This window comes from Copadichromis virginalis, linkage group LG15, assembly GCF_057382275.1.
Source record: "Copadichromis virginalis isolate Kocher_CV1m ecotype Utaka linkage group LG15, C_Virginalis_male_GT1.1, whole genome shotgun sequence".
Taxonomy (NCBI): Eukaryota; Metazoa; Chordata; class Actinopteri; order Cichliformes; family Cichlidae; genus Copadichromis; species Copadichromis virginalis.
Window position 1 is genome coordinate 2,025,135 of NC_140632.1, and position 71,465 is coordinate 2,096,599.

The window sequence follows — 71,465 nt, forward strand, 5'->3', positions numbered from 1 at the left end:
TTCTCATGACAAAATGTACTAAATTTTAGCTGGATTTAATAAGGGGGTCACCACCCGCACCAATGTTTTAAAAGCAAATGCAAGATAAACTGTAAATGGCTTCTCTTACAGTGCAAACTAAGAAAACTGTGGGTTTTATTAGCACTAGCCTTCTCACCTGGTGGTCCGTACCTGTTCACTGTAGCGTGCTGAGCAGGATCCGATTTTTGGAGACGGATCGGAAACCAAGTCAAAATAAAATTGTAGAAATTCACTCACCATAACTGGAGCACAGACGTCTGGATCTGGATCATCTGTTACTGCAGATTTTCAGCACAGCAAAAGGTAAAAAGGCACCAGCACCCCAAACACAGTGTGACCTAAAGTCTTACTAAAATAAAGAAAGGATAAGATAAAAGAGAGAAACTTGTTATGAAGAGAAATGTTAGGTATAGCTACCATCCATCCATGCGATTTGTTGCACTTGTCCCTATCGGGGTCGTTGGAGAGGGCTGGAGCCTATCCTAGCTACCACAGGGGCAAGAGGCGGCGGGCACCCTGGACCCTGGACAGGTCACCAGTCAGGGCTAACACAAAGAGACAGACAACGCTCACACTCACATTCACACCTACGAGCCATTTAGAATCATCAGTTAGCCTAACCAAACTAACTGCATGTCTTTGGATGTGGGAGAAAGCAGGAGTACCCGGAAAGAACACCTTTTTTTAACATTGACCCCGTACAGGAACTGGCTTAACTGCAGAGCCAGTCTCACGTGGCAACTTCAGGTTTTGGCATGTTTACGTTCGCTTCATTCTTCACCTCAGAGTTTCCTGTTCGGAGTAAGAAACGGATTCAGAGCCTGCATCGTCTTACTATGCAAATCAGCTGGACATATCAACAAACCTGTCGGGGCAAGCAAAGCTGCAAAGGTTCCGCCTGCTACAGCTACTGTCGTTGCATTCATTATCGTTTACAAAGTAATTATATGGAAAGAACTGGCCTTACTGGTATGCTACGCAATGGCTGCGCGGTGTTTCGCTTTCCATTGTACAGTCAGTTTAGTGCCCCCGTTTCCAGAAGAGATGAGTAGCAAGTGTTCCAGTTTGATCATCAGAGCAGCGCCGTAGTGAATAGGATCACATCAAGTGGATAGTCAAAAAAGTGCAATTTTCTTGCTAGTTAAGTAAATACGAGCCAATTCATTAACTGGCAGCCGGCCAGCTCACCAAAGCTGGAGTGCAGACGTTTGATGGAGGGGAAAGTTTGCTCTTGTGTCAACCACCAGATCATCACACCAGACAGGAAACCAAGGTTTATTATAGCTATGATATAAACCAGCTGTGATCTTTATCTCACGCTTATCTTATTTACATCTCAAAACCACACTTAGTGCATACTGTACATGCTGATCCCTGTCCAAAGCACAGCCAAAAACAAACCAAAACAAAATGTTTGCAAACAGACGGGAACGACGGCATTCTCTGTTCTGCTTAATGCATCTCAGCACAACAGGCGAAAGCATTTCCAAGTAACTGTGGCACCACTAATTGCAACACACCTTGAGGCTGCTGTTGCAACCATTTAAGCATTTGCAACATGACAATTCACTCAACAATTTACAAAGAACAACATGAAAATTCTAAAGAATATGCATATAGAAGAAGGAAGTAACACAAAGCATTATCTCTCTCTTTCACACACACACACACACACGTTCAGCAGACTTATATCATCTTTGCATCACTCAGCACTTTAGTGCACTTTAGATAAGCCGTTCCCAGAAGCTGCTCACAGCACTGGGGTTCTTAGAACCTCAGTGCTTTGTTTTGGTTTGTAAAATGATTTTTTTTTTGCCTGCTTTATGTCTTTAGGGTTTCTCGCAATATGAAAAATTGAAGGGAAAAAAAGTGATTTCAGGGAAAGTTTTTCAAATACACATTTAAGAATGTTCATTGTCATGGAAAGAAAACGTTTCATACAAAGTGAGTCAAAAAGTGCTGACATTTCATCTTACACCGTCAAGGTTTTCAGAGAAGGGCTTAATCACGCCGTTCCCCTTGTTGCTTAATATCTAAACTTTTGAGCTTGGAAAACATTAACCAGGCTGTGGCTTTCTGAAAAAGTATTTTCATCGACAGCGGAGATCCCCCTGCACTCCAGAAATCAGCCCCACGCCTCTTTGTGCTGGCGAGGGGGTGGGGGTCTTTCTGGTTTCAGATGCAAATGCTGCGAGCGTTGCACCGATGCAGCTCGAGCTAGCCGCGCTTTCACGCACTCAGAACAGAAGCTGGAGGAGACAAAGAGAGAAAGACAGCAGAGATGGGGAAGGAAGGGGACAGGCATTGTGATGGAGGGGGCATCTGCAGGGGACGGTCGAGGTCATGAAATGTCAAAGCAAAAAAAAAAAAAAAAAACGAGAGGTGCACAAGCTCAGTGATTTCATACCATCATCATTGCTACATTTGGCCTTCTTTGATAGAGTCATGTAAAAAGTCCTATTAATAGTCATTTTTCTACAAACTGCACATTTTGGAGTTTTTTTGTGCTGCACACTTAAAAAGGAGTGTTTGTGGTTGTGCATGAGTGGATGCATTTTTGTCTTTTTTGTAATACAAGGTTTTGAGCTCACATGATTAATCGCGTGGTCTTTATTTTTTACCATCCTATGACATCTACTGTGTGCGGGGCTGAGTCACAGGGTTAAATTCAAATGCCCTCCCATGTGTGACATTTATCACTAATTACTTTTCACTAAGTTTTTTGTTTTTTTCCCCACAAAGATATAATCATAAAATTTTACAAGGAAGCCCAAGATTTGACTTCTGTTAATCATATCGACACGAAATCACACTGAACAGGTTTTGTGAGTCATCACCTGGATGTGGTAGTAACTCATAAAGAGGAAGTGATCATCTTTTGTTCAGCTGCATTAGACAGAGGGGAAAACCCGGCTGACACATGGACATTAGACGCTTCTTCATGAATAAGGAAATGGGAATTGGCCATTGACCAGGATACCCGACAGTGATTTTTGTTCCTTGAAATGATCATGTTGCCTCTGTTCGGGTTTTTTTATTTTATTTTATTGTTACACCGTGGCATCACTTTCACCTTGGCTTGTTATGTGATAGGGAGAAGTTGAAATCTATTTTCATTTTCGTGCAGCAGGATATCATTTTGTTTCTTTTAAATATAGTCTGCGCCATATTTTATTGGTGTCCAGATATAGAAAAGGGGAACTGGTTTCATTTGTGACAAGGCAATATACAGCTACAGTTTTAGCCTTTAATCTCATGCAGTAGTGCACAGTGTAGCGCATGAATTCATGTTGTATGTATTCAAAACACCAATGTTACAGTGTACATCGGGACTGCGCCAGACACATGCTGATTACATTCTGCACACAGAACTTACTCATTACACTGTAAGGATCTGTTGGTGTATCTGGTAGTACTCGTCACAGTTCACAGGAAACATTAGTGATTATGGGAAGAACACATTTTTATAAATGCTCAAAAATCCTGGCATCTCTCCATGCATGCACAATGTTTCAGTCAATCAGCAGCCATTTAAAACTTTTCCAAGTAAAGCCCAGGTGTGAACGATGAAATGAATCACTGGCTCTATGTATTGTAAGTGCTACCTCACTGGCAGCTCACACTGGGACACATAATGCTTTTTCTTCTACAGTAAGACAATAACATGTAGAACTCTAATAACTTTTGCTGAGTTCTAATTCGGCACGACATGTTTTCTGCATGAGCTTCTCAGTCTTTCACAACGCTGGAGGAGTTTTGGGCCTCTGTTCTTTACAGCGTTGCTTCAGTTTTGGGGCCTGCGGGCGTTCATTTACGCACAGCTCTCTTAAGGTCACAGGATTTCAGTCAGGTTCAGGTCTGGACCTTAACTGTGTCACTGCAACACCGTGATTCCTTACTTTAACCAAATCCTCACACCCCTCCACCACTGTCCTTGACAGCTAGTATGAGGTATTTGTACTGATATGCTGTGTTTGGGTTTCACCAAGCATGGCACTTTGGTCTCCTCTGTCCAAAGGACATTGTTCCTGAAGTCTTGTGCCTTGTTAAGATGTAACTTTGTAAACCAAAGTGTTGCCTCCATGTTCTTTTTAGAAAGAAGAGGCTTTCTCCAGGTAGCCCTTCCTAATAATACTGTACTGCCATAAACTTGAACCTGCTAACTGAAGATTGTGAGATTTTATTCCTTTTTTTAGTTTCGCAATGGTAAATTTGCTGGGACGTCCCATCAGGGAGCATTGTGTTAACGCACACCTCCAGACCTGCAAACTGATGACATTTCTGCTTTTTACAGAGGTGCTCACATTTACTGATGGTCAATTAATCAAGTCCATTTGAATAGCAGCACCTGGCAGCTATTCATCTTCTTAATATCCATGGACGCAGTAAGGGTGCACATAGTTTTTCTAATTTTATTTTCCCATTACTGATGCATACTTTTGTTGCAGGTTGCATGTAAGCAGTCAACATGCTGTAAGTGCTCCGTGCCAACGGGAAATTGTAAAAATCAGAATCAGAATACTTTATTGATCCCTGGGGGAAATTATTTTGTACATCACAAAAATACATCACTTCCTCATTGTTTCGGGTAATACAGACTATACTGCTACATATGGAACAGATACAAAGCCAGTTACTGTTACCACTATACATTTCTCTTTCTTTGGCCATTAACTGAACTTAATTAATGGCTAAAGAATTTTAATAAAGTTAAAGTTGGGGTGAAATAGATCCTTACAAGCCTTACAGACTCCTATGTTTTAGATATCAACATAATAGAAGCATATAGGATTAGTGAGATGTGGTTCTGCATCACTGCTGACAGTAAGTCAGTTGGTGATGATGTCGCGTGGTGATGTTTTAATGTTTTGTTTTGGGCTTTTTTAGATACCATACATATTTCATAGATCACTTTGTTTTTGGTAATCAACAATTTTCATTGCAATTAGTAATAATGACGTCAGAGTGTTGTGTTATGTATGAGTATAACACAAACAAGTGACAAGCGAGGTCAAAGAAGGGCTCTTAGGAAACTCTCTTATCTTAAATTATAAGAAAACTGAAATCGTGGTTTTTGATGGTAATTTTCCTCGCAGACAACTTTGTGATGCCTTTGGTTCCCTTGCCAGTTCCCTCTCTGCCACTGTTAGCAATTTGGGCATGTTGCTGGATAGCTCTTTTAAATTTGATAAACATGTGTCCGCTGTAGTTAGATCTAGTTTCTGCATCTCATTTCTAAGGCTAGGCATTATATTCCGCATAAGGACCTGGAAAAGCTCATCCACGCCTTTGTGACCTCTAGGCTGGATTACTGCAACTCCCTTTATTTCAGTCTTCATTCTGCGTTTCTTCATAGACTGCAAACTGTTCAAAATGCGGCGGCACGCCTTCTGACCGGAACTGGGAGGTTTGCCTCTATTACCCCTGTTCCAGCTGACCTGCACTGGCTACCCATTAAATACCGCATCCAATTTAAAATACTGCTGCTTACCTTTAAAATGATCAACAACACAACCCTGAGCTACCTTATCGAACTGCTTAGATCATACATTCCCACTCGAGCACTAAGATCATCTACTCAGTTACTCCTGGTGCAGCCAAGATCTCGTCTGAAGTCTAGAGGCGACCGTGCGTTTGCCTTGGCTGCACCAGATTTATAACCTTCCTCTTGCTATCCACGCGTCTGATTCTCTCCAGTCATTTAAATCACGGTTAAAAACCCATTTATTTACCTTGCCTTATTTAGAATAGAATAGAATAATCCTTTAATTGTCCCACAAGGGGAAATTTGGTTGTAACAGCAGCCAAAAAGACAAATATACAAACAAACAATACACAGGACACGGAACAGAAACATACACAATTTTTTCTTACATATTTACATTAAGGACAATGGTTACTATAAACAGAGAGTACTGTACAGTTATTAAATTAAATAAAAATAATTACAGGTAAGAGGCAAACCAGGTTGTAGTGCGAATCGGTTAATTAACTAACTTATTGCAGTTACAGCATTGACGTAAACATCTATGTTTGTTGGGAGCAGTTCAGATTGTACAGTCTGACAGCTTAATCTGATCCCTCGACTTACTCTATTTTACCTTTTATACATGTGCTTTTAACATGTTTTACTTGATATGCATTTTATGCTATTCCTGTGTATTAGTGACACTGACCTGTTACCATACCTGGTACTTTGTTATGGTCCTATAATATTTAATCATATTTAATATTTATAATATTTATGTCTTATTTTCTGTCTTTTATGTGAAGCACTTTGGTATACCATTGGTTTTAAATGTGCTCTATAAATAAAGTTGTATTGTATTGTATTGGATAAGCAAGTATGCTAGAAGAAGTACTCACACACTGTGTAGGAATAGGTCAAAACATGCGACATGCTACACTGAAATTATTTTCACAAATTTAAATTCAGTGTCTAAACCCATATGGAAAAGATATAAATAAATCTTATAAAGTTTGTATCTGTCTTGTGTGAAACTTGTATGAAAAGCATACAAGAGTGAAAACAGATATAAGATCCCTTGAAAAATTATATAATGAAACTTGTATGTTTTGGATACTTAGTAAAATAATATATGGAAGTAATGAGAAAGTGGCCACTTTCATGAGTAAATCATATACGTTTTTACTATTTCTTTTCCATATGGGAAATTTTGTAACAATAAAAATGTTTAGAGCTACACCAATTGCGCAGCCTCAGTTGTAAATTTGCATTATTCAACATCATGACAGTAAAATATATTTACTAATGCATTTTTGTGTAATGCAAGATCAAATGTAAATAGCATTTTTATGGTGAAGCTGAGGTGTAGCTACTTATAACCACTTCAATTTCTGATGGCAAGTTAAAACTTGTGCTCATAGAGCAGTCTATAAAGACACAATAGGCTTGTAATCTGAAATAATAAAACATTTAAAGAGATGACAATTAAAAGAATGTAGTGGGGAGACAAGACTGATGGATAATACTTGGAGAAATGCTCTCTTCACTGCAAAATAGCTGATAAGTGGACATGATGAGTAAATGTAACAAACTGGAAAACGAGCTTATATTTCTTTGTGAAGGCTTAAAAGATCGTATGTCATAAAAAGTAAGGACAGGTTTGACCACATGTTATTGTGTTATTGTACATTTTTCCTTTACCAGAAACCACAAACATCAGTAGGACCCTTGGTTTTATCACCATAGAAACGAAGCAAGCCTTTGTCACCGGATGAAGTTCACGTCCCTTCAGTTCAGTTCCGGGTAGAAATAGTGTGCATCAAGTGAAGTCTGCTTGCAAATTCATTTGGACGAACTTCTCGGCCAACTTATCCTTGTAAAATGTCCCGAGGCTCGAGTGCAGGGTTTGATCGACACATTACCATCTTCTCTCCTGAGGGCAGACTCTATCAAGTCGGTCAGTATGGGGATCTGTTTACATAAAAAGCCGGTTCGCTGGCTTACTTGTTTGCTAGCTAGCTAAATGCTCTGTCATGGTTCGCTTAGCCGAGGTTATAGTTAATTAAAAGCGACCCGCCAAATCGAAAGTAGTATGATATGTGACCACCACAGTCTTACTAATCCTGTGCGAGTTGTTATTATGGGGCTCCTTTTACGACGCTACTATCAAACTAAACACAGGGGATCAAAATAGCTAGCTGGCTGTTAGGCTAGTTAGCATAGTTAGCATTGCAGCCAAGCAAGCTGATTCATTGCTGAATGAATCAACGTGTTATTCAGTTAAATATATTGGCTAAATAAAGTATTTTTTGTGACTGCACTACATTTAGCTTTTTTGCAATTTTTCTTAGTCACAGGAATATTATTTTGTCTGAGAGCTGCTAGTTGGATGGATTGAAAGAGACAAGATAACATTTAATATTGTAAATTAGCGGTTTTTCCTCTAATAAAGCTGAACTGAACATGGCCATGAATTTTGTTGCTGTCTTCTAATCAGCAGTCATTCTACAGATGCCCGAGCACCTGCAGCAACAGTTAAAATCAAGTCAAAGGTTTGCAAATTTACTCAAAGTGAAGGGTTTTAAATGACACTATTTTACTACTACTGCTTTGGATGTAATGTTTGAAGCCAGACTACACAGAATTGGTACATAATTCGCTGTCAGCTGCTCAACCAGATGACATCTGATAATAGTTCTTCACTTGTGGCCCCAATTTTCCAGCTGAACAAAACAGCTCTCTGTGACTGTTAACCACGAATCCTAATGCTCGTAGCCATTGTCAAGCAAACGTGTGCTTAAAGACACCCTCTTTGTTTTTCTTTTGCAGAATATGCTTTCAAGGCTATAAACCAAGGTGGGCTCACGTCAGTAGCAGTCAGGGGAAAGGATTGTGCAGTTGTTGTAACACAGAAAAAAGTACCGGTGAGTTGATGTCAGATTGTTTGTTGTTATTTTCTTACAGCCATAACAGTAGCAGTGTTACGAGAAGGGCTATAGATGTTCTGAAATTTGGAGTAGTAGTTAGAAACAAATGAATAAATAATGCAACCGTCCCTCCATCCATACATGCTGCTTCTACTGCTTTCTGTGCTGAGGTTGTGTGGCTTTTCTCCTGTTACTCCAGCTTCCTCCCACAGTTCAGAGACCAGCATGCGTTAGGTTAGTTGGTGATTCTAATTTGGCCTTGGTTGTGAGAGTAAGTGTGAATGCTTGTTTGTCTTTCTGCGGTGACCCCATGACAGACTAACAACCTGTCAACGGTATACCCAGGCTCCCAAAACCGTCTCATATTCATAATTCTGGGATAATGTGGAAAGTGACTCTCTTTGCACGAAAATATGGTCCAAGTAGTTGAACTGTTCCTAAGGCTCTTCGTCGCCCAATCTTTAAACATTTACCCAGCACAAAGTTGATGTCACACAGCAGGTAAACATCAGCATCTACCATGTGTAAATGCCACAGATGTTTGGCTGGTATATCTGTGCATCCTAAGAACTAACCGTTAAAACCTGCACCAATCAGGAGTCGCCACAGCAGATCATCTGCCTCCATTTCACCCTATGCCCAGCATCCTCTGTCACACCGACTCTCTGCATGTCCTCCTTCTCTGTGGTCTTCCCCTTTTCCTCCTGCCTGGCAGCTCCAGCTTCAGCATCCTTTGTCCAGTATATCCACTCTCGTTCATCAGCACATGTCCAAACATTCTCAGCCTCAGCTCTCTATGTTCATCTCCAACCTGCTAAACCTGAGCTTATGTACTCATTTCTAATCCTAATTCTAATCTAAGACCAATTAACCATTAGAACTAGCAGTGGAATTTGTACTTTACAATTTGCATTTAGCCCGGGTAACAATTGAGAACACAGATGGCCGTAAAACAAACAAACAAACAAAAACAACTTTTTCAGAATTAGTACTGGACCAAAGCGCCCAGAGCTCCTGATTGGCAGTCCAATTAAGCTCAACAAGTAATTCGGGTTGGCTCGTCACAGAGGTTTAAAATAGCTGATTCAAGTCCAACACCAGAACCACAATAGAAACTTCCAGTTTCCCTTATGTTGAGCTGTGAATGATTGCTCACAGCATGTTAGTGTGATGAAAGCTGCAGTGCTTAATGGCAATAAGTGACCTGGAAATAAGAGTTAATTTAGTTCATGATGTAATCATTTCGAAGCGATTAGAGGCCTTCTGCAAGCTGACCTGTAGTTACCAGCACGTCTGCCCAGCTTTCACGGCTCAGCGCGATATCCTGTTCATCCGATGGAAACAGTTTGTGCACTGGCAAAATGTTTCAGGCACAACTGGTGTAGTTGGGGACAAACAAACAAACGGGTTACAGTCCAGCCTGTGAGAGAGAAACCTAAACTCTGAGGGGAATTTAAGAGGCTGTGTTTTACACGGCACATCCCAGTGTAGATTTAAGGAGATTTTTACAGGTTTTAAATAAAATGAAAAATGTCACATTTTTTTGACAGAATGCTTTTTTCCCCAAGTCGAACTGCTAATTTGCTTCGTTTGTCTCTCCAGCAGCTTGCTCCTTGTTGTGTTTATTTTCTCACGTAATTCTAAAAAGTTCAAACCTGATTGTTACTGATTATATTTACACTAAATGTTTGATAAGTTATGTAATACACTGAGTAATTTGTCAGTTTCACAGTTCTGTTCCTTTACATGTTCATGCTTTCCTCCTGTACAGGACAAGCTTCTGGATGCCTCCACAGTGACCCACCTTTTCAGAATAACAGATAATATTGGATGTGTAATGTCTGGGATGACAGGTAAGAAAAAGGCTCAAAATGTGTAAAATTGTATCAAATCTACTATTGTTACATAAAAATTGAACATTAAAACACCCAAATCCATTTTGTCTTTCAAATATACAGAAACAGCTGTTTAGACAAAGGCTGGTTTTTGATACATAAAAGGGGGGAAAGCATCAGGGTACTTTTCTGAGTTAAACTTGGCGAGCCTTTCTTCTCAGTCCGAGCTCTTACGGCAGCTGACACTTCCTCTTTCCAAGTAATCATTTCTTTTGCAGCAAGAACAACTTTCTTACATAAGTGTGATGTTAGAGACTGGAAGTGTCACATTTATTGGCTTCTTTGGGAAAAGAAATTGACCTTTATTTTTTTTTCTGGTCCATCTTACGCATCATTTAATGTGTTACAGCCGATAGCAGGTCCCAAGTCCAGCGAGCTCGATATGAAGCAGCCAACTGGCAGTACAAGTACGGTTATGAGATTCCAGTGGACATGTTGTGTAAGAGGATTGCTGATATCTCACAAGTCTACACGCAGAACGCTGAGATGCGACCACTGGGCTGCTGTGAGTATTGCGCATTCACATTCACATTGCTGATTCTCCACGTAGCACTTCATGTCGTTTGAGCGCCCTTTCTAAATGCATGCTAACACGCAGGTATGATCGTGATCGGCATAGATGAAGAGTACGGCCCTCAGGTGTACAAATGCGACCCAGCAGGCTACTATTGTGGTTTCAAGGCCACGGCCGCCGGCGTGAAGCAGACAGAAGCCACCAGCTTCCTGGAGAAGAAAGTGAAAAAGAAACTGGATTGGACCTTTGAACAAACGATCGAGGTATCATAAAATATTTTCTTTTGCTGGTGTAGCAAAGGTTCATACGGAACAAACACCAATGTGAAAGTAAAGTGTGTGCCTTTGCGGTGGTGGTTTCCAGGCATCCAACATTCTAAGAATGAAAATATCACCAACTTACCTTTTTTCCCCAACCCTCCTTTTTTCCCCTTCAGACGGCAATCTCTTGCCTGTCAACTGTTCTCTCCATTGACTTCAAGCCCTCTGAGCTAGAGGTGGGCGTCATAACAACACAGGATCCCAAGTTCAGGTAAAAGTTCAGCAGCACAACTCTGTTGTATTCCTTTGAGCACTATGAGTCATTAGAGCACACAGTTAGGTTTATTTGAAATAGTATATTTGCACCAACAAGGTGATTCCCAAAGAGGCCTATCTGCAGCAGATGAACAGCATCTTAAAGTTATGTCATTAAAAACTGAGAAGAAATTCAGACCTGCAAGATGTCTCTGGTCCTGTGACAATTTTTGCCCAAATTGTCGTCACTATTTACAGAGCAGGTCAGGAGAGAGTGAGTGTCTGCAGCCACCTGTAAAACACGGTGGAGGCTGTGTCCTGGTTTGGGGCAGTATTGTTGGAGATCTTGTCAAAATTGATGGAATTGTGAACACAGAAGAGCATCATCAGATTGTCCATCATGCAGTACTATCTGGAGTTCATCTGATTGACAATGGCTTGTTTCAAAAACACTGCCAGTGCAATTAAAGGATACCTGGACATAAATAGACACAGTGGAGCACCATCAGTCATGCATTGGCCTCGCCAGAGGCGGACCTCAGCATTATTAAAGCAGTGTGGGATCATCCTGACACAGAACAGAACAAAAGGCAGAAACCTCCAAAGAAGAGCTTTGAATGTCCTCCATGAAGCCTGCAGAACTGCTCCTGAAAACAACTTAAAAAAACTGCATGAAAGCTGCCTGAGAGTGTTCAGGCTGTGCTGAAGATCTTCCAAATATTGACTTTTATTTAAATTGTGCAAACCATGTGTTTGCCTTATGCACTTTATTTCCATGAATGTTTGCACATGGTTAAACAAATTGCTGCAGCAATTTCACATTTCCATAGTAAAACACACAGCGACGAGACCTTCGTACAGTATTTGAAATGCTGAAGTACTTAAAAATATTTGAATTTAAGACATCATGTGCTACAGGTGTTTGGCATTGAGTGAAATATGACTTCATAGGGACATATTGTGCTTTTCATCTCATTTACTGTTGCTATGGTGGATGCCTAAATATGGGACGCCACACGAGCAATTGACCCTAATGGGAACATCCCTGTGTGCTCACAGTGCTTTGTTAGAGACCCTTTTTTTCTTAAACTTAGCCCATGTATGGTCATTAAGAGCGCAGAGGCCCCACCCACCTACTGTTCAAACCTTCTACTTACTAGAGTTAGCCAATCAGAAGAAAGTTGTTTAAAGGTAGAGTCAAGATAAACAAAGAGGCTCCACAAGAGCTAACTATATGATAAGTACGGCTTATATTCGACTGTGAATCATGCAAAGCCACCCTGGTAGAGGCCAAGAATAAAGATATGGAGCTGAAAGTGAGCATAAAATGTTCACTTTAAAAACGAGTTAGATTTTGGAGTCTTTATCTTCATCTCATTTTTGTCCTGCAGGATCCTCGCAGAGACTGAAGTGGACACCCACCTAATGTCCCTCGCCGAGCGGGACTGAGCGAGCAGAGCGGCGTCGCCTGTTGGATTTAGTTAGAGCATGATGGGAAATGCAGTTCCCAGATTGGAGGCTCGTGTTATCTTTGTTTGCTGTACATTTACCCCACTGTTTCATTCAACAATAAAAAGAGGTTTTTTGAGTAAAACTATTATAAATGGGCTGTTTGCATTTTTTATCATTTCTTTTTAGGTCCTCTGCTTGTCAACTGAAACCTTTTACCGTCTGTGTTTAGCAGCAGGGGAAACTGTTTGTGGGAACATGCAGAGCTTCTACTTTTGAGCTTCCTGTTGTGGCTCTTGGTGCACAAAAATCACATGACTTACAAAGGTGCTGCGGAGAGGTTATTCTACTACAAACTCGGTGATGCAGACTTGATTTGACCTTGTTTTCTCTACTTTTTTTGGCTTTTTTTTTTTTCTACGCACATGTCAGAAATAGAATACTTTAACTTTCCGGAAATGTCACACAACACAAATAGTTTCTCTTTGCGAGGGGAAACTTTATAATTCAGAAAAAGGGGGGGACTTGTCTTTCTCAGCTCTCTTTGTCATCCACATGAGCAGAAATGATGGCGATGTGACCTCAGTGTGTCATTGTGAGTGGCTTCTAAAAAAATCCCCCTTCCATATTGGAATTCTTTGCAACACACCAGTTTCTTTTAACCAGAGTATAAGTCTTCACGTCTTCTTCTTCTAATCAAAGAGGAATCTTAAGTCAGTTACTCGACCAAATTTCCAGGCTGATATTCTGTCTGAAACTTCCGCTGTCCTTGACAAGTTCTGTAATCACTGGAAACAAAAAATCCCCATCCTACTGTAATAGTTAATGTTTACAAGCCAGAGAGGATACAGCAAACACAATTGTGTAACCGAGTCATTCTGGGGCATTCGAGCGTTGCTTCAAGGATAACTTTACTGGGAAATTCATTTCGGTTGCTTCAGATAATTCCTTTCTGAAAAATTCCTAAGTACCTGCATGTGTCGGCTGACGGACAGCCTGGACTTCCTTGTAAAGCAAAGAAAGTCTCCTGGTCCTAATGACACGGCGAAAAAGAAAAAGAAAGGGTCACTGAGCTCTCTGGAACGCTCGCCCATATTTGTAAAACATTTCCTCCTTGGTATTTCTACCCAGTAGCGCCAGTTCCTAGCTGCCACTCACAGCCATTCCAGGGGAGGGTGGAATATTCAAGCACATCATGTTCCTCTTATGCCGCCCAGGGACTTTCAGCGCGGTGACTCAGAGACCCTGTGACCTCGCCCAACAAAAGGAAATCCCAGACTGTTCCAAGCGGCTGAGTGTGATCTTTTTGGGGTTTTTTATGTGTGTGTCTCTCTCTTTCACAAGTCTGTTGGTGACTGTGCTTCATCACTATAAGTGAGAAATGATGCTCGTATTACAGCGTGGAAAGGCCAAGACAAAGTCATCATCGTCATGAGGAAGGAAACGCACAGCAGCCGCTCAAAGCAGTTCATGTTCATAAACTCCTTTTATTTTTCTTTATATAGTGTTTAAAATTCACACACATGTACAAAAATAGTCTCTGTATTTACAAAATATTACACTCGTCTGTTCTGGTATATACACATTATTTTGTACAGTTATTACAGTAACATCAGGACCATACAGAAGTCATGGTCTTGCTTTGGTGTGGGGTCTTTTGGTACGGATCGTTCAGCGATCCCGACCAGACTGGGCGCCACCTTCATACTCATTCGTGATCCCAGGACCAGCACCTCTGGACTTGGACGGTAGAGGGTACGGAGGGTGGAGAGGGAGGGACGTGGGTTGAGCTGTCCCCCCGTTTGGGAGCCGTGGTTTCGACTAACCCAGTAGCAGCTTTACATCACCAGTGGACAGGCTGTTCTTGTTACTTTCCAAACTTTATGTCATCATAGAGCTGTAGAGAAGAAAAAAAATGTTATAGATTCACGCCTTAAAGTGTTTTGACTCCATCGGATCTCAGTGTGATATTCAAAGCTGAGCAGATACTGACCTCGTCTTCTGACAGGTCCAGATCCTCCATGTCGCTGTCGTCCGATTCGCTTTCAGGCAGCTCCCTGAGCTCCTGTGCCGTTCTCTCATACAGCTGGCAGCGGATCTCCTCGTTCTGCCGCCCGTAGGTGAGGTGGTACGGGGCGAAGCCACCGTAGTTCAGGCAGTTAACGTCTGCACCGAGGTCGAGGAGGCGACAGACTAGTGTGGGGTTCTGGAGGTCAACGGCCAGGTGGAGCGCCGTCCGTCCACTGCACTGTTCCTGCAGGAAGCAACAGAAACACGAGGTCAAGTTTCTGCACGTGTGTGAATAAGAATAATAATCATAATAATCATAAAATAATCCAAATGGCTTCCGTGTTAGAGACACCTACCTGTGCATTGATGTCTGCACCAAGCCGAACGAGGCTTTCCACCAGAGAAATGTAGCCATTGATGGATGCCAAGTGGAGACAGTTATGTCCTATGGAGAGGGAAGGAAGTAGAGCAAACTCAGTTACACACACTTCAACAGCTGTGTAAGTGAAACATAAGAGTGTGTTTGTTTCTTAGGGCGCTATTTGAACTCGATGCTTACCACTGTAGTTGGGGAAAGACACAATGGAGGTGAGGTGACATTGGCAGTTCTGGGTGATGACGCCAAAGCAGGCCAGGGAGCCCTTTTTACAGGCGATGTGGAGGGCTGTGTTTCCGCTGTCGTCGGCCAGCAGCGGGTCAGCGCCGGCCTTCAGGAGTCTGTCCACCAAGTGGGCCTGCTCTGTGATCACTGCCAGGTGGAGGGCAGTCTGTGTGGGACACAACAGAAACATATGTTAACCTGACTGCAAAGTGTGCAGGTTTCGGAAGGGATTCGTGGATCTGGCACAGTGCCGCTTATTACCTGTCTCTGGTGGTTCTGCACATTGAGGAACGGGTGATTATGAGACAGTTTAATCATTTGGACGGCATGTTCGGTGGCTTCGTGAATGACGGCCAAATGGAGCAGTCTGTGTGGGGAGGACAGAAAAAGAGAGGGGAGTTAAAATAGAGCCCTTCAAAGAAAAATTACGCACAGAGGAAGTGGTTCCAGTCAAATATGAGAGAACAAAGCCTGAGCAGTGGAGCGTTTCGCAAGAATGGAGTTTTGTCGGGTTATTTCCACCAGTTGTGGCTTGACACATCTGATGCTTTATCAGTTACTGGCAGCAGGCCAGGGACTTTCCTGAACGCGCAGAGCGGACTTTAGCACCGCCCAGACTGCACGCTCAGCCAACACACGCACACACACACACGACTATGCACTGCGCTGCCAACACATGCGCACAAAGTATTTTTAAGACCTTTAAAAGATGTTGTTTCCATGCAACTTTTCCGATATTTCTGTGCAGCTTTTCAGATCTTTCATGTGCACCGATCCTGCGCTCTGGTGCAAAAGCCGATTTCAATTTACGCACAAAGCGGAATTTTGCAAATGCGCAATTAAAGTTCGACTAATCGACGCACACACACATATACATGTTCATACTAAATAAATACATTGATTTTTTTTAAAAACAATAATAATCCACTTACGTGTCACCGTCTTCGGTCACCACAGTTCTCCAAGGCTCGTATTCCTGCGAGTGATCCTCGCTCGGCAATCTTAGCTCCTCGAAGTCGTTCGCCAGTTCGTCTTCCTTAAGCGAATCCACACCGCTGTCAAAACGGTCCTCTTGGCAAGGCAGCATTTTCCCGTGTTTGGGCTCCATGTTGTCCAAGTTATAATCCATTTGGTTGTGGTTAGAAACTCTGTACATGCTGGCTTTCCTTTCTCCTATAAGCAAAAGCTCCGTCTGTTTCAGAGGGCGAGAGCAAAGTTGTGCTACTGAGGGAGGGCGCGCTGGGTTTTGTGTGCGCGTCTGCCGGGGCGGCGCCTAAGTGGGGATTTCCAATTGACTTATCTTAGCAAGGGAAATCACATCGGGCCTGTGCTTTTGTGAGAAAAATCCCCCCCAAAAGACTCAGACTGAAAACTTGTAGTTTCCTATTAGACACCTTTTTTCACCTGTGATGTAGGTTAGGGGACATAGATTTAATTTCAGTGAATGAGACATGATTGGCATGAATGATAGGGAGACAGCCCCTGACTGGCTCTTGAAGAATTCCCTACTGCACTGGGGAAATTATCTGTTTCAAGTGGCTAACCAAAGTAGCACTGCATACTTTCCTTCCTATGCTTTCAACCAAATCTAAATACTTTTTTAAATAGACAGACATCCAAATTTCCTGTGTTTCAAAAATTACGCATATCACGGGCTCTTCGCAGTTAACCTCAGCGTGAAGCCTATAAATATTCTGTGGTTGTAATTCTCAGTAACAGACAAACCTAATATTGGTGCAAAGTACAAAGAGCCAAATCAATATCACGTGCAGCCTGCTATACGTTCAAATGTACAGCTCAAATATTTATTATTATTACTATTATATTATTAAAGATTTAGGACTTTGGCACGAAATACAAAGACTGTATTAAAAGCTGGACCTTTTTATATATGGTCTTCCATACATTGAATCCATACCTAGACACCTGTCATTTAGTCCCGAGTTGCACGCTCAAAAAATACCAACGTTTCACTGTCCAAAACTAAAACATAAAAATATTAAAGGTTGGATTCGTTTCAGTTACAGTTGTCACGAAGGCAGAAAATAACTGCAGAACTCAAAACTATATTTTATTTACTTGTTTATGTGTCCTGTAAACACGTAAAGTTGAGCACTTTAACATTAGAGTCTATGGAGACTTGGAGCTCGCCTGATGGATATAATCAAACCTTAATGTTTCTCTTCCATAATCAAAATAGCACAGTTATGATCACACATCACATTTAGAGACGTGAAAAATCTTCTCATGTTGTTTAACTGGGACAGATTTCGGTTTACGCTACAAAGTGAAGTTATGCAGACAGAGATTCTGGGGGGAAGATTCTAAAGTTTCCTCATGGAGACTCCCTTATGAAAGCAACACTGCATGTTCCACAATAGGATGTTCTGGACTTGCCCATTCAGCATTGCACATGCCTGACACCATGAGCTCCTGGAAAACACTGTGTTAACTCATGCAGAAAACTCTGCTGAGATTTTTGGGAGGAATTTTAGGAAGTTTTCTTGGTTTGATCTTGCTTGGGATCTTTTTTTTTTAAAGGAAATTCCTTTCTGTTATACAACAAGGTAGAAAGGTGCGTGACAGAGCTACCTGTATGTGCTCTCCTGACATTTCACATGAAAAAAATCCCAGGATCACTTCTGTTTGCATTGTAAAAGGTAGGCTTGGTGAAAACATAGCAACAGTATCCAAGCTTTCACACCTCTGTGGGGCGATTCTCAGTAGAGATTGCAAAGAAAGCACACACACCCGGAGGAGGGTCTGTGATGTCACTATCTAGAAGCCTGCTGTATCCCTGTGTGTGTGAGAGTGCGTCACATCAGAAAAACGTCACCGCTGCAAGCATGCACGGCTTTTTCTGTGTCCTTTAGAAATTCCAGACATACTTTAACCGCTGCCAAGTATCAGAATGAGGAATCTGTGGACAAACTGTTCTTGCAGACCTCTATGTTTTCTTCCTGTTTCCGTGATTGTGTGCTTTTGTGTATATATGGTCACACATTCACCGTGTGTGAGAAATGCCGGGACTTCCACTTTACGTTTATGAAAGCTGCCTTTTTTTTTTTTTTGGTGAAGCTATGCAAGCGCTCTCGTCTCCACGGGCCCTGTGTTTACCGCTGGTTCCCATGGACACCAACCACTGACGCTGTACATTGCCCTCTGTCTGCGTGTGGGTAAATTACCACTTATCTGAGTCAGTAAAATGCCTCAAGGGGCTTCACACCTCGAAAGTCATGAAACTTTCCCACTTTCGTAACTGACCAACTCCAACCTCACCGGTGCCGGTTTATTAAGTCCAAGCTGAAACCGATGTGGTCTTACATAACAGCTCTGCAATAAATACTGCAGCCATGGAGGTGATAATGGTTTTTTTGCTTCCATCAAAAACTGCTAAATGCAACAAAAAACATCCAGGGTAACTTTGGAATGGCCACAAAGGGAACAAAAAAAAGCACACAGTGTGTTTTGAATTTTCTGAACTTGTTTTACAGTAATACCAAAAGTCTGGTATACAGATGACGTGCATGGCTACTTTTTTTTCCAGTAAAAAGATGACAATGAGGAAGTTTTGGTGTGCAGTGCATGTTTTATGTAAAAATCCTGGAGTTGCAGGACTATATTTAGAAGCCGAAACAAGGCAAATTCTGGAAAGTATCTATTTTTGTGGCTTTAGCTTTCAATTTGGGGAAATGCACGCATTTCCTTTCCCACTGATTAATGAAAAGCATCGAGTTCTCTGTACACAAAGTGTGAGTCTGAAGCCAGTCGATGGCCAACTCGTCTGGAGCAGGGTTACAGTTGGCCTGCATTCAAAGACACACCTCTCTGCACCTTTCAGACACGAGAGCTATTATGCATAATCTGTACGCAAACCTGTTCAAGATCAGCCCTGATTCCTTCATTAGCATAAAGACACACCCTTATATTTGTTAGAATGGTTTCAGGGCATTTCAGCCTGTTGCCAGGGTGTGTTTGCAGCCTCAGTTTTCCTTTCTATTTTTTTTGTCTCGCTGTTGTTTTGCCTCACGCCCTGGAGGACGGGGCTGTGGCCCCCCCACACCCTCTAGCAGATTATTACATGAAGGAACCTTTTAAAAAACAAAAAACAAGCGCGTCCATGCTCACAGGTGTACACACGGGTGATCACACCCACAAACTACACCCTTTTTGGCTCCTACCTCAAAGCACACTGTGTTCTGTTGATCTTATGTGCTGCACAATAATGTTTAACATTTAGTATTTACTGTCATATTCCCATATATCATTGTGATGTTGTTTATTCTATTACTCTTGTTCTCTTCTGCTTGCTTTCTTTTTTCTTTCTCAGCAGGTGATCCAGGTGATTGATATATGCATTTTTTTTTCTCTGCCCGTTCTGTTGGTTTTTGTCTTTTGCCCTTCTCCCCCGTCCCTCTTCTCAGCTGTTTCTCTTTCCCTCTTTCTTTCTCCCCTTCTTTCCCCCAGTCAAGTCTGTCCCGTATTCAGTAAGTGAAAATAAAATAAACAATAAAAGGTGAATCAAATGGACCATTACGGCAAGGCTGGGATGGTCAGTTTGGTAAAGTAAATCCGTTGGGCATCTTTGTTTGCCTTTAGACAACAATTCTGATGGCAAAAGAGCCAAACGGGACAGGCCAAAAAAAAAAAAAAAAAAAAAAAAAAAAAAAATCCTGGAGTTGCAGGACTATATTTAGAAGCCGAAACAAGGCAAATTTTGGAAAGTATCTATTTTTGTGGCTTTAGCTTTCAATTTGGGGAAATGCACGCATTTCCTTTCCCACTGATTAATGAAAAGCATCGAGTTCTCTGTACACAAAGTGTGAGTCTGAAGCCAGTCGATGGCCAACTCGTCTGGAGCAGGGTTACAGTTGGCCTGCATTCAAAGACACACCTCTCTGCACCTTTCAGACACGAGAGCTATTATGCATAATCTGTACGCAAACCTGTTCAAGATCAGCCCTGATTCCTTCATTAGCATAAAGACACACCCTTATATTTGTTAGAATGGTTTCAGGGCATTTCAGCCTGTTGCCAGGGTGTGTTTGCAGCCTCAGTTTTCCTTTCTATTTTTTTTTGTCTCGCTGTTGTTTTGCCCGTATTTCTGGTTGCAAAGCATTATTCACATCACCTGCACTGTGTGACTACTTTCATTTAAAAATTTTACTAACTTGAAGACATTCTTTGTAGGCAAATGGAGTCTGGAGGTCGGTGGATTAGCCTCTGACTCCCGACAGTGTTAGTTACCATTTCAGTCTGTTCTTGTTTTTAATTTTTTTGGGCAATTCAATTTCTTTTAAGTTGGAAATACCAATTTACCAGTCCTACCACTTATCAGTTTCTCATTCCATAATTAGCCTGCATACAGTATATTCTTTCACTTGGACCAGATATTATAGACGAGATAAAACATGATGCTCCAGCCACCAGATGGCGATAGCTGTGGCTGCAAAACCCTTCTGATCCTATAGAAATCGATGGGGAAACAGCTCTCCGTCCTGACGTCTGTAAACACTTAAATGATGCATTAAAGGTCTCAGTTCCTCATTTTGGGTCATACTGAACAAAAAATTAAGTGTGTTTTGTAAATCTACCATGCATCAAAAAATGGAGGATAATTCGGGGGGGGGGCCCATTAGCCAGTGAGCGTGCAGCTTCACAGTAAGACCCACCACTCTTTACAACACGCAGTTTTTCATTTCAAGGCTGCAGAAACTAAGGAATGATGTCACCTTCCATCTTTTATTATATATTATTTTTATTTTTATTATTCGCATTTAGCTGATGCCACGTTAGTCTAAGGCAGTGGCTCTGTTGGAGAGAGTGGTGACTTTTTATGACTAAAATGTCATAAAAAGCATATTGATCATTTTCCCATCCATTTAGCGGGTTAGTTTATCCCCAGTATATCTTTGTTGCTTTCTTCTGACCACTGCTCATGCTCGGGCTTCATCTGGGTCCGAAGCTTCTCCAGGACTCAGGTCAGACTGACCACTTTGTCTTTTCAAATATTTATCTATTGCTATTATGCGCTGCGTCTCACAGCATGACTATTATGTAATTTCGTCTTCTTCTGTTTTACTGGAAGTTGGCGACCCGTTTAATTAGAGCAGGTAGTTGTACTGCTCTCTAATGGAAGAGAATGTAATTGTTCAGCCCGTTACTCACGCTGGTGGCTTAGAGTACTAATCAGGTGGAACCAGATAATCTTCCACGGCACACCTGATCGTTTCTCACGGTACACCTGTGTGCCGCGGCACAGTGGTTGGGAAACACTGCTCTAAGGAGCTCATAGAGGAGGTGTCACATTAGTTTTTGAAGCCAGAAGTTATCGTTTATTTGGATAGCACAGTAGAGTGCCCTGGTTGGGGTTTGAACCAGGAACTTTCTTGCTGTGAGCTAGCATTGCTGACCACTGTGCAGTGGTACAAAAATAAGATAAATGCTCTCTTTAGCCTAAATACAAGGATGTGCCAGTGGCAAGCCCCAAAATGAAAGTAAACAAGAAACAAAAAATCCATACATGCATCTAGCCTCATTTATTTATTATTTTAATTTTCCATGTTTCCAGCTGATTTCTCAGCCATTTCTGACTGAGTGTCAGTTCAGGGAGTCAGCGTTCAACATCACAACTAAGAGTGTAACTGTTCAAAGGTGGATGTTTCCAGATTATTTATAGTTTGTAACCTGAAGGCTACATGTTTCCTCCTGCCTGCTACCTTAAGGCTTCTAATCTTACTTGTGGCAGGAAATGAGATGTTTTTTTTCTCTCCCCAAATGTGTCAGAGTGCAAGTCTCTGAAGTGCAAGATAAAGGTAAACTGAATATAAGATAAGCAGAAAGGTTTTTTGTTTTTTTTACGTCGCTTGCATTAGTTGGTTGTATTCAGTTTAGCGTCTAAAAATAGCCTCAGCTTCCCAGATGTGGACCTGTCATTCATGACGACTTCCCTCCTGTTTCAGGAGGGAGCTATTACTTCATTTTTACAGTAATCACTCAGTGGACAACCTAAACAAGATCCTTTTTTGTGTGGGCATACTGACACAGCAGTTCTACACCCAAAGTTGACACAAACTACACCCACCTTATGTTTTCATAATGTGTGGCTTGATGTAAAAAAGGAGTATTTTACTATGACAAGTTCACACATTGCTGTTTTCCATGGGTGATATTTGATAATGGGTAGGTAGGGTTCAATGATATGAGTCAGGATGTTTCTCTGTCAAAGGGACTTCACCGCACTGATGCAACATAATTAGTTGTTAGTGCATAACCGTGTAGATAACGTATCAGATATTATATATAATGCGCTTTAATAAAATCATTAGGATTAGATTAGTTAATGTGAGTGACGTTTGTACTTTTCCAGTGATCTCACTGCGTCTGCATGGCCGAGGAAATGCACTGACCCTGTGTGTTTCCCATAACAAATTGAGAAATGGTTCAAACAGGTTTCCATACCTGTTTCAGTGGTGTGTGCGGTCATAAGATTTTGCGTTTCCTTCTCTTTCTTCTGCTATAACTTCTGAAAATGTTGACAGAAGACATCTGAGACTCAGTGTATTGACTGAAACTTTCAAAGTGAGGTGAAAATCTATGAGATCCTCCCCTTTCTTGACTTAGTTTCGTGCTGAATGCGCAAATGCATATTTACTTCGGGGAAGTGTAGGCGTTATTCGGAGAAGGGGTAATACCTTTGTTACCCTTCCCAGGCATTCCCACGGTGTTATATGTACATGCATATTGTAGCTGTAGGCTATACAGTGGGGCAAAAAAGTATTTAGTCAGCCACCGATTGTGCAAGTTCCCCCACCTAAAATGATGACAGAGGTCAGTAATTTGCACCAGAGGTACACTTCAACTGTGAGAGACAGAATGTGAAAAAAAAATCCATGAATCCACATGGTAGGATTTGTAAAGAATTTATTGGTAAATCAGGGTGGAAAATAAGTATTTGGTCAATAACAAAAATACAACTCAATACTTTGTAACATAACCTTTGTTGGCAATAACAGAGGTCAAACGTTTACTATAGGTCTTTACCAGGTTTGCACACACAGTAGCTGGTATTTTGGCCCATTCCTCCATGCAGATCTTCTCGAGAGCAGTGATGTTTTGGGGCTGTCGCCGAGCAACACGGACTTTCAACTCCCGCCACAGATTTTCTATGGGGTTGAGGTCTGGAGACTGGCTAGGCCACTCCAGGACTTTCAAATGCTTCTTACGGAGCCACTCCTTTGTTGCCCGGGCGGTGTGTTTTGGATCATTGTCATGTTGGAAGACCCAGCCTCGTTTCATCTTCAAAGTTCTCACTGATGGAAGGAGGTTTTGGCTCAAAATCTCACGATACATGGCCCCATTCATTCTGTCCTTAACACGGATCAGTCGTCCTGTCCCCTTGGCAGAAAAACAGCCCCATAGCATGATGTTTCCACCCCCATGCTTCACAGTAGGTATGGTGTTCTTGGGATGCAACTCAGTATTCTTCTTCCTCCAAACACGACGAGTTGAGTTTATACCAAAAAGTTCTACTTTGGTTTCATCTGACCACATGACATTCTCCCAATCCTCTGCTGTATCATCCATGTGCTCTCTGGCAAACTTCAGACGGGCCTGGACATGCACTGGCTTCAGCAGCGGAACACGTCTGGCACTGCGGGATTTGATTCCCTGCCGTTGTAGTGTGTTACTGATGGTGACCTTTGTTACTTTGGTCCCAGCTCTCTGCAGGTCATTCACCAGGTCCCCCCGTGTGGTTCTGGGATCTTTGCTCACCGTTCTCATGATCATTTTGACCCCACGGGATGAGATCTTGCGTGGAGCCCCAGATCGAGGGAGATTATCAGTGGTGTTGTATGTCTTCCATTTTCTGATGATTGCTCCCACAGTTGATTTTTTCACACCAAGCTGCTTGCCTATTGTAGATTCACTCTTCCCAGTCTGGTGCAGGTCTACAATACTTTTCCTGGTGTCCTTCGAAAGCTCTTTGGTCTTGGCCATGGCGGAGTTTGGAGTCTGACTGTTTGAGGCTGTGGACAGGTGTCTTTTATACAGATGATGAGTTCAAACAGGTGCCATTCATACAGGTAACGAGTGGGGGACAGAAAAGCTTCTTACAGAAGACGTTACAGGTCTGTGAGAGCCAGAGATTTTCCTTGTTTGAGGTGACCAAATACTTATTTTCCACCCTGATTTACCAATAAATTCTTTACAAATCCTACCATGTGGATTCATGGATTTTTTTTTCACATTCTGTCTCTCACAGTTGAAGTGTACCTCTGGTGCAAATTACTGACCTCTGTCATCATTTTAAGTGGGGGAACTTGCACAATCGGTGGCTGACTAAATACTTTTTTGCCCCACTGTATATATATATATACAGAGCAGGAATAAGGATCCATTAGATATCCTTTCCTCCTGCCCCACTGCCCTACTGCCACAGGCATCTCTCACAGTCAAACTACCAGGTTAAAAACACTTAGCGCAGCACGCAAACACATGAGAGGCTCTAACATCAGCTCTATGACAATATGACAGTTGGGGACAATTTTCTGTCCATTTCAGGACTTTTTTTGTTTTGTTTGTTTTTTTGGTCTTTTAGATGTTTGAGTTTCAGAGATTTATTGAAATTGTTCGGCATGTTGGGAGAATCTCATGCTTGTATGTATGTAGGCTACAGCCAGTAGCTCATTAGCTTATTGTAGTCTAAGAAACAGGAGCAGGGGAAACAGCTAGCCTGGCCAAATTGTACACAAAGTGTACAAACAGCAACTAGTACTTTTGCTGTTGTCATAGTCACAAGGTTGCCAGGCAAATTAGTGGGGTTTCCAGGAAGTCTTTGTCGTCAGCTGAGGAAAAGTTCCAGCATGTGACTCCCAGTAAATAAAAAAGGGGAAAAAAGAAAATAAAAAGAACTTCTCTGCATTAATCAAGCCACACCAGAAATTAATTTAAAGGTGCTTGTAGATCTGTTTTAACCATTCAGCTAAGCTAGCTGTTTCGTCATATTTACAATCGAAGCTATGCTAAGCTAAGTTTATTACTGCTGGAAAGGAATCAGAGGTCACAGATGAAGTGGGACAATGGTCTTCTATTCAATGAGTCATCATTTTAATCCCTCCTGGCTATTAAAAACAGTGTAAGTTTAGCATAAGTCGCTTCCACGTTAGCGTAAGCGATGTCTGTCTGTGCTCTTAATGCATAATTAAAATCACTTCCTGCAGTCTGGTTTGTTACAAATGTTGGAACTGTATTGGCGATGTGGGATACATACTAAAAGTTTCTATAAATATGCTTATCTTGCGCTAAAGGTAACTGGCATGTATGTAACGTTAAAAATTAATGTGCCTATTCTTCAAAGTTTCACTCGAAATGGGAGCTGCTACCAGTCATTTGAACAAATGTTTAGGTTCCCCTTCACCACCTCGACATGTTGCAAAACAGCTTCTTACCTGGGAAACATTAGTCCTTCTTCTTCATTCTTGGCAATTCATTCACTGGAATGACTTCAATTGAAATGAAAACATGAATTGAAATTCAAGGTTTTACATACTGGGACATTTAAAAAAACCAAACAAATAAAAGGTCCACATTTTACAGCAATAACTTAAAGCAATTTGCTTTCTCATTATGACTTTATCAGTCTCTCACATCATTATAGAGGAATTGTTATCTGGGCGTATTTTTGATTCTTTTCTTTTTCAGCCATTCTGTTGTAGATTTGTTGCTATGCTTGGGTTTGTTGTCCTGTTGCATGATTCAGTTTGAGCCAAGCTTTAGCTGTCAGACAGATGCCTTCACAGAGGAGGTCGTGGTTGACTTAATGACTGCAAGGTTGGGTCTGCAAAACAAGCCCGAATCCTTCCCCTCCACCACTGTGCTTGACAGTTGTTATGAGCTTCTTGTGCTGATGTGCTGTGTTTGCTTTTGACCGAGTGTGTTGCTGCATTTGGTCCAAACATTTCCGCTTTGGTCTTGTCTGTTCCAGGAGTCTTTTGCTTTGTCCAGATGCAACTTTGCATATCTACGCTGCCATGTTCCTTTTTTTGAGGCCCGAGGCGCGCTCCCAGCAACCCTTCCTAACAACCTGTATTTGTTCAGTCTTTATCTTATTGTACTGTCACGAACTTTGACATTTAACATGCTAACTGAAGCTCATAGAGTCTGAGACGTGCTTCTTGTTGTTGTTTTTTTTACCTTGGGTTGGATTTGCTGCGACATCCACTCCTTTGAAAATGGGCAACTCTCTTGAATATTTTCCACTCATGATAATCCCACATAGTTTGTAAATGGCCTTATAACTCTACCTACATTGATGGGCAGCAATAACTGCACGTTTGTCCTCTGTACTATGTTAGCACACACCTGAATGCTCCACACCAGCAAAGTACCAAAACCTCTGCTTTATAAAGGTGCTCCCGTTTACTGATGATCACTTTATCATGTGCATTTGATTAGCAGAGCCTGGCTCTAACTTACCCTCTTAATTGTCACAGAAGATGTAAGGGTGTACTTTTCACACACTACTCCTACATTCAATAGCTCAATAGGTCACTTAAATAATTTTAGAACCTGCTAAGGCCAGAATAGAATAGAATAGAATAGAATAGAATAGAATAGAATAGAATAGAATAGAATAGGCATCATTTTATCTGTACAATGAAATTATGGGTGCTCCACACCAGCTGTGCCAGAATAAAATATAAATAATGGACGGCAGGAGCAAAAAGCAAACAAGAGAAATATATACGAACGTGATGGATAACCATGCATATTTGTGTGAGTGTATAGTGTTTGTTAACAGTCCGAATGGCCCAGAGGAAGAAGCTGTTTGAGAGTCTGGAGGGGTGGAACCTGATTGACCTGAGGCGCTGACCAGAGGGCAGCAGGTCAAACAGGTGGTGGGCGGGGTGCAAGGGTCACCTGTGATGGCCTGGCTTTCCTGAGACAGGAGGAGCTGCCGATTGTCTCCAGGCATGGCAGAGGACACGGAGGAAGTGCAGCCGCTGCTGGGCCTTGGATGAATTATTTTGTGTACTAATACATAAAAACCTAGTGTACTTTCACACAACATGTAGAATCCTAGTCTACTGGTTATGCCAACATGCAGTTCAGCTTAAGACAGCTGTGGGGCTGTTGGAGCTCTGCCTTTACACGTGTAGTGAGTGAAACAGGCTAACGGCAGTTAACATTGTAATAAAAATTTCAAAGTGTTAAGCAGAGGAGGAATGCTAATGGAGGGGATTTACACCATTTCAAAGCTTCCCACAGCACAATGAGCCCAAGAACTCAAACTGTCTTTAGAGTGAGACGATTAGCTCCAGTGGTTCAAAGGAGACAGAAGAGAAAACGCTTCAAGTGAAGAATAGATCATAATTACAACTACAGGTGATTTCAGCCACATTTGAATGATGTCAGAAAATAGGCAGGGCAGTGACCTGTGCACACAAGTATGATCTGAGCTCATGTATTTACTTTGCTTTACACATTATTATCACAGTGCTGACAGCCATGTGACTGGACATGCAAAGCAGTTAAAGCAGGTGACAGTGAGCTATGATTCTTCCAGCAAAGCTTTAAGTAATACAGTTGGAAGGAAATTAGGAAACATGCAGCCCGACCACAAACTGTGATTCTCTGTTTAGTTTTCTTTCTCTTCTCTCGAGTTTCTCGTTGATTGTCTGTTGTGCCAACCCAGCATTGTATAAGACTATGAGAAACAAAAAAAAACATTACAAGTGTTCTGAAATAAACCACAAAGACAGCTCAGACTTTCTGCCTGAGTACTATACTGCGCTAAATACAAATTAAACAAGTTTCCTGACACACTTAGAGCCGTGTGAAGCGCTACGCACTACGGAAATAGTGAGTCTACAAGATAAGCCACGAATCAACTGAGCAAAATCTTTTACCGTCTAACACTCTCCCGTATATTTCTGCATCTGCCGAACATCAGGCAGGCCTCCTGTCAGCTTTGGTGTCGTGCACTAGCTCGTGCTGCTAGAATGACCCGTACTGTTAAAGGAGTTCAGAGAATCAGCAGTCGCTGGTAAGACGACTGGAACATTCTGTGTGTTTTTGGAGAGAGGAAAAACAAATGCAGCCAGCAGACACATAATGGATTCATTACTGCGTGTCAGACCACCCGAAAAGCCACAGCGTATTTTTGGCCTCCACCTAAAAAGTACCTTTGTGATCTGCTACAGCCTCCCCCTTCAGTCTAGCTGCAGTAACGCAGTAACAGGAGACGCAGTTAGAAAGCATGGAATGGATCAGATTGCATCCGAGATGTGGAAATCATGAACAACTGGCTTAAAAAATAAAGGAGAAACTAAGATGATTTATAAAGGATAAACTCAAGAGATAAGGGGGGAAAGGAAGGGGGGAAATCTTGTTTATCTACAGTTATTTAAATGTTTTGATTAATCATTTATTATCACTATCAAAGCAACTATAGCACCAAGACCAATATGGCAATGTGGCCAGTAGAGGATGCTGTGGATGTGGATAAGGACTGGAAGTTCCAAAGAAAGACTTAATAGACACAGAGGGCCAGGAACAACTGAAATCACAGCTGCTTATAGATTATGAACACAAATGCACTGATTCAAGACGAGGCCCAGATTAAATTAGAAAAATCTTTGCTTACTTTTCTTTCTTCTTTTTTCCACAGATAAAGAGTGAACTGAGCCAAAGGGATCAACACTATCTTAATGTGCTTATTGTACTGTTACATGGGCAGCAGCCTGTCTCTGGGGCTTTACCCTCTGCAGGTCGTATCAGAAGGTTCTTATTGTGCTCTTGACATTTATACCTCGTGGAGGCCAGGCTTGAGTTTCTGGGCCTGAATGTGACGGTACAAAAATTACCTTTAAAAAAATGCAGCAGTATGTATTATTTGACATTATTAGTAGATCTGCATGTGCAGCCACCACACAGAGAATAAAAGCTCATTAAATGACTTTAATGTAACTTTAAAAGAACATTAAAAATTAAAAGGTTTTTCTTGTCTGTTTCCTGATAGTGCAGAAATGTTACAAATGTCTACACGGGGAACTTAACACACCTCTTTAGCCCCCTAAAAATAGCCATGTGCCGTCACCTTGAGGCCTAATAGTCAGCTGATTGTGAAAACAACCGGTTTAATTCCCTGAAAGCTCACCCACTGCCTTCCTTCTTATCCCCCCCGAGCATATGATACACTGGGTCAACCTTTATGAAAGGAAAGCCAATAATGCCATCCCACAATGGGACACACTATCCACTTGTTTACAACGCAAAAATGGATGTGAGACATTGTTATTCAGGTGACCCTCTTTATTCATGATGGCTAAACATAAAAATGCGGTGTGAGTGCAGTCGGATCGTGTGTTACCGAGTCCTCTCTGAGATCTCATCCTTCGCCACTGTGGACAAAAAAAATCTGAGGAAAGACACAGAATGTAATTTTTAGCTCAACCGGCCTAAAGACAGACGAGCCCACGCCGTGACACATCCGTCATCCCACCGGTTCATCTGTAGTTCACAAAAATTGCTACTCCTACAAACACAACGAGCACCTAATGGGGTTTTTTACTCCTAACGTACAGAACAAGATGCAATAGTTAGCACGGTTGCCTCACAGAAAGAAGGTCCTGGGTTCAAATCCCCCATATGGCCGGGGCCTTTCTCTCTGGAGTTGTTCTTCCTGTGTCTGCGTTGGTTCTCCACCTTCACACAGGCCAAAGACATGCAGTTAGTGGGGTTGATTTAATTGGTGATTCTAAATCATAGGTTGACTGTAACGGTTGTCTCTCTGTGTTAGCCCTGCGACAGAGTGGCGACCTGTCTAGGGTGTAGTCTGCCTCCCAACATATGGCAGCTGAATAAGAGCCAACAACAGAATGTATGTATGGAAAATGATAAAGAAGGAAAGTCATCAAATGCCAAATACTGATCATGGAGGGAGTGGTCCAGCGCAGCGACATGCCGTTCACATATTTCCATGTATTTTATGGTTACTACTGATAATACTCTTGAACTTTGATTAATTCGGTGAATTAGATTGAACTGTTCAGGGTATGAGCTTACTGGATTTCTTTGTATCCTAATTCTCATTGGTTTGTGCAACACAGCCAAACAAGTATCACCGTCGTTCTTTTTTTTTTTTTTTTTTTGGCCTGTCCCGTTTGGCTCTTTTGCATCAGAATTGTTGTCTAAAGGCAAAGAAAGATGCCCAACGGATTTACTTTACCAAACTGACCATCCCAGCCTTGCCGTAATGGTCCATTTGATTCACCTTTTATTGTTTATTTTATTTTCACTTACTGAATACGGGACAGACTTGACTGGGGGAAAGAAGGGGAGAAAGAAAGAGGGAAAGAGAAACAGCTGAGAAGAGGGACGGGGGAGAAGGGCAAAAGACAAATCACCGTCTTTCTGTGGAGTTGTTACACCTCTGCTTTTGACTGTACTCTCAGGTAAAATCCTGCCTAATCCTGAGACTTTTGTTAAAGGGTTAAGAAATTCACAATCCCTGTCTTGGGTAAAGCTTTGCTGTTTCATATTTTTGTACCATTTGTGCAGCCAACAGCAAGCATATTAAGTTTATTTGTCTATTGTGTAATGCAATCAGCTATTCGTAGTTAAATTGTGTACTATTTTATTTGTTTGAGTTTATCATTATTCTTAATTGTTTCTCTTTCACTTGAGTGATTTCAAGAACAGAGGAGCTTTGGAGAACCACCGTCAAAGGCCTCTATCGCCCTCGTGTGGTTGAAAGGTGAAGATTGTGGGCTCTGAGTGGATAATGTGTACAGCACTATACTAAGTCGAATATTGTACATTTCATGAAAGCAAATGTTTAAAAAACGTAAACTACCTCATTACAGGACACCAAAATCCATTTTATCAGACATCAAAAAGCTGCGTTTACATTTCCAACAAATGGATCACTGTATAGTCAAAGAGAGCTGTGCACAGATCTCTCCTGGCAACAAGTAAATTAATAACTGAAGGAGCTCAAAATAAAGACAAGACTATCACAAGTGAGGGATCATTAAACTACGTTAAAAAGCAACTTCTTGTCAGGTAATCACATTTTCTGGCTTAGTTTCTGTCTTCTAAAGGTTGCAATTTCATGGTGCTTATTCTGTAAATACCTAAGTTTAATATCTGTATGAAAGCCTGTATGGGGTTTGTCTCTTATCCCTGCATATGCAAATATTAAACAGTGAAATTGAACACCATTCGGCATGTACTGATTTTATTTTACCGAAGTGCTGCAATCTTCTCCAGTGAAAGAAAATGCACTACTTTCATTCTTCCGACTGTCCATCACCGCACAACACAACATCACGACTGCAGCCTCCTCTCGCTCCTCAAGTCATCCATCACTGCCACCCAGGTGAGTGAGAATAGAGTCAAGCGTCGAGCCGTGACAGCTTGAACCCCGAGGTGCTTGAATCATCTGCCACTCAGCTTGCAGAGGCTCTCTAACACCTCTGCAATGTGTTCCTGCAGCTGCACCGGGTGCTTGGAACCTGTCTGGTTCCAGAGCCAAATAAAGGGTCCAGACCTGCAGGACTAACACGCTGTCATTCATGAGTCAGCTCTGATGAGACTTTCTCTGTGCTTCCAGTCTCCATGTTCATTAGAGCTCCACACCTGCAGCTCTCATATTCCCTGCAGATGTGAGTTACTTTTAACTCCTGTGAAAACACTTCACAGAGCCATAACTCAGGTGGTATTTACTATTTAAGTGCAAGTAACAACACAAAGAAACATGAATAGTATCCATTTCTGTTGAGATGGGTTTTTTTTACAGCTTTAAGGTGGAAATAACAGCCTTAAAGGTTAATCGTGATCTAACCAAAATGTCATCTTGCCTTTTGAGTGAGTTCAAGTTATTGAATATATTATATTACATGCTTTTTATATTATATAATAATAATAATAATAATAATAATAATAATAATAATAATAATAATAATAATAATAATAATACATTTATTTGAGGGCGCCTTTCAGAAACCCAAGGTCACCTTACAAAAAAACACAATTAATAAAAGGAACAATAGTCATAAAATACATAAAATAAGTTAAAATTACAAAACAGAGCGTGACAACAGATAAAATCAGCATTAACAACACTTCCCACAATACTTTTCCAACAGCTCGTAGGATGTTTGAGAAGTTTCTTTTAGATGATTTGCATTATGAAGTAAAGAAAAGGGGCAACACAATAACCATTTGGAGGAACTTATAAACCCCTACAGTTGACTTACACACTGATGAGGTATAACATTATGACCACCTGACTAATATTGGTCCCTCTTTAGATGTCACAACAACCCTGACCCACTAAACCTGAAGGTGTGCTGTTGTATCTGGCACCAAGATTTTACCAGCAAATCCTTTAAGCTGTGAGGTGAGGCCTTCATGGATCAGACTTGTTTGTCCATCGCATCCAAACGATGGTCGACTGGATTGAGGTCTGGAGAATTTGAAGGCCAAGTCAACACCTCAAAGTCATTGTTGTGCTCCACAAACCTTTCCTAGACCATTGTTGCTCTGTGGCAGTGCGCTGTTCCTGCTGAAAGAAGCCACAGCCATCAGGGAATACAGTTTCCATGAAACCATGTTAATGGTCTGCAACAATGCTTAGGTAGGTGGTACGTGTCAGAGTAACATCAACAAGGATGGCAGGACCCAACAAACTGATGCACGGTGTATTCTGACACTTGCATTAACTGTTTTGGTCATTTGAGTTAGCTCATCTGTTAGATTACAGTCATGAGCGAGCCTTGGCCGCCCATGTGCCTGCTGGTTAACCACTCTCCCTTCCTTGGGCTACTTTAGCCAACTTTCTTCTGGTTGGCTGCCCATCACAAACTGTCTGTATTGGTTCATTCACAGAAGCCTGAAGTCTGGGATTACACAAATACGTCCAGATACACTAAACTTATTATCTGAAAATGTGGCTGTGTAACTATCAGACAGAAAATAGGAAAGAAAAACTAATACAGTAACAGTATAGCTTAGATACTACAAGTAGCATCTAGTTATAGTAAATTGATGGGTTAAAAAAATGACCTCCAAAGATAGAAAATGAAAAGGATACAATTTTTTTAAAGGTATGGATTTTGATCAGCACCAGAGACTGCAGTGCCAGCCTGTCTAAATCAATTAAAGATTTGTAATATTAACAAAAGGTGCTTGTCATGAAATATAAATATAGACGCATTTGTGAGAGTCTCTAAATTGCTGTCAGGAGTTAATGTTTAAGTTAAGTGTACAAGAATTTATCTATGGACAAAATAAAGAATTAATCCTCACAACAGACTTGATATAAAGAGACGTTTTGAAAAAAGTTTTTTTTAAAGACTACAAATCCCTGCAAGCTTCTGGTCGCAAGCTCGTTCACAGAAGCATTTGATTGGACAAACTCAGTAAAGCGCCTTATGATTGGTTGACGGTGGCCATGTTTGTATTTCCAGCTGGTAGATGCGGGCTAGCTAGCCGGTTAGCTACCGCTGCATTTGGCTCTTTCTTCGGGGTGAAACATTGAAGAAAGGCCGTGCCACCCCGTTAACACCGGCTTATCTGACAGTCGCAATGCCGGTCCACTCGCGGGAGAAGAAAGAAAGCAACCACGAAGAAATGGAGGTGGACTTTCCCGAGCAAGACGGCAGCACCACAGACGAGGAGGATACCGTTAGCTCGTCCGTGTCTGAAGATGGAGACAGCTCGGGTGGGAAAAATAGGCCTTGAACATCAACCGACAGTTAAACTCGTGTTACATACTCGAGTGTAATTTATATGTTTAACAGTGCGCGTGATTTCTCTTAAAAATGGGCTGACAGGTTGCTTGGGTGTGAAGTGCAGTGTGGGGTTGTCATGTGGATGAGGATAAAAAGCAGTTGTGGTGTGGAGGGGTTGTCAAAGCTGTCATGTCTGTATGTGAACAGAGATGGACGATGAAGACTGTGAGAGGAGGAGGATGGAGTGCCTGGATGAGATGACCACACTGGAGAAGCAGTTCACTGACCTGAAGGAACAGTAAGCTCTCTGACATGTTTCACACTGAAAGCAGCTCTGACATCTGGGACTCACACTCTGAGGTGTTTGTCAGATTCACTGGGATATTCCCAGTGACATGGACCGTGGATCTTGGTCCATTTTAGCCAGTATTACTGGTCAATATCATGGATTTGTCTTGTTGCCTTCAGGCAGTTTGTATAAAGTACTGGTTCTGAAATGGTGTTCCAGTATGCTGTGAGGCTGTGAGTCTAGAGGCCTATACTACAAAATAAGTTCAACATACCCACGCAGCCATCTACCAGTTTGCCCCAACATAGAGGTTTGTGGAGCGAGATCTGGAAACTATCCCAGCTGTTACAGGGAGGGGGAGACATGAGCGTAGTGATGCTCAAACACAGCTATAAACACTGCAGACTCGCTCACTATCTGCACACTGAAGTCCACACACGATAGTTTGACATAACCTGCTCTGGAGGAGGTTGTAGATTACCATGGCAATGTACCCCGCCATGACCTGACTGGGACTTCTGTGCATGATCTTTGCTGAACCTACGACGTAACCTATACAAGTGGCCGATGTCATTGAAACATGCTTGTGCTAGTGCATTACATGCTATTTACCATGTCCTTTCTCCCCTCCGTCGTCCCCCGCTCTTTGTTGTGGTCGGTTTTTCCAGGGTTAACATATTTGTCCCTCTAGTTTTCCCACTGCTTTTGTCCCACAGCCCTTCTGATAGTAACAGCAATCAGTGCTGAAGGCCAGTTGCAATAGTTGTGGGCTGCCTCAACTGGTCGTGTAGCTCCATTTCACACCAGGTTGTGCCATAGATTTCCTGCTGAAGCATAATTCCCCAGTAAGAAGTGAGTCATAACACACCCTCGTAACACTGAAAACCCAAAGGGTGAACCTGGATTTGCATCAATAAGCCCCAAATCTTGCTTCACAGTACAGACCTCCAGTGTGCCTTTGGATTCTGTGTCATTCCTGGGTTATTACTGTCCAGTCCAGGTACTTACTTATGTCATATTTGGAGAGATTTCTACCTGTCATTCACCGGGCCGGGCCATGCCAGTCACATTTATACATCAGTTCTAAAATGGGTTTGACAACAGACATTACAACACAGTTTTAAAATGCAACTATCTGCCGTTCAGGTTGTATAAGGAGCGTTTGAGCCAGGTGGACATCAAGCTCCAGGAGGTCATGGCCGGTTGTGCCCAAGAGTATCTGGAACCTTTAGCCAACCTGCAGGAGAACATGCAGATCAGGACCAAAGTGGCCGGTGAGTCTATAGTTGTCATGGAGACGTATAGGTCTGACTGTGACCTTGACATACAAAGTTTACATTGTAGTTTGTGAACCCAGTTGGATTAACAGTATTTCTGCAAATATTACTTACAAAATAAGGTCTGACCTCCATCTAAGTCACAAGTCCAAGCAAAGATGGTCTGACTGAACAATACTGAATCATGCAGGCTGGAGAAATTAGGTGCATCCCTGAAGTGAACTTGTTTAACAGCAGTAATCTCCATCGGAGCGTTTCTGTAGCTTCTTCTCAGATTTCCACAGATTTCATCTGTGCTTCAAGCACGTGTGTATCGATCTTGATTTATGTGTAGAGATCCTGATCATTTAAAGGGTTCACTATATTTTCTTGGCATTTTAAATGGGAATATAAACTTTGAAATACTATCACCTCCTTTATGTACAACTCTCAGCTACAGAAAAGGATCTTGTCCTTCCTGCAGATTAGATTTGTATGATTTTTTTCCAGGGATCTACAGGGAGCTGTGCTTGGAGTCAGTAAAGAACAAATACGAGTGTGAGATCCAAGCAGCGTGCCAGCACTGGGAGGTGAGAGGCCAAGTTAAAATACATCTTGTTCAAAAACACAGAAATCTTTATCTTTTTTCTTTCTTTTGAAGTTTCAAATACGTCTGTAATTTTAGATTTTTGAGATGTTTTGCTTAATTGTGGAGTAAATTCAACTCAATCCTACTAGTTTAAGCTATTTGACCATTTTTGCTCAGTATTGTTGTGTGTGTGTGTGTGTGTGTGTGTGTGTGCGTGTGTGTGTGTGTGTGCGTGTGTGTGTGCGTGTGTGTGTGTGTGTGTGTGTGTTTTCTGCCTTCTAGAGTGAGAAGTTGCTGCTGTTTGATACTGTGCAGAGTGAGTTGGAGGAAAAGATCAGAAGACTGGAGGAAGACAGGCACAGTATCGACATTACCTCAGGTAGCAACAAGAACATCCTTTTTTATTATTCTGTATTTTTATCAGGTATTTATCCAGAGTTTAGTCAGGAATTACCAAACATTTGTGAGAAGTTGGGTCTATGGTGACCAGAGATGGGCAGTAACGCGTTACCTGTAATCCGATTACTTTTTTCAAGTAATGAGTAAAGTAAGGGATTACTATTGCAAAAACAGTAATTAGATTACCGTTACTGCGTTACTAAAACCGTGATTTTATTGCGAGAATGTCTCATGACAGTGACGTAAGCGAGTGCGATGTTAGTGACAGCAGCTGTGTGCAGATCAACAATGGATCATATATCGAGTGCAGAGAGAGTATGAGCGTGCAGCGTTTAAAACGTGGAAGTACTGACCTTACTTTGAGTTTGATTCCATAAAAAGTGACAAAAACACTAGTGTCCGCTGTGGGTGGGAAGAAAACGTCTAAACTTCCGAGCAAGCACCGAGTAGCTACGACGTAATGGGAAACTCACAGAGAAACTCGCGGATTCTTCCACTGACCGCTGCACACCTGCACCAGGGTAAACCTCCGCCTGCCCCACTCCTGCTTTACAGGTGAAAATAGAGCAACAGGACCGCTGAGTCTTTGACTTTATTTATGTTCTGCTGTGTTTTACTTGCATCTATTTGAAAGACTGAGTGTAAACACAAAAAAAACATTTATTTTATGTGCTGGAATGTGCAGAAAATAGGTTTAAATGTTAAACAAATTTCTTCCAGTCAGAGAATGTTGCAGATAATTACATTTTTGCTTGATGCTTAAAGTTAAAAGATTAAAACTAATAAAACAAGGCAGAAAAAGTAGAATTGGGCTGAAAGATCTATCGCTTTATCACCTATTCAGGTTGTAAATCGTGTTTTTACAAAGTAACTAAGTAATTAATTACTTTTGAAAATAAGTAATCAGTAAAGTAACAGGATTACTTTTTGGGGGACGTAATCAGTAATTAGTTACTCATTATTTTTCAAGTAATGAGTAAAGTAAGGGATTACTATTGCAAAAACAGTAATTAGATTACCGTTACTGCGTTACTAAAACCGTGATTTTATTGCGAGAATGTCTCACGACAGTGACGTAAGTGAGTGCGATGTTAGTGACAGCAGCTGTGTGCAGATCAACAATGGATAATATATCGAGTGCGGGAGAGAGTATGAGCGTGCAGCGTTTAAAACGTGGAAGTACTGACCTTACTTTGAGTTTGATTCCATAAAAAGTGACAAAAACACTAGTGTCCGCTGTGGGTGGGAAGAAAACGTCTAAACTTCCGAGCAAGCACCGAGTAGCTACGACGTAATGGGAAACTCACAGAGAAACTCGCGGATTCTTCCACTGACCGCGGCACACCTGCACCAGGGTAAACCTCCGCCTACCCCCACTCCTGCTTTACAGGTGAAAATAGAGCAACAGGACCGCTGAGTCTTTGACTTTATTTATGTTCTGCTGTGTTTTACTTGCATCTATTTGAAAGACTGAGTGTAAACACAAAAAAAACATTTATTTTATGAGCTGGAATGTGCAGAAAATAGGTTTAAATGTTAAACAAATTTCTTCCAGTCAGAGAATGTTGCATAGAATTAAATTTTTGCTTGATGCATAAAGTTAAAAGATTAAAACTAATAAAACAAGGCAGAAAAAGTAGAATTGGGCTGAAAGATCTATCGCTTTATCACCTATTCAGGTTGTAAATCGTGTTTTTACAAAGTAACTAAGTAATTAATTACTTTTGAAAATAAGTAATCAGTAAAGTAACAGGATTACTTTTTGGGGGACGTAATCAGTAATTAGTTACTCATTATTTTTCAAGTAACTTGACCAACACTGATGGTGACTCACATTTAGGTTGCCTAGCTGTACTATACTGTAAATAAAAGATGGACGGGTACAGCTTTAATTCTGCAATCCTCGTGATGACCTGCGGGGACCCACAGCTGCACTGCTCATCTGATTTATAATCCAAGTAATGACATCGGATGAGTTTATTGTCAGTTAAATCTACACTGTTTCAAAACAGACAACCCCAAAACAGGACTGTTGTTTCACTAGTTTTGCATTCGACCAGGGTCAGTGTCACTGCTCGTAGGTGATCCTACACAGGTGGCCTGAGGGATGGACATTGTCTGGTGGAGCCTTCCTGTTCTTATGAGTATAGATATCCAGCATGATTTTGATCCTTGTTGAAATCTGATGTGTTGTTTTGAGCAGTGTAGAAGGAAGTGGTCAAACGCACAGCTGTTTTCCGCTCTCTCTCCGTTCTGCAGAGTTGTGGAATGATGGATTGCACTCACGGAAGAACAAGAAAAAGGACCCGTTCTGCCCGGTCAAGAAGAAGAAGCCCGTTGTTGTTTCTGATATCCTTCGCTGCTGTTCTGTCCTTGTCTCATTCATCTCCACACACAGACGTGCTGTTAAAACCAATGTTTTGTTTGTTTTTCCTGTTTTTTTCCTCAACTTCTATCACGGCCTTATATTGTTTACATGCTGCAAGACCTGGATATCCTTGAAGACTGGACTGCAATAAGAAAGGTATTCTTCTGAAAGCAGAGTTTGTCACCTGCTGAATGTGTCCAAGCTGTGATTTAACCTTTCAAGTTGTGTCTGTGTCCTCCCCTCACAGGCAATGGCATCACTGGGGCCCCACAGGGTGAAGGTGGATGGTAAGGTTCAAGGTTCTTCAAGGTTCTTTATTATTTGTCACATGCATAGTTATACAAGTATAACACACAGTGAAATGTAGCCTGACACGCTAAGAGTTTCTCCTCGTCCTTGGTTACAGTCGATACCTGGCTGAGTGTGGCGATCGACCCGCACTTACACACGAGGGGTTTTGACTCAGTACTTTGTGCTCAGAGGAGACTCCCTCCTTTTTTAGAAGACTTTTTATTTCTTTTAACCTTACTCTGTCCCCGTCGCTTGTCTTGAAACCTCTCCGTCTCTTCCTCTCTTTCCTGCTCCTTCTCCAGTGCCTGCAGTAAAGCCTGACAGACATCACCACGTGGCACGCTCCGAGGACGGTCGACTTTTCTATGACAACCAGTGGTACTCCAGGGGACAGGCCATCTGTATCAACAGGAAGGACGAGTACCCAACTAGGTGTGTGGGAAGGGGGTTTATTGGAAACAGCTTCTAGTATGAATTCTGAATGTGTGTGCGTCTGCTCGTGACACACTGTGCAAGGCTACGTGACTGAATGGCTCTCTAGTCATATGCTGGGGAGACAATGTGCCTACGAGGCTGAATGTGGCTGCACATTCTGCGTCGCGCCCTGTGTGCCGTCTGGAAAGGATGCGCTGTCAGTTGAAGGCACGCAATGATGCCACATCACCTCCCCCTCGCTTTTACCGCCACCACTGAGTGGCGAAACAAGCAGGTGGCTGTTATGAGCAGTTAGAGCTGTGATATGGCAGCCATGCACACCAGACAATATACCCCAGGGCAGCTGTGGCTACGACTGTAGCTGCCTCCACCAGTGTGTGAATGTGAGAGTGAATGAATAGTGAAATTGTAAAGTGCTTTGGGTGCCTTGAAACGCGCTATATAAATGCAATCCATTATTATAATTATTACAGGTAATGTACTTAAACTTATACAAATACACAGGGGCCAAGTTAAGTATTAAGAACTGTAACAACAAATGCAGCTGTTTTCTGCAGATGTGTTCCAGCACTGTGCTCTTGAACTACCATCTTCAGCAGGCTGAGGACGACAGTGTAGTTGGAGTAGCTCTGACCATGTGATGAGATCCTTCCTGTGGAAGCAGCTCAGTAATGAACCTGAACATCACTTCCTTGTCTGTAGTAGAAACTCATTTGTTTTATGCAGGTGTGAACAAATTCTTCCTGTGTCTGCCTTTCACAGAAAAGGTGCTCAACATATCTGCTGTACTGCAGTCGTAGAGGAAGCTCTTCTAATAAAGGACTGAATGAAACGTTTTACAGAAGGATGATGAAGCAATTTACAAGCAGTTAAACATCTGGTCCTTTTTTAAACCCTTTACCAGGGTTAGAAATGACTAATCTACAGTATATTCCACTTCCAGATCTCATGTAACAGTAGTACAGTAAAAGGATACTGCAACAGTGACAGAAGTACAAGCAGTTTCATCCATGTGTAGAATGAATCGTGTTTCCAGTAATGCTGCAACAAGGAGCCAGTCAGAGCAGCAAATGAGCTGCTGAAATAAAAGCCAGGAGAAGTGCTCACATGACCAACACTGCTAACAACAGACACCTGATATACTTGGACAGCTATTAATTAACTGGTCAAAACATCAGAAGGATAAAATGTTCATGTTGTTATTTAGGTTTTAGTCCTCCTGTGCAGCTCTGGACTCGCAATGATCCAGTTATTTTTGTTCTCCTGCATCAGGGATGACCTGTAGACACCTGAGGCTGGGTGTATGAAACGCTCGTATGTTTGCAGCTCAGATCTGTGAGATCCAAAGTGTGGACACACGGTCTCAGATTTATAAATCTGTGTACACTCTTTGTTATTTTAGATTTAGAACTCATTATTAAACTTATTAAACCACAAATTAGGCCACTACTTATTAAATTGTTCTGCCAGTTTTATGGTCAGTTTTCTTCATTCTTCACTATTATTTGCCAATGATTGGAACACAGAAGTAACCCAATGACAACAAAATAAAAATATGTGTTTTTATAACTGTCTTTAGGAAACTATGGCCATTCAGTGGAATATATGAAATGGTTTGTTGCTGTTTTTCAATTAAGCTCATCTACTCGCTCCTGCTCATCCTAGTTTCAACCCGTCTGTCCACTTGATTGTATAATGTCTGTATTAGAGCAGTGTTTTTTGGTGTTAGTGTTTTTTCTCTGCTTATAGAAAGTGTGCAAGCTAACGGCTCAGGGAGAGTAAGTGAGGTCACTTCTGCACTATAGACTGTATTTAAAAGATGGAGCGCTACCACGATGCCTCCAACAGTTTAGATACTTTCACTGTGCAGCAGGGTTTAGGTGTGCGAAGACGTCTGGAGCAATTTCCTTTGGACAGATGAGACCAAAGTGGAGATGTTTGACCGTAATGCACAGGTCCAACATGTCAGCACAAATGCCTCATACCAAACGCACAGTGGTGGAGGTGTGATGGAAGGAATCAGTTTGCCCAGTCACAAGTCCAGAGATTATATCAAAGTGATTGATATGCTGTGGCGGGATATTTAGGACAGCTGTGCATAAACGAATGGCCACGAGGCTCTGTTGTAAAGACGAGGGCCAAAAACCCTGAACGACAATGTGAAACACTGATAAACTAATCAAGAACATGTTTAGGACGCATCTATTAAATCTTTATTGTTTTCTAACCAGAAGCCTGCTGAGCATTACAGAGCAGGTTTGACTTTGGCTTCCTGCTTAGTAGCTGCGTCCTCCTGTGTGTTTGCACACAGTCATCACACACGTCTTTGGCATCTGAGAGGACTGGGGGGCGATTGTTCACTGACGTTGTTGTTGTTGTTGTTGTTGTTTTTTGTGTGTCATGCAGTGCCATCATCACCACCATCAACAATGATGAGGTGTGGTTCAAACGACTGGATGGTACCAAGTCAAAGCTGTACATCTCCCAGCTGCAGAAAGGCAAATACACAATCAAACACTCGTAAATGAAAAACACGGCCACATACAAAAACCATCATCTCTGCTGCGTTTGTCTTTCTCAGTGTCCTTTTCCATGTGGTATTTTTGTACATTTTACTACTACTGCAACACACATACACATCTCATTTCACTCCCTCTGTGCACAAGTTGCAAATACATAAACTGACCCTTCTGCTATAAGGAGACGATCTTCTCTGTAAATATGTATATGTATCTTATCGACAAGGTCACAAAGTGTCATTTTCTCTGGAACGGAGATCAATGCAAAGTGCTGCTAAACAGAAAGGTGAAGAACCAGAGCATTAGCAAACTGTGAACCACAGAGCTCAGTCGCGTGCCTTTCTGAGACTAGACAATGCCTCGGCTGATGGAGGGGTTTTGGGGGGGGGGGACAGAAAGTCCTGAACAATATCAACGCAGTGAAGCCATACTCTGTACTGGGTTAGCACCAGGAGCGGGAGAAAAGAAGCGGGTCAGCGAATGTGTGAGTGAGAAACACTAACGCCATCAGCAGTGTGTTTGATTTGCCTCTCCAGACGCACCAGTTACACTTGAATTTCATGCTCGTACAGAGCCTGATAGATCTGTATTGGGATCCCCAGGGACCCCAGACCAACTTTAATTTAGTTTTAAAAGTGTAACAGAATCAATATTATGTGAGTAGTTATATTATGAACACCATGAGATTAAAGCACCCCAGAGGATTTATTGAAGGGCACTGTACTAAACAAACTCTTGGTCTTTTAGGATTATCTTTTTTTCCAGCACTACATTTTATTTAACTCCAAAGTAGGGCTGCCACAAACGATTATTTTGATAGTCGACTAGTCACCGATTATTTTTGCGATTAGTCGACTAATCAGATCATCATCCATTGGATGTAAAACGTACAGCTTATTGCACCAGCAGCATCTGCTCTTATATAACTATCATTAGCTTACAGCTTTAAGTGTTTCAGGTCTGTGCTAACTAACAATAAAGACAAGATGATAGTTTATTAAATTTTAATGACATTTGCAGATTGTCTTGGTGAAGTTTAATAAACTCCTTGCTATCTAAACTATAACAGGACACCGGAGTATATTCTCGAGCATCTCACACTTCTGATAATCAGCTGTCTGCTTGACGTTTATTCAGCTGTGTAAAAACTTTAATCTCAGCCAAACCGATTTACTCAGGAACAAATAAAATACTAAAAAAAAGCCAAACAATAACATTTTAAGTTATCTAAGTGACTCATATATCATGTTTAACCTGAGTAGCGAAAGACGGCGGTGGGTTTGAAAACGATTTGCCGGGAGTCCGGTGTTCTCAGCTCTAGTTAGCCTAGCCCCCGGCTAGCTATCGAGCTAGTGGGTAACAGACGTCTCCGAAAACGTCGGAGCGCTTTTGAAAATATGTGGTGTCCTGATAAACTGAGCAGATATTTGAGGTTTACACAGCTACATTCTCGCCTGAAAATATGTTAAACGTTTATTTTGTGACCCAGAAAGAATAATAAGAGTAAAGTTAAAACTAACTAGCTGCCGCCATTGTTGGAAACTGAGCTGGGCTGCGCTATGAATTCTGGGACAGAGCTACTTCTTCTTCTTCTGGGTTTAATGGCAGCTGGCATCCTTGTACATGCAGTGCTGCCATCTTCTGTTTCAGTCCGTTATTACACTCTTAAATCCTGCTACTTATTCCTGCGTCTTTTGGGATCTTACAAAGCTTCAAACGACGCGTCGACTATTAAATCAGTCGTCGACGATTTTGATAGTCGACGTAATCGTGGCAGCCCTACTCCAAACCGATCAGCAAGGCAAACACGACAGTTTAAATTTACGACAAAGAGAGCTGCCCTGTACATACAGACGTCTGTGTGGTTTGTGATTCTTCTGTCTGCCTCCTGTCATGTTGCCATTTCTCTGACAGTGCCTCAAACTTCCAGACTTTAGGTTTAAAAAAGAAAAGAAAGAAACCTCCACCTCCCAGGTTCGAGCTGCTTTTTTATGTGCTGGTGGAGTCACAAAAGACTCAAATCTGTAAATCGTTCCATTTCATGCAGTTTTTATGTTGTGTTCCCCGTCCTCCCTTCTTGTCCTTCATGTCACCCCTCTGTCCTTATTCCACTGTCTTCTTCTTTGCTGTAAGTAAAAAACAAAAAACAGTTTGTCAGCATTGATGTATTTGATGTGATTTTGGTTTTCTTTTTTATGCATGTGTACGATCCATCCAATCAGACGTCCCTTCATACGTGTAAATTAGGTTCGATTAACTGAAGGAGATCCTGCTTTGCATTGCGTTTACCGTGCTCTTTGTTTTTTATCTTTGCAAACATGTTTTTAAATGATGACTTGCCAACAGTATTGTAAAGAGAGGTGCTTGCAACATTCATAAAAGATGAAAAAAAGTATGCGTAGTCCTGGCGCATCAGCGTACATGTTTTTCATTTGTTTTTTTTAACCTTTTTATGCATCACGGTTCTTTTTTTCACATCACAGCTAAAAAGAAAAATAAATAAAAATGTGATATTGTGCCAATGCATGTACAACTGATTAAAGACTTTGTGTCATTTGATTTGAAGAGTCTAATCTGCACATTCACATCACCGTGGCCTGACCTTCATATGCTAGTGTTAGCTTCACTGTTCTTTCTATACTTTTAAAGAAGAAGGAAAAGGAAAGCGTCTGTGCTTTGAAGTGATTACAGTATCACTGTGCACTGCTCAGCTTGAGTCAAGCTAACTTCTTTTGATTTTGCAGCTTTAGATGAAAAAAGAAAAATTTGAGCTTTGCATAGAACTGTTATATCCTATTAGATTTGGCCTAGCATGCACAAAAAGCCCAGATACAATCTTACATAATACGCCACTGTACAAAGAGAGAAAGTCCCTGACGGTGCTCAACCCAAAGTGACCTCTGAGGTGCGGCGAGCCAGGCTACGCTCCTCTGTGATGGAGGGAAAAAAGTAACGTAATTTGAAGGTATTTGCTGATCTAGTGTTGTTGGATAATGGCTCTTTGCTCTGCTGTGCTGTTCAAACTCTGTCATGTGTTTCTGCCAGAGGGCCAATCACTAGATTAACACCACATTCTGATATTGATTGAGAATTGGCGCTGATGTACCACTTACCACATACAAGAAACCACTGCAGCCTCTGATTGATCTATCGGGAGTATTGATCAGATGCAGCAGTGCAGCCTGGAATTCAAAGGTACCATTGTAAATCAATATTTACCATATTTTCTATGGCATATATGCACCAATCGGGTATAACATTATGACCACTGGCACATCTGAATAAGACTGGGATATATTTGGAAGCAAGTGAACATTTTATTTCAAAGTTCATGTGCTTAGAAGCAGGAAAAATGGACAAGCATAAGGATTTGAGTGAGTTCAGATAGATGACTGGGTCAGAGCATCTCCGAAGCTGCTGGAAAAATAAATGCTGGCTTTGATCGAAGGGTGTCAGAATCATCACAGTTTGTATGCTGCAGACCAGTCAGGGTGCCCATGCTGACTCATGCTGGTCTGGTCTGATGAATCACGTTTTCTTTTATATCATGCAGATAGCCGGGTGCATGTGCGTCACTAACCTGAGGAACACCTGGCAGCACTATGGGAAGAAAACAAGCCAGCAGAGGCAGTGTGATGTTTGGGGCAATGTTCTGCTGGAAACCTTGGGTCCTGCCATCCATGTGGATGTTACTTTGACACGTACCACCTACCTAAGCATTGTTGTAGACCATGTGTACTCTTTCATGGAAACCCTGCCAGCACAACAAGTTTGAGGTGTTGACTTTGCTTCCAAATTGCCTCGATCTAAATCCAATCCAATCAATCATTTGTAGGATATGCTGGACAAACAAGTCTGGTCCACAGTCCCACCTTACAGCTCACAGGACTAAAGGATCTGTTGCTAACATCTTGGTGCAGATATCACAGCACACCTTCAGGGATGGTGGAGTCCATGCCCCAAAGGGTCTGTTTTTGCAGCAAAAGGGGACGAAGAGAATATTAAGAGGGTTGTCATAATGTTGTGCGTGATTGGTGTATATGCTCTTACAATCCTGAATACTCACATTAAACATGCCCTAAGATTCAAATAAGATCAGAGTAAACACTCAGTTTCAGGGTTTTTTTTCCTCATGGCTCTGTGTGATGTCACTGAAACAAGCCCCACCCATCTATTGGACAAGAAGAAGAAGAAGTAGCGTTGAAGAGACGGCAAACAGAGCGGTAACGGCTTGTTTCAGATGAAGCTGCACTGGAGCTGCACGAAGGCCCAGTCCAAGATGAATAAGGCACAATGTTGAACTCCGACTTATACACAGCTGTTCTTCAGTCTGATGGTAAAAATGTGGAAATGGCGAATAAGAGGTTGTAAGAAAATGACTGCTATGGTCATACCAGGTCAACATCATGAAGTTTAGAAAATCCCACAGTTCGAACTGCCACACGTTGTGTCCTTTGTCTGACCAGAAGGTGTCAGTAGTGTTCCACAATAGAGGAAGCATCATCTGCACTAGATGGGAGGAGGGAGGTGGCCTGTTAATCTGGGGCACCCTGCTGCTGAAGCCTTCCAGCTGATGAGAGGGAGAGGAGGGATGAAGGCACAGTTTGATCACAGCTCGCTGGCCACGTCTGCTACCGCAACAGAGAGAAAGGGAGAGGAAAATCCCCATCACCGCGTCAAAGGCAGAAACAGCAGCAAGCACGGTGCTGTCTGTCTCTGCACAAGCCGTGCAGCACTCTCTCTAGAGCTTTCTTTGAATCTGCTTTACGTCTTCTTGTCAATGTGCACATGAAAGCATGCATGAATGTGGTCAGGGAAGGATGGATGCTGTTAGCTTCACACACGACTGGAAGAAGAAAAACGAGGGGTTTCTAGTGTCTTGATTGTGTTTGTATAAGTGCTTGTTGAATCCTGCGGTCGGTCCTGAGGTTCTGGATGGTTCTGGGGAGCCGCCTCCGTGACGAGTCAGGTCCCGACAGACGAGAGAGGTTGGGCCATCTTCAGCTCCATCTATACTTAATGAGTAACCAGAACTGCGGGGTCATTGGGACGTGTTTACTGCAACACTGGGGCTAATTAGACCGTGAAAGTGTCACAGTGTGCTAAATTACTTATATCCCTGCCCCTTTGTGTGATGTATGTGCTCCATGTGTTTTCAGGAGAGCAACGCTGTGCATTGTGCATCTCTGCGCATGCATGCATGTGCTGTGTGCCGAGCCTGTGTGTGGGCGCGCGGCTTTGTTAGCGATTGTGTAAGAGAATGTTAAATGCACGCGTCCATAAGTTACCATCAAAGGCATAAAGCATCACCTGCATAGATGTGGAGGGAGACAGAGAGTGAGGTGGATTCAAACGGACAGGGCTGCAGCACGCATCCTGCGCTCCACACGAGCCTGGCTAATGCTGGCAGTGGGCAAGGATTCACCATCAGCGCCCAGTTTATCTCTGTTTCTCTATCTTGTCGTTCAGTCGTGGAAGCAAATCTGAATGACCTTATGTGCTGTTACAGATTTTTTTCCCTTGATGCCGTACTAACTAAAAGATCAATCTCTGTAAATGTTTGATGGTGACCGCCACATGCTCAAAACAGTGGGATGACAACAGGAAGTAATCAAGCGTCTTTACCCTCAGTACAACTACTACTACTGTAGGGAGCTCAGGAAGTAGAGGAGGTCATCTACTAATTGGAAAGTTGATGGTTCGGCCTCTGACTGCTCCAGTCTACATTGGCGAGATATTGAACCCCATTCAGTAGAAAAGCATTATGTAAGAAGGAATCCATTACAAGTCTCTCTATTTTCTACATTTTTGCTTTTTGAAAAGTGAACTATAAAAAACACTCGAGGATGAGGCTGGTGGATGAAAAATGTCAGACTCATGCTGTCTAAAACACAGCAGCACATCGTGAAGGACAAAAAGAGCATTAGTCAACTTTAATTGGCCCAGGGTTGGCTGGAAGAGGAAAATAATGTCAAGTCCCCTCGAGATTACCCAAAGGTCTATTTTATGAGGCAGTTGTGCTTCACGTGATGTTTGCTAGCTTTGCTTGTAGGCTTACTTCCTACCCATGGGAACAATCTGTGATGGCTCTGAAGTCTCAACCAGCACTTATATCAGCTGCCATCAAGCCCTACAAAGCACAAACATGGTTTTTACACGAGTTACCTGCTCATTTAATGAACCAGTGTTTGTAATGAGGAACACGGAGCTCCACGCTCCAAGACTTAACGTGAACAAACAAGCCTAACTGGGTCTTATCCAGTATCCTGGCATCTTCAGCCTGTCCCTAACATGGTGTGTAAACACTATTTGCTGGATGAAGCAGCGAGGATGAGAAGATGGGTTACCATTTAAGCAATATTTGAGATCAAATGAGTTGTAGCATGAAAGGTTTCCAGAACTTCTTCCTAGATGACAGGCTGTGGTGAAGGTCGGAGCCGTCACTGAGTCCCAAGCTTCTCTTGCTGATCTCAAATCAGCTAGACATGATCCATGACAGCAGTGATATAGCCAGGTCTTCATCGGTGTCCTGCTCTGACAGATTCACTGTCACCTCGGGGTCATCTAACCTTAGGAATAGACATGTTTGCTGAGCTGTGGACACCTCCATACTAGGTTGAGGCACACAGATGGGGGCCTCACAGATGAAGGGCAAGAGTGCCCTTCATCTGAGACTCCGACATAAACAGGATGCATCGTGACCCCAGCAGTGGAGGGAAAGAAATAGTGTTTGCCTCTTTAACAGGCAAAACAGCCAGGCTTTCAGAGGCAGTGTGAACAGAGGGAGCTGGCCCAATCTACTCTGTTCTCCCTTTCCTGTCTGTCACAGGAAAGGGAGAACTTAATCTACTATTAAGGTGTATGCATCACTGATCTGTTCTTGTCATGAGGGGTTTGGGGAGAGTTTATTTTTAGCCACCTTCTACTGAATTTGACTAAAGCATACTACATCCTGTGGTTCACTCCTCTGCCCCTCAGTAGAAATTGCCAGTTTTTACCCATTGGGAGGGTACCTCTGAAGCCGTTATCCATCAAACTTTGACAATAGCTAATAGGGTGAATAATTCATGCGTCGTTTTGTGCTACCCAAACTGCATCCTTGTTGAGATGTCTTGGGGAGGTGCTGCCAGAATCTGCTCTCTTGGCCGAGAAATAGTAAAAGGTTGTTTAGGTGCACAGCGGCTCAGTTTCAGTGCTTTTCCTCTGCAGTTCTACGGGGGACAGAGAAATTGAAAAATAGTAGCAGACCTTTCTCCATGTTGCAGAGTTACTAGTAGAAACCTCAGGTGCTACCAGTGGCTGTCCAATGGGAACCTCGGGCTGCAGTGTTTGCTGTGTAGGTTTAACAAAGGAGTGCGGCGGCAACAGGTTCTCTCAGTGAAACATCTGTTCAGGACATCTGTAAGTTTGTGATTAAGGAGACTTAGCACAAATTTCCTCTAACCAGGCCGCCTACAGCAGTTACAAAAAAACAGTATCATGCACTGGTGCACCATTTTCATTTAAACTGCATCCTGTTGGATTATGCCCAAAGGTGAATGTACTTGGAAAAATTTCCTCTATGCAAATCTTAAACGTACAGATGCATGAGAACAAGTGACAAAGCTTTTGGAGTTCACAGAGTTCACAGCTGTAAATGGTCAGTTTAGCTGGCTAACACTGGTGTATTTCCAGTGCTCGATGAGTGTACGCAACCTGTTTGTGGATTTTGGTGGCATTCCTCATTGACCCTTTTCTACCTAAAAATAAGTACCTCAGCCTCCTTTGAGACTCTGCTCTTGTTCTGTGAGAGCGCAGAGATAATTCATTTCCAAAGTTATACCTCCTTCCGACTCGATAGCTCAAAACTGAGGAGCTCCAACAAGCTCCCGGGCTCGTAAGTGTCAGGTTTATTTAGCTGACCAGACGAGGTGGCAGTATCACCTTTCAAATCCACACCCGCTGTCTGTCCTCAGACACCATACAGTATCTCCTCATTATGTCAGGTCTGATATGCAAAGTAGCCTCGGGAACTACTGTAGCATGGCAGTGGCAGACAGGGATAGGGTGTTTGTCTTTGTGTGTGTGCGCACATTAGAGAGGATGTGTGTGTTTGTCCTTCTATGTTTGTATTTTTGTGTTTTGAAGGTTTCCCAGCTGGTGGCAGGACTGTAGCAAAGATTTTACATGGAGAGGCTATCGGGTTGTCGTCATTGGCTCAGACAGATAAAACACACATGTCTTATCCTCCTCTCGGAGACTCGGCCTTAATATGAAAATGTAGTCAAATGGCCAACTGGCATCAGCAGCTGGAGGCTACATAGACTTGGAACAGGCAGCTTTGCTGCATACAGCCTTCCTTTCTTTCACATACGTTTCCTGTAAGGCACACTTGTGCAAATGTAAAGTGGTGTGAAAAAGTGTTTGCCCCCTTCCTGATTTCCTAGCGTTTCGCGTATTTGTCATGCTTACATGTTTTAGATCATCAAACAGAGCCATTATACACAAATGGAGAAAACTTTTGTGTATAACTGGTGAAGCTTCCCAGGAGAGACCGGCCTACCAAAATTACTCCAAGAGCACATCGTCAACACATCCAGGACGTCACAGAAGAATCCAGAACGAGATTAAAGAACCACAGGCTTCACATGTCTCAGTTAAGGTCAGAGTTCATGATTCAACAATGAGAAAGAAACTGGGCAAAAATCGCCTCCATGGGAGAGTTTGAGGAGAAAGCCCCTGCTGACCAAAAAGAACACAGAGGCTCATCTCACATTTGCCAAACAACGTATCGATAATCCCCAAGACTTTTGGGAAAATACTCTGTGGACTGACGAGACAAAAGCTGAACTTTTTGGACAGTTTGAGTCCTGTTACGTCTGGAAAAAAACTAACACAGCATTTCAGAAAAGGAACATCATACCGACAATAAAATATGGTGGTGTTAGTGTGTTGGGCTGGGGCTACTTGTTGCCTCAGTACCTGGAAGACATGCTGTGGTAAATGGAACCATGAATTCTGCCGTCTACCAAAACATCCTGAAGGAGAGTGTCCGACCATCTCAAGCTGAGGCGCACTTGCGTTCTGCAGAAGGATAATGATCCACAACACACATAAAGACTTTGGAGTGGCCTAGCCAAAATCCTGATCTGAATCTGATTGAGATGCTGTGGCATGACCTCACAAAGGCAGTTCCTGCTTAAAAACCCTCCAAAGTGGCTGAATTACAACAACTCTGCAAAGATGAGCGGGGCAAAATTCTTTCAGGGCAACATTGACTCATTGCCAGTTATCGCATACCCGTGACTGCAGTTTGTGTGTGTGTGTGTATATATATATATCTATGTATATATATGTATATATAGATATATGTATATATATGTGTACATTTGGCCTAAAAGTGCACATGAACTTCTTTACCGCCTGCATGTTTGTGCATGTATAGTTTTAATGTTTTATTTGGGAACAGAATGGTGTGTATGTGTAAGTTTGGTGATGGAGTTTTTATTATGAATGAATGATGAATTTTTATGAATTATTATGTCTATTTTTTTATGTTTAAGGACAACAGATGGAAATTAGCCTTTGGCTATAATCTGGCATGTTTACATTCATGTAATTTTTTTTTTACATTTATGTTCATTAACATGCACTGTCCTAAATAAATAAATAAATATCTCAGTGTGTATGTTTGTGCTGGACACAGGATCAGTGGAGTGAGAAACAGAAAGCTCACCCAGCCATTTGGCTGCAGTCCTAATTGGCTGCGTGCTGTTGACAGGATGCTGACGGAGCACATCGCTTAGACAGGTACTCTTTTTCCTCTCTGTTTCATCTTTTGTGTTTTTGTAAAGATCTCCTCAGAGGACTTTCCTGCTTTACTCATTTTAAGCTTAAAAACACTGAAGTGGTGCCCTTTGACAAGTCACAAAGCTCGTTTTTCCTTTGTTTCTGTTGTTCTGATAGAGAAAATGGGAATGTGGAACCTGGAGTTAGTCCAGCCTTAATGAGACTATTCTGTGCTGCTTGTCGGGCCTTGTGGTTTACTGTTTGGTGACCTGGTTGGCCTTTGAGTGTCTGCATATATGTATGTGTATATACAGGGATTCCTTTTTATGTTTAGCATGAGCAGGCAAAGGTATACATGCATATCGATGCCGGTGCAAATGGCTAATCGACTTTGCACTTTAAAATATAGGAAAACATTTTCCCATCCCAACATCCTGAGCTCACATATGAGTACCACTCATCATAATGGCATACTTGACTCTAAAGAACACACATGCCCACAAGAGAGCTTTTGATAGACGGCAAAGACCACAGTGAGAACGGAAGAAAGGGAGGGGATATAAGCAACATCTTAAATGAAGCATGTCAAAAGACGGGACAGCTCGCCGCCTCGGGATGCTTTTACCCAACACTTTATTTTGATGGGTCACAATGCTCGCATATAAGGCACTTCTTTCTCACTCTGCCTGTCATTCATGAATACCTTTACTGAGTCTGAGACCCCTTAAGGTTTCTGTGCACGCTGTGTACATTTTGCGTAAGGTTATGTCACGCACTGTATTCACTTCAGAGGTGTAACAGTGCATTCAGTCAGGTATGTTCAGAAAGAATAACTCGGCATCATTGTATCTGTCAGTCAAGACTCAAGAATAAAGGAGATGTGCTTTTTGCCGTCAGGGCGTCGTAGTTCTGAAACATCAGCTACGTCAGGATCACCCTGTATTATTTTTCCTAGCTATTTCCTGCTCTTACATTTTTTGCAGTGTTGGGATTTTTTGTTGTTTTGGGGGTGTTTTGTGCACAAAGTGATAGTTCACCATTTTTGTGGTAAAACAGGCTCAAGTCCTTTCAGACCTCCTTTCCACTAACCTGAAAGTCAAAAATAAAAAAAAAGTCAGCAGATAGGCCTGCACAAGAATTTGCACTCTCACTCTCAGACATTTCTAAAAGCACATTTTTCCCATGTTCGCTACGCTGCACACCTGCACATCCCTTTTAAAATCTCTGTAAAATACAATGAAGGCAATCTGTGACCAGTGTTGCCAACTTAGCGACTTTGTCGCTATATTTAGCGAGTTTTCAGACCCCTTAGCGACTTTTTCTCTAAAGAAAGTCGCTAAAAGAAGACGTGAAAGCGCGTATCGCTTTTACTCTCAACAAGCAGCGGGTGCTGTAACGCAGTCAGTTCTTCTTTTACTCTTATGCTGTTTTGTGGATCACAAGGTTTAAAACTACTTATAAACACACACTCTCACACACAAAGTAACTCCACCAGAGTGCCTATTTCGGGTCACTTGCCGGTCCAAGCCCAGGTAAAGGAGCAGGGTTGGAATTGTGACATTAAAAAAAACAATAATTGCTAAAAGAAATTTAATTTGTAGTTCTAAATAAACTCTAAATGCATTTAGGACATTTTTTACTCACTTTATGTCTCCTCCACGATGTTATTTCTCTCTCCAACAACATAGGTTACAATTAGATTAGCATGACCAATTATGCAATTTAGGCGATGATGTCATTTAGCGACTTCTAGCGACTTTTAGGACAACCAATAGCGATTTTCCTTACTGAGGAGTTGGCAACACTGTCTGTGACATTTCAACTCAATGACCACTAATGAAGGTAATCTTTGCTTAACAAGGGCTAAAGTTTGCTTGCTGCTTCCAGCTGTTTCCAGAAGTCTTTCCTTGAAGTTTCCTGCAGCATCAGGCAGCAGCTTAAACACTTCCAGTATACAAAGGTGCAGTTTATCTCAACAATGCCGAGCATTCTGCCAAGAGCAGAGTGCAGGTTTTCTGGAAACAGTGTTGGAGTTCGGCTCTGTGAGAATCAGCCGAAAGGTGAAGTGTCAGGAACTGTGTGTAGATCAATATGTGTGGTCAGGTGGAGTTTGCCTGTGTGGATTTTCTCCACAGAGAAACACAAAACATCATTATTACCGTAGAGCTTATGCTTTTGGTAGCGTTTGCGTGTATGCGTGTCATCGTTCTGTCTATAAACACGGAGGGGGGGGGGGGGGGTGTCGAGTGGGGTCATTTTAACAATCCATTAAACTTTGGCTTACATCCACCAAGGCCTTCAAAGTCAACTTTCAAATATATTGGTTGAAAATTGACAAAAAGCCTTATAACTTAGAAACTCACTAACTTAGCACCCTATATAGATTTTAAATATCGTGTCACATGTGACCTCTTCTTCAAGGTCAAATGAGATCAAACTTTTATAAAATGGTTTTTACTGTGCCACATGCAGAAATGTGCCGGGGTTTTTTTGTTTTTGTCATATTTTTTTTTCCTGCATATTTTACAGATGTTTCACGTGGTTTGTAGCAGGTTTGATGCCAAAGACAAGGAAATACAGCAGCTATAGTAAATCTATGCTCAGTCAAGAAGACGACTGGCGTATAATAAAAAAAGGACTTTCACTGCTTTTAAATAACGTTTTGTCATGATCATAATCAACATTGTGGCGTATGGCCTCAGAATTATTGTTAATTGCGTACTTCTTTCAGGGAATGCTCTAGAAAAAGCCGGAGACTAATGTGTAAGGCCCGTGGGAGCGTCTGCTTTGAGAGGAGCTGAAGCGTTCTTAATTCCCTTAAACTGGAGGGAGAGTTTAAAAGGTGAAACTGCTGTTTGGCTGAGTGCAGGAAGGAAGGCAGACAAATTTCAGAGCCATCAGGGGATGACCCCGCATTTTAAAGCACAGTCTCTTCTGTGTGTTACGCCCTTTGACTACGATGACCTGGATGACTGAGAACCTTCACAGACATTTTTCTGTTCCTAACCATTTACTGACTCAGCAAACAGTAGTAATAACAGAGCAGCTCACAGATTGAGAGGTTTAATTTTTGAGTCTTTATTTTTCCTGCTTCAGATGAGTCACTGACTGACAGGATGACTTGGAGACAAAATGGCTTAGAGGACACAGGATGGTCCAAAGTTCAGTACACTCAGAGTGCTGAGAGCACACCTCCTGTTACTAAATATAGCTTTTTAAAATATTCAGAGGATGTTCCAATTTTAATAAAGCTCTGTCACCAGAACTGTTCAAAGTGAGCTAATAACATGTGACATCTGTGATCCCTTGTGTTTTTCCCCATTTGAGAGCAGCGTTTTTGTGATTTTCAAATACATTTGTACCCGTCCTCAGTGTGCCATCTTCCCATATTACTACAATATATATTGTAGTAAGCTAATGACGTTAAATATGTGAGTTTATAATGTCTTCCTTACACTGGAATTCTGGGAAGACATTTGGGGTTTACCACAAGTGCATTAACAAAGGCTGGTGCCAAAGAGGGTATTACTGTGTTTTTCTCCCCTAAGGGAAATTATTATCATTCTACAAAAACATGTGGCCTACATGTGACTACAGATATGCAGTGGAGGACAGCAATGGCTTGTGATCACACTGCTTATGTTAGAATCTGCCATTTTTGCATATTTCCTAGAGGCTGTGGCCTCAGTTGCCCTTACTCTGGTCACTGTTTGTGGCTGGGCTTTTATATAAGACCATACTTGTGATTTTATTATCTGACATTAACAGATAGATTGTCCGCTGAGAAACCCCACATATTGAAATTTGAGTCCCAATAACAAGAGGAGGAACTGTAATATTTTACACGGTGGCTCAGAAATCAAACAGTGGGTGATGGAGTGATGAAGTCAGTCAGAGAGATCCACAACTTTAGTCCAACACGAAATATCGTGAGTTTAGTTTCCAGCGTATTACTTTGTTAATACGTTGTGTCCAGAATTCGCTACTTTCAATACTCTTGTATTTTCCCTGTTTGCACAGTGCTGTGCATAAATGTGTGTTCTGCTAGGAACATTGGAAATAGGTGCAGTGATTTGTTGAAACTTGCACTTATGTGGAAATACAGAATATAATGCAAAAATATTTTGCATATATGTGATAAGTTTGAACGTCGATGTATGGGATGACCGCCTTTATTATCCAGGTAGATTTGCATGACATTAGCAGTGTGTTTGGGATGATTGTCAAGCCGCACAATGAAGCTGTTACCAATCAGACATTTTCCAGATGGTATTGCATGGTGGATCAAATCTGACTATAATTTTCCGTGTTTATATTTCCATCAATTTTAGCTAAATCCCCAACACGACCGACTGAAATGCAGCCCCAAACAATGACATAGCCTCCACCTTTACCTCCACCACAACCTTCTCCCCAGTTTCTTTCCTTAACTATGGTTTCTTCACAGCCATCCTTCCACTGAGACCATTTCTGATGATAGAGTAGATGGATCAAATGAAGGACCAGATGCTTCTCTCGGGTCTTCTGTTAGGTCTTTCCTGAATTTTTCCTGTTTCTTAAGAAAGTAACTTTTTACTGTTTGTCAGCTCTTGATAGCTTTTTCTTCTTTTGTCCAGTTTCCTCAACTTTTTTTAAGGATATACTGCACGCCATTCCAAAATATGCTAGCTGTTCCACTAAAGGTTCTGTGGGAGTCACCTCGCTGATGCAAAAATACACTTTTATGCCTGTCAAACTGTGTTGTTTATGGCATTTTCCATCAATTTAAAGTAACATTTGGGAACAAATGTGTGCACTTGTCAAAGCTGTCTGTATTGTGTGCTTAAATGATCAATAGGTCAATACTAGATGGCTTAACAAATAAAAAATATTCTTCTCAAAATGGTCAAGTATAAATACACTGAAAATGAGTGAAGAAGCAGCCAATGTCCAAAGAAAAACATTGGAAGTCCTCCAAAAACACCTGGAGAACTAGTGCTCAATATTGCTCAAGACCACTTTAAAATGACACGAAAGTCTGTCTTCATGGAAGCAAAATATAAGAGAAATGAGTCGAGCATGTTCATGATCCTCACAGACAAGAATCCTAGTTTGACGGTAGGGTGTTGAGGTGTTATTGGAAGACCAAGCAAACAGTTTTGTGGGACTTTGTGATCTTCAACTTTGTCATCATTTATCCAGTTCACCTGAGATGTTAGTAGAGACATGATCAGCCTCAGCTGTACTTGTAGCCCTTAGCATATTAACATATTAAGCTCGAATGATTGTGACAATGTAATTGTGACATTACATCTTCTAAACAGCATGCATATTTATCATCACTGTGATCACGATGACAATTCACAGCAGTGCCTTAACATGGCCTCAGAAATCTGCTAGCGTGGATGTAGACTCTTAGCTTTATTGACAGTAACAGCTACTGATTAACCTTTAACCTTTCTTTGTTTACGTAGAATGATATTAACAGCTGTTGAAAATATATCAAATCTGACAGATTTCCTGTACCAGGATCTAGTAAGCTAACTGTTTAGAATAGCAGGTGTAAAAGATTGCACTTTTATTTACTGTCGTATCCAGTCATCCAGTTGAACGTGTCCCCTGAGCCACATTCTCAGAAACGTCTTTCAGTACAAAAGAAATATGCACACAGTGCATGGGTTTACAAAATCACTAAATCAAAATCACTTTCCTCTGTCACTCATATGAAATGTGCAGCTGTGAGCTGAGCAGCACTGTCAGGGGATCACAGAGTACAGCGCTATTATGAGGTTACTTGTCAATGTTTTGGGCCTTCGGCTTAGCCCTGTCATAAATCTCCAAAGATGACATCCGATTGTCTGTCATCTCCATTCATGATCAAGAGTCTGCCTGTGCTCTGTCTAAGGTAGGGCTGCCACAAACGATTATTTTGATAGTCGACTAGTCACCGATTATTTTTGCGATTAGTCGACTAATCAGATCATCATCCATTGGACATAAAACGTACAGCTTATTGCACCAGCAGCATCTGCTCTTATATAACTATCATTAGCTTACAGCTTTAAGTGTTTCAGGTCTGTGCTAACTAAAAATAAAGACAAGATGATAGTTTATTAAATTTTAATGACATTTGCAGATTGTTTCGGTGAAGTTTAATAAACTCCTTGCTATCTAAAATATAACAGGACACCGGAGTAAATTCTGGAGCATCTCACACTTCTGATAATCAGCTGCAGATAATCAGATAATCAGATAAATAACATTTTTAAGTTATCTAAGTGACTTATATATCATGTTTAACCTGAGTAGCGAAAGACAGCGGTGGGTTTGAAAACGATTTGCCGGGAGTCCGGTGTTCTCACGGCTCTAGTGAGCCTAGCCCCCGGCTAGCTATCGAGCTAGTGGGTAACAGACGTCTCCGAAAACGTCGGAGCGCTTTTGAAAATATGTGGTGTCCTGATAAACTGAGCAGATATTTGAGGTTTCCACAGCTACATTCTTACCTGAAAATATGTTAAACGTTTATTTTGTGACCCAGAAAGAATAATAAGAGTAATATTAAAACTAACTAGCTGCCGCCATTGTTGGAAACTGAGCTGGGCCGCGCTATGAATTCTGGGATACAGCTTCTTCTTCTTCGGGGTTTAACGGCAGCTGGCATCCTTGTACATGCAGTGCTGCCATCTTCTGTTTCAGTCCGTTATTACACTCTTAAATCCTGCTACTTATTCCTGCGTCTTTTGTGATCTTACAAAGCTTCAAACGACGCGTCGACTATTAAATCAGTCGTCGACGATTTTGATAGTCGACTAATCGTGGCAGCCCTAGTCTAAGGTACTGTAAGCTCCTCTCAACTGAGACGTTGAAAGACAGGTGTTGAGCACGCGGTGCAGAGCCATCGGAGGACGTGATAAAGCACTGACTCGTGAACACGACAGAGGGACCACAGTGAGAAACTGTCCCAATGCTGCGATTCTCAGCACAAATCTGTGTGTGTTTGTATGGCTAGTAATGTGAAAGAGAAGCAACTGTCAACATGTGGATTGCAGATAATCTAAACTCTGGGACTATCTGGGACTCTCCACTATTTGACCTTAGAACTGAAGAAGCTTCTCGGATGAGAGGTGAAACGTCTTCAAGCAACTTAAAGAAGTCCAGACGCTTTTCTTTGCAAGCTCCTTTGACTACGATGACCTGGATGACTGAGAACCTTCACAGACATAATCTAAACTCATTTCCACAGATGCTTGCTTTATGCAACTGATTTGGTTTGGTTACTTTTTTCTGTTTGTTAGCAAGTTTTACCTGAAAATTTGTAGCCAACTGGTGGGAGGGGCTCAGTCTCAGAAGTGATTGACCTGGATGTGGATTTGGGAACTTTTAGAAGGATTATTTTCCTTTGCCAAATAAGGGATTTTACAACATATCTTTACAAATGCATATGCAGATATAAGAAAAACTCAGATATCACTCACTAGTATGGCTCCAGGTATTCTGACTCATTTTCAAAAGACTGTTAAAAGCTGAATATGACTTCAAGCAAAACTCAAGACAAGACAAAAGCCTTTTTGGGGACCACTAACAACAGAAACCAAAACATGTAAAGGTCACTGCAGTGCTGTGAGGGGAAAAAGATGCAGCTAATGTGTTTTAATCACATGTGTCATATAATACTGTAGATACATGTGTTTTTAAAAAAAATTCATCTTCCTTTGAGGTTTATTCAACTTCCATTTCAGGCTTTTTCTGTTTACTGGTGTTTTCTTAACTCGCAGCTACTCTGAGTAACAACTTTCCTCATGACTTTACTGTCAGCCTTACAGGTTATGCATTCTCTTAGGATGGCATGTATTTTGTCCAAGTTTTTTAACTACAGGCCTCCTCGATGGAAAAATGTAGAACATGTCGGCCCCAGTATCCACCAGTCAGCCCATGTAAACATATTTTCAGCACCAGGATGGGGCAGGCGGGTGGGTCAGCAGGAGTGAAAGACAAAGAGAGGGAGGCCCACCATGCATGTTTGCCACACAACGGGGATTTCTCAGCGCTGAGCTCAGCGAATTCTGTTGCGTCTCCAGCAGTGTCTGCGACATGAATATTCATGAGGTCATCTTGTCTTTGGTAAAAGCTTCATGTTGTTCCACAGAGGGTTCGGGGTAAGGGGGTGGAGCTAGGTGGGGGGGTCAGAAAGGTAGGGTAAAGCAGAGCTTGGGTTATTTGTCAGTTGCAGGTTCGTCCTGTAGCATCTGGTGGCGTTCATATGGATCGTGACTGTGACTGTGACAAAGCATTTTTGCAGCAAGTTTATATTCTCCACACACTAATACTCTGTAATATCTGCATTTTACCTACTGGCTGATATGTTTCCTTGCTTCACATTTAAAAAAAAATAAAAGGCTCACACTTACTCAGTGAGTGTGTAGAAAACAAGTCCTCGAGGTCTAGATTTATGAATAAGTAAATAGAATTTCGTGTCCAGCAGTGGCTCCATTTGCCTCGGCCCAGCCCACCGCTTCGAGCAGTCTTTTTTCCCCTCATCCTCACATGGTCCTCTCTAACATGCACATACTCACACACTTTTATCACCCCTTTGGCTTAACAGGCCTACTTTCACCTCCAGCTGCAACAGCGCCGGTATGCCTGCATCTCCCATTCTTATGTAACCCTCAGAAGGAGGGCGAGCTGAAGCGAGCAGGCTCGATCCGTCTTTATGTGCTGGCTTCGCTGAGCCTCAGTGATGCTCATGGGTGCATGTTAAGCCCCGCAGACTGTGCACTGGAACATACATAAAGACAGAAGGCCCTCAGAGCAAAAGCAGTTCCGACTACCTGGTCTGTCCATGCATCTATCCATCTGCATGCGGATAGATGATGTGTCTGCATTTTCTTCATAAGGAGACACTCTGTTCTCTTTATCCGTCAGCAGCCTAATGCAGTGAGCTGCGGAGCAGAAAAAAAGGCTTTTATTGTGAAATGGATGCATCTTTTAATGGGCTAGAGAGATGGAGGCTGCACAGATGCAGAGAAAAGAGAGATCGCACTAATGGAATTCACCGTCATCCAATCATTTTCAAGTCCAAATAATTCCAACAGGCTTTTAATAGCAACGAATTCTGGGGCGATTAGTACTGTACACAGATGATGTAACTGTGCTTCATTGTGAGCGGTTCTCGGTGAGATTTTCCAGTTAGGTCATTAAGAGTACACCTGTTCTCATTAATGTCTCGTTGGGCCAAGGTTAGGAGCAGCAATGCCCAAAAAAAGCAATCCATGCAAATAACTGTCATCAGGAAAAATGATGAAAAAGTCGAGCTGTGTTGCGAGCATGTCTCACATCAAGCAGCCTCCTGAGTTCAAAGTAAACTTACAGCAACCTTTGTGTGTGAAGCCTGCTTGGATCGAGTTTGCATGTTTTCCCTGTCTTCCTCTGGGTGTCAGGTTTCCGTCTACATTATACAGACGAGCCGGTTTGCAGAACTGATGATTACTGATCACAGATTAGAGTAAAAATCAACAGACTGAGTTGTTGGGGTGCAGCTTCAGTACAGCTTTGCACTGATTCTCTAGATCTCTGGAACTGTGCTGGACGGATGGACAACCATCTTTTGACGACAGTGATGGAGACACAGACACAGCTCCCTGTGGAGAGCTGCATAAAGGGATCACCTAAAACAACTTTGTATTGATGCTCTGAAGATGGGACGTGGACCTGAAATAGACTGCCAAAGACTCCAGTCCAGCACACGAGATCAATTGTGAAATTGTGTATTTTTTGAGTGTCAGTGTAACAAAATTTCAGGTGAATGAAAGCGAACGAAATGTAATGCAGAGAAAACATAAATTCAATGAACTGTATTAAATTGCTTACTGGTTGTAGACTAACAAAGTTTAATATCACTGTAATGGGAAAACTCAGTTTTGAAGACACAAAAAATGTACACAAACAAGCAGGAGAGCATCACCATTTGTGCTGATGCTCTGACACTAAGCATGACAGGAGACGACACACAGTCTGACGTCCAGTTTTGCTAAGCCTCAGTTTCCTGCTGTTAGATGACAGGAGTGACATCCAGTGTGTTCTTTTGCTGCTGTAGCTGCATCAGGGTTCAGCATGGTGTGTGTTCAGAGATGCTCTTGTGCATACCTTGGTGAAGCAAATGATCATCAGCAAGGAGCAGTCTGGCCCTTTGTCGCTGACATCTGATTAACTGATTAGATATTTACAGTAACGAGCAGTTGAACAGGTGTGGCTAATAAAATGTCAGTGACTCTCTATTTACTGCTGCTTTGTTCCTGCATCTGCAACTGTCTCCACTTTTTTTTCGAGTGCATTTTTCTTTTACAGTTTTTTGAACTTAGCAAACAGCGTTGGATTCAGGCCGGCCGGCTCGACTCATAAATCCCTGACCTCACATTCGGATGCTGAGAGTGTCCCAGTGGGAATTGTCGACTACCTGCAGTAGTTTGTAACTTACTGCCCTGGCACTTTTAGCCTTTTGTTTGGGCATGATGAAAAGTTTAAAGATCTCTCTTTGCCTGTAAAAATATAGAATAGAATCAATCATCAATATATCTGAAAAATACATTTAAAACCCTCCTCAATCACGGTGTCATAAGTCACTGGACACTGTGGACATCCACGGTCACCACTTCATGCATAATGGACCTTCCATGTGTATGGACATGTACAGGTATATATGTATGTACAGTGGGGCAAAAAAGTATTTAGTCAGCCACCGATTGTAAAATGATGACAGAGGTCAGTAATTTGCACCAGAGGTACACTTCAACTGTGAGAGACAGAATGTGAAAAAAAAATCCATGAATCCACATGGTAGGATTTGTAAAGAATTTATTGGTAAATCAGGGTGGAAAATAAGTATTTGGTCAATAACAAAAATACAACTCAATACTTTGTAACATAACCTTTGTTGGCAATAACAGAGGTCAAACGTTTACTATAGGTCTTTACCAGGTTTGCACACACAGTAGCTGGTATTTTGGCCCATTCCTCCATGCAGATCTTCTCGAGAGCAGTGATGTTTTGGGGCTGTCGCCGAGCAACACGGACTTTCAACTCCCGCCACAGATTTTCTATGGGGTTGAGGTCTGGAGACTGGCTAGGCCACTCCAGGACTTTCAAATGCTTCTTACGGAGCCACTCCTTTGTTGCCCGGGCGGTGTGTTTTGGATCATTGTCATGTTGGAAGACCCAGCCTCGTTTCATCTTCAAAGTTCTCACTGATGGAAGGAGGTTTTGGCTCAAAATCTCACGATACATGGCCCCATTCATTCTGTCCTTAACACGGATCAGTCGTCCTGTCCCCTTGGCAGAAAAACAGCCCCATAGCATGATGTTTCCACCCCCATGCTTCACAGTAGGTATGGTGTTCTTGGGATGCAACTCAGTATTCTTCTTCCTCCAAACACGACGAGTTGAGTTTATACCAAAAAGTTCTACTTTGGTTTCATCTGACCACATGACATTCTCCCAATCCTCTGCTGTATCATCCATGTGCTCTCTGGCAAACTTCAGACGGGCCTGGACATGCACTGGCTTCAGCAGCGGAACACGTCTGGCACTGCGGGATTTGATTCCCTGCCGTTGTAGTGTGTTACTGATGGTGACCTTTGTTACTTTGGTCCCAGCTCTCTGCAGGTCATTCACCAGGTCCCCCCGTGTGGTTCTGGGATCTTTGCTCACCGTTCTCATGATCATTTTGACCCCACGGGATGAGATCTTGCGTGGAGCCCCAGATCGAGGGAGATTATCAGTGGTCTTGTATGTCTTCCATTTTCTGATGATTGCTCCCACAGTTGATTTTTTCACACCAAGCTGCTTGCCTATTGTAGATTCACTCTTCCCAGTCTGGTGCAGGTCTACAATACTTTTCCTGGTGTCCTTCGAAAGCTCTTTGGTCTTGGCCATGGCGGAGTTTGGAGTCTGACTGTTTGAGGCTGTGGACAGGTGTCTTTTATACAGATGATGAGTTCAAACAGGTGCCATTCATACAGGTAACGAGTGGGGGACAGAAAAGCTTCTTACAGAAGACGTTACAGGTCTGTGAGAGCCAGAGATTTTCCTTGTTTGAGGTGACCAAATACTTATTTTCCACCCTGATTTACCAATAAATTATTTACAAATCCTACCATGTGAATTCATGGATTTTTTTTTCACATTCTGTCTCTCACAGTTGAAGTGTACCTCTGGTGCAAATTACTGACCTCTGTCATCATTTTAAGTGGGGGAACTTGCACAATCGGTGGCTGACTAAATACTTTTTTGCCCCACTGTATATGTATACATATGTATATTTAGTGTGTACATGTGTGTGTGTACATGTCTATACATAGGAATAGTAGTGGTACAATAGTTATGTCAAGGTATATAGTTTATGTCTTATTTCCAACCATATCCATAATCACATACTGTGTATGCTACCATTGTATATAGCGTATTAACTTACTTTTTTTCATTGATTGTACTTATTTGTATTTTTGTATTTCCTTCTGATATCTGTACCTGAGCTGAGGTGACGCAAAAATTTCCCCGTCGTGGGATCAACAAAGTCTTATCTTATCTTATCTTATCTTAAAATGCATTTAAATACAAAAATATATACTTAAAAAAGAACAAATAAAAATGCTATGGTTCTCTCTGTACTTGGGTAAGAAGACCAGACAATAATTCAAATATTCATCATAGTGAGAAGAAAGTTTAAACTAATAAATGAATATACGGTTACGTCATCTCCAAACCAGAGCAGAGGACTGAAGTAGCTTTTTTCTGTGTAATGCCTCGAGCTTGAACGTGTCTCTGCGCCAGAAAAAAAAAAGCTTTTGAAGAAGTATTCTTATATATATATAAGAGTAATAAATAATAAATTAGGAGGCTTACTTGCTCTTAAAGTATTTCAGTCAGTACTGAGAGTGTATTGAGGTTCCAGTTCTCCTGCTGTCACTCTGTGACCCGCTGCTGCCTTTGCTTGCCCTCTGTTGGCCTTTACTTGCCCTGCTCACTTGTTGCCTCTGCTGAGGCCATGCACGAGTCCCTAAATGTTGTTCTGTGGCTGCACCGATTCTAACCACAGCCCAATGAGTTTATCCTGCTCTCACACGGCTACGGTCCCTTTATTATTCATCAGCCATCTCAGGTGACCTCTCATAAACACTCTGTTATCATTTAGGATCCAGTGTCTCATTAGCAGTCAGTTCATCTTCCTCAAATATTCCTGCCCTCGCTCGACCGTTTGATCCTTGGCCGTCTGTCGTTTCCCAGTCCGGCGGCACAGAATCGTTGGCACTGGCTCTTGTTGAGGATGAGGTGCTGCTCTGGAAACTGAAGACACCTTAGCCGATGGTGGTGAGTTTCAGCAGACTGCTGACATCATCTCAGGTTTTCATCTTCAAATCCACCACTGGTCTTCTTGGTAACTGCGGATGAAGGTGCATCCGCCGTGCCTGCTCACTGTGTTTATGAGGAAAGAGCGAGAATTGTACTTGGAATTTAAAGTCTTAATCACCAAAACAAATGTAGAATGAGGAAATATTCACAGTTCAGTAGGCTTCTGTGTTTAGCCTCTGACCCTCCATTAGCACTATACTGGCTTCACTGGCTCAGTATTTGTTCGCTCAGATTGGGGTCTTGACATATGCAAATGAGTGTAACGTATAAATAGTAAATATATTATTAGACAACCATTTGTTTCATCCAGAAAATGCAAAGCGCATCCACAATACTCGAATGCTGTACTGGTTTACCATCACACTCTTTAGTAGTAGCTGCATTTTTTATCTGCCAAGATCCAGCAATCTGTTGAAAAGATGAAAAGAGCTTTTAATTAAAAATGTTATCTTCCCACAATAACAGCATAACAGCAGCTAGCACAGAGCTTCTGTGGTTGATTTGTTTCTTAAAAGGGTCATGTGATAGAGGCTGCAATAAGGTTGCAACATTTTTTCCAGTTACATATCTGTGCCCACAGACTGTATGTAGGAGATGGATGTAGCCAGTGCCTTACACGCTCATCCTTTCTAATATCCACCAGCAAGCAACTTCTCTAGTTCTCAGATTCAGTGAAGCTCGCAGAGAAAATAAGCCTACATGTGTCTTATTTTGATACTGGGACATTTTCTTAATGAGTTTATGGTCATGATTGTTGGTTCTTTGTTTCATACGTGATCAGCAACAATAAAAAAAATAAAAATAAAAATGGCAACAGCCAAAATGCTCATCCGGGAGTTTCATGAAGGCAGTCCACAAAATATTGGGTTTCTATATCCATCTTTTATTAGATGCTGTATTCCTATCTGTGCCACAATGTTTTCAAAAACCAGAGACGCTGCTCATTAAGGGTCAGGGTGCTGTTTGTATTTAAAGAAAGAATCCTCCTCATTAGTCTGTGAAGCAGTAATTAGAGAGAAAATGGAGAGAAGAGAAAAAAGTGAAAGGAAACTGACTTTGCTCAACACAGGAAACTATACTGTACATCAGTGAAGTTATAATGGCTGTTCTACATAATGTAATAGTTGGGAAATACCCAAGTGTGACATGATGGTTGTTGCAATAGTGGTATAAAAGTGATTGCTACATTTTTTTGTATCATATTTCAACATTGCAAAACATTGCAAAATCACCGAATGGTTGGTTTGCTTTAGTCTGGAGTCATTTTTGACCAGGACATGTCCTTCAACGCACATATTAAACAAATATGTAAGACTGCTTTCTTCCATTTGTGCAACATCTCTAAAGTTAGAAATATCCTGTCTCAGAGTGACGCTGAAAAACTACTTCATGCATTTATTACTTCCAGGCTGGACGACTGTAATTCATTATTATCAGGAAGTCCTAAAAACTCCCTGAAAAGCCTTCAGCTGATCCAAAGTGCTGCAGCAAGAGTCCTGACAGGGACTAGAAAGAGAGAGCAGATTTCTCCTGTTTCGGCTTCCTGTTAAATCCAGAATTCAAAATCCTGCTCCTCACATACAAGGTCTTAAATAATCAGGCCCCATCTTATCTTAATGACCTTGTAGTACCATATCACCCTATTAGAGCACTTCGCTCTCGCTCTGCAGGCCTACTTGTTGTTCCTAGAGTATTTAAAAGTAGAATGGGAGGCAGAGCCTTCAGTTTTCAGGCCCCTCTTCTGTGGAACCAGCTTCCAGTTTGGATTCAGGAGACAGACACTATCTCTACTTTCAAGATTAGGCTTCAAACTTTCCTTTTTGCTAAAGCATATAGTTAGGGCTGGACCAGGTGACCCTGAATCCTCCCTTAGTTATGATGCACTGGGTGTTTCTTCTTCACTCACTATGTATTAACAGACTCTCTGCATTGAATCATACTTGTTATAAATCTCTATCTCTCTTCCACTGCATGTCTTTATCCTGTCTTCCTTCTCTCACTCCAACCAATCACAGCAGATGGCCCCGCCCCTCCCTGAGCCTGGTTCTGCCGGAGGTTTCTTCCTGTTAAAAGGGAGTTTTTCCTTCCCACTGTCTCCAAAGTGCTTGCTCATAGGGGGTCATATGATTGTTGGGTTTTCTCTTTATGTATTATTGTAGGGTCGACCTTACAATATAAAGCGCCTTGAAGCGACTGTTGTTGTGATTTGGCGCTGTATAAATAAAACTGAATTGAATTGAATGGACCAGAGTGGTTGGTCCAAGAACTTGCAGCAGTAGTCTGCACAAACCGCAAAATTTGAGGGCTATGACCACGTTTACCCTTTTTTTTAAATCAGAACTTTCTTCGGACAGCTTTATCGTAATTTCTTCAAATAAGTTTCAGGAACAGTTCTCCGTGTTGCTGGAAGAACATCCAAAGCTGTAGCAGCTGACATCCTTTGCCATGACTCTCTACTGACCTCCTCATTTTTAACCAAAAACTTGAAATCTGGATGAATCATTCGAATTTTTGTGTTATTTGTCTCTACTTTTTCTCTGACAGCCACTCTTCCACTGACACCATTTCTGATGAAGCTTCAGTAAACATTAGATGAACCAGCTGAAGATGCATCTCTCAGATCCTGTGGATATGTTTCTTAAAGACGTGACTTTTAGATACTGTTCATCTGCAAAGTTGTTTTTTTAGGCCTACCTTTCCTTCTCCACTTTAAGATTGTTTTTGAGGACACACTGCTCACTGTGAATCACATTGTTGCAAAAATACTATTTCATGTCTCACAAGCATTTTTCTATATTCAATTAAAAAATGGGAACTAATTATGTGCTTTGGTGACGGGCTGCTAGTAACAAAGTGCCTAAGTATAAAATTTAAAATAGGCTCTTTGTAGAGAGATGCTATGTGGTTCTTTGCTTGAGTTAGGATCCTTTTTATTTATGAATGATCTAGAGACCAATGTTAAGTTGATTAAAAAACATGAAAAAGAAGCCAATGTCCAATGACCTTCAAAAACCTGAAAAACTGTCGCTGAGACCATTTTAATAAAAAACAACAGTCTGGCTACTTGGAAGCAAAATACAAAGAAATGAGGGGAGGCTTGAGACTTTTCCACAATCCTGAAATTTCCAAAACTCCCCTGTACTGCAGACGTCATACATTAACTACGTAGAGTCATATGAGTAGTTATGAAAGCATTTTCAACTCTGCAGTAAGGCTTTTTGGTTTTCAAATTAGTGTTGTAGGTGTTCAACAGTCTGATTAATCACTTTCCAGCCAAAAGCAGTTTTTTAATATAAGTGAACCCATCAGCAAAATGTTTTAATGGTGCCTTGTGTGATTGTTTTTCCCCTCACTGACTTCCATTTACATCATCCGCATCTGTTTCTGTTAATTTGAACGATGTAAGAATGAGCCAAGGTCTGACAGGTCACCCAAGTTCATGATGACACACACGTCTCAAAATTCTTAAGCGTTGCTTTAAATTCACAGAAGTGCTTATCAAAGAAGGATGATGATGATGGCATAACTATTTTAGTCGAGGCAATTCTCTGTTCTGAATCAGCCGTGCTCATCACTGTGGCAGGGGTACGTTCGTGCGGGGAGATGAGGAGATGGAAATCGTCGTCTTTTGGCTGGAAAAATTGCGCTCTCGCAGTTTCCACTGGATAGGCATTCTCGGCTGGCCAATAGAAGTGGACTTGCCAGCCGCCCACCTGGTGACTAGGCCCCTGTGTGGGTGGACACGGCGGAGAAGACACTGCTGCTCTCCAGGCTTGTCTCTGGTTCTACCTACAGACACATTTTTATATATGCAGAAAGCTTAATATTGCTCTTTGCTATTTAAAGCAAACAACACGTTTTCTTCCTCAGTTTGTCAAATACATCTGAGCAAACAAAGGTTCCAGATTGACTTTGACCAAGCAGCCCATGTTTTGTTTAGATTCTGTTTTTCTTTTTATTCAGAGTTGTTTGTCTTTTCTTTGTATAAGTGCAAATAAGAGCTCATATAAACAAAGGTAAACACAGTCTGGTGCATCTGAGCAGAAAAATGAAGCCAATGCACTTTTGCTACTAACCGTCTTTCCAAAAGTGCATTCCTCCCTAAAGACTCGCATGGTAAAATGCTCAACTTTGCAACAGAGTTAAATCAATATCTCAGCTCTTTAGCTGTGCTGTCAGTGTGGCTTATTGTCAGTCAGTCTGCCCACTTTGGTCCAGACCACATGAACTCAACAACTATTAGCTGAACTGCTAGCTGACTTTGACATTCACTCATTAGGCCAAACACGAGCAGTGACGTTGCATTATGCTTGACTGCATTTCTCACTTCAGACATAAAACACGGAAAACATTTGGTGATGTTTAATGGGAAACACTTGTGCATACAGTTGAATCATCACATAAAGCCAGATAATGCCGATGAGGTGAAAACTGCCAAAACAAACTGATCGAGGCAGGCACCTCTTTGAGTCATGTGACATCTGGAGAGTTTGAACATCGTAGATTTTCCATATGCATGTGACGCTGCATCCGCCTGGGTGGGTTGGGGCTTGTGTCTCAGTGGGTGGTAGTTGTCAAAGGGAAAGAGAGTTTAATCTTATTTCCTTCACCTGTCTGAACCTGTCTATAATATTGTTGCTGACTGCAGTACCCGATGCTACTGTTACACTAGGGAGAACAGCAGTTGGAGACTGTGATATGATCAATGAATTGATGAGCAATGAACTTTGAATTGTTTGCTTCAGCCATACAACACCTCGCAGTCACGTTCCATTGTTAAAGCAGGTTTGGTGCGTCGAGATGATGATAAAATAAGATGGAGTCAGCATGCTATGAGCCTACTATCTGTTTGCAGTTGAATGGGTCAAGGTAGCAGTTACATGTGGTCTGTGATAATACAGCTATTAACCTAATCACATAATAAATTTGCCTAACTCACAAATCTTTGTTTATTGTGAATGAAATTTCTGTTTATTCACAGTAAGCAGATATTTGCATCAGCCACTTGCATTCAGAATTCAGTGGTAGCAGTTGCGCAACAACTCTGAGATTAGAAATATCCTGTTTCAGAGTGATCCTGCAATCGTTACTTCTAGGCTGGACTACTGTAATTCATTATTATCAGGATGTCCTAAGGAGCCCCTGAAAAGCCTTCAGTTGATCCAAAATGCTGCAGCGAGAGTCCTGACAGGGACTAGAAACAGAGAGCAGATTTCTCCCACATTAGCTTTTCTTCATTGGCTCCCTGTTAAATCCTGAACTGAATTTATAATCCTTGTCCTCACATACAACAAGGCCCCTCTTGTCTTAAAGACCTCGTAATACTGTATCATCCCAACACAGCACTTCACTCTCAGACTGCAGATTTAGGTGTGGCTCATAAGATATTTAAAAGTAGAACGGGACGCAGAGCCTTCAGGCCCTTCTTGTGTGAAACCTTCTCCCAGTTTGGAGACTCCAAATCTTTGGCTCCTGATTTGGGAAACTTTGGGTCCTGTGAGATCTGAAGAGTTTAGAGGGTGATTTGGCACTATGTAAATAGATTTAAGAGTCATGACGTAGTAGCTGCTCAGTGTCAAACTGCAAAATGACATGTGCTCGATCGAGGCCTTTCTGTAGAATATCTAATGCCTAACCATTTAAAGCGTTTCCTTTAAATAGTCATCTCCTTTTTCTGCCGTTGGCCGAGGTGAACGTGTCCATGCAGGGCGCTGCCGTCGAACAGAAACGCTTTTGTGTGTTGGGAAAACAAAGCGCTTTTCTCTTGCTGACAGCTGACTCTCTGTCAATCAACACAGCTCCGGATTAGCCCGCACTGACGGGCGGCTGGCCGTCCCATCCTGGGAACAAATGCTGTGCCCTTCCCACACTGTCGCCCGTCAGCACCTTTCACATACAGCATTGTACAAATGCAGAACGTCGCCATCCCCATCACACTTCTCCCCACTGTTCCAGCTACCCCTTGACAGCAGGGTTTTTTTTATCCCCTATCCCCACAGCAAATGTGGCCCGCGGCTCGTCAGAGTAGG

At 41.9% G+C, this 71,465-nt stretch overlaps 3 protein-coding genes across 5 annotated transcripts; 2 read left to right on the forward strand and 1 right to left on the reverse strand.

Annotated features, from left to right (window-relative positions):
- The first annotated feature begins 7,218 nt into the window (after positions 1-7,218).
- Positions 7,219-12,946, forward strand: LOC146691502 (proteasome subunit alpha type-6). The gene is made up of 7 exons (XM_085431313.1): positions 7,219-7,445; positions 8,318-8,412; positions 10,187-10,268; positions 10,660-10,815; positions 10,909-11,087; positions 11,261-11,355; positions 12,731-12,946. Exons 1-7 carry the CDS (start codon positions 7,370-7,372, stop codon positions 12,786-12,788), a joined length of 741 nt encoding a protein of 246 aa, XP_085287439.1. The 5' UTR covers positions 7,219-7,369; the 3' UTR covers positions 12,789-12,946.
- A 1,309-nt stretch (positions 12,947-14,255) lies between these two features.
- LOC146691503 (NF-kappa-B inhibitor alpha-like) lies at positions 14,256-16,632 on the reverse strand. The gene is made up of 6 exons (XM_085431315.1): positions 16,332-16,632; positions 15,661-15,766; positions 15,358-15,565; positions 15,155-15,243; positions 14,782-15,042; positions 14,256-14,685 (listed from the first exon to the last, which is right to left on the reverse strand). The coding sequence occupies exons 1-6, from the start codon at positions 16,553-16,555 to the stop codon at positions 14,656-14,658; spliced, it is 918 nt and encodes a 305-aa protein (XP_085287441.1). The 5' UTR covers positions 16,556-16,632; the 3' UTR covers positions 14,256-14,655.
- A 17,202-nt stretch (positions 16,633-33,834) lies between these two features.
- LOC146691504 (breast cancer metastasis-suppressor 1-like protein-A) lies at positions 33,835-44,844 on the forward strand. Of its 3 annotated transcripts, XR_014915068.1 has the most exons (11): positions 33,835-34,129; positions 34,347-34,437; positions 35,575-35,702; positions 36,195-36,274; positions 36,556-36,652; positions 38,932-39,021; positions 39,132-39,196; positions 39,288-39,327; positions 39,634-39,763; positions 40,324-40,434; positions 40,529-40,602. XR_014915068.1 is itself a non-coding variant. In XM_085431317.1 (10 exons), exons 1-10 carry the CDS (start codon positions 33,994-33,996, stop codon positions 40,346-40,348), a joined length of 882 nt encoding a protein of 293 aa, XP_085287443.1. In that variant the 5' UTR covers positions 33,835-33,993; the 3' UTR covers positions 40,349-40,602. The 3 variants fall into 3 exon arrangements, 2 of the variants coding, with proteins under 2 accessions (XP_085287443.1, XP_085287442.1); XM_085431317.1 differs by having other exon boundaries at positions 40,324-40,602; XM_085431316.1 differs by lacking the exons at positions 40,324-40,434; positions 40,529-40,602 and adding an exon at positions 42,173-44,844 and having other exon boundaries at positions 33,836-34,129.
- Positions 44,845-71,465: the final 26,621 nt, after the last annotated feature.

Bases quoted from the DNA above. Each gene is read 5' to 3' on its own strand.
- LOC146691502 (XM_085431313.1), top strand. From the start codon at position 7,370: ATGTCCCGAGGCTCGAGTGCAGGGTTTGATCGACACATTACCATCTTC. The intron at 7,446-8,317 runs GTCAGTATGGGG...TTTCTTTTGCAG, and splicing joins GGGCAGACTCTATCAAGTCG to AATATGCTTTCAAGGCTATA. The intron at 11,356-12,730 runs GTAAAAGTTCAG...TTTGTCCTGCAG, and splicing joins ACACAGGATCCCAAGTTCAG to GATCCTCGCAGAGACTGAAG.
- LOC146691503 (XM_085431315.1), bottom strand. From the start codon at position 16,555: ATGTACAGAGTTTCTAACCACAACCAAATGGATTATAACTTGGACAAC. The intron at 15,566-15,660 runs GTAATAAGCGGC...TGTCCCACACAG, and splicing joins TGCAGAACCACCAGAGACAG to ACTGCCCTCCACCTGGCAGT. The intron at 14,686-14,781 runs GTCAGTATCTGC...TCTTCTCTACAG, and splicing joins TGGACCTGTCAGAAGACGAG to CTCTATGATGACATAAAGTT.
- LOC146691504 (XM_085431316.1), top strand. From the start codon at position 33,994: ATGCCGGTCCACTCGCGGGAGAAGAAAGAAAGCAACCACGAAGAAATG. The intron at 34,438-35,574 runs GTAAGCTCTCTG...TCTGCCGTTCAG, and splicing joins TTCACTGACCTGAAGGAACA to GTTGTATAAGGAGCGTTTGA. The intron at 39,197-39,287 runs GTATTCTTCTGA...CTCCCCTCACAG, and splicing joins ACTGGACTGCAATAAGAAAG to GCAATGGCATCACTGGGGCC.